The 72,089-nt window shown below is 42.1% G+C and overlaps 1 pseudogene; it reads right to left on the reverse strand.

Moving 5' to 3' along the window:
• Positions 1 to 29,728: 29,728 nt before the first annotated feature.
• LOC134912458 (5S ribosomal RNA) lies at positions 29,729 to 29,847 on the reverse strand (annotated as a pseudogene).
• Between the last annotated feature and the right edge of the window lie 42,242 nt (positions 29,848 to 72,089).

Below are 72,089 nucleotides of genomic sequence, written 5' to 3' on the forward strand. Positions count from 1 at the left end.
GTGCCCCCCCCCCCCCCTATAAATATATATATATATATATATATATATATATATATAAATATATAGATATATATATTTGCTCCTACACAGCAAGCCTGCAGATTCTAACTACATGAAGCTACTACAAAACCGTTACAACTAGGCAGATCTATGTAGGTGACCAGCAACACACTACATAGATCTGCTCAGTCACTCACAATACTGATTATTTCTCAACAATTAATTTGCAAGTGTCATACCCAGGATTAGGACCTACAACCTATTACACTGGAAGCATGCACCTTACTGGTGGAGATATCTGCTATTGCATAGAAAGTATAGAATTCTAACTATGGGGGTCATTCCGAGTTGTTCGCTCGCAAGCTGCTTTTAGCAGCTTTGCACACGCTAAGCCGCCGCCTACTGGGAGTGAATCTTAGCTTATCAAAATTGCGAACGAAAGATTAGCAGAATTGCGAATAGACACTTCTTAGCAGTTTCTGAGTAGCTCCAGACTTACTTGGCATCTGCGATCAGTTCAGTGCTTGTCGTTCCTGGGTTGACGTCACAAACACACCCAGCGTTCGCCCAGACACTCCTCCGTTTCTCTAGCCACTCCCGCGTTTTTTCATGAAACGGTTGCGTTTTTTCACACACTCCCATAAAACGACCAGTTTCCGCCCAGAAACACCCACTTCCTGTCAATCACATTACGATCACCAGAACGAAGAAAAAACCTTGTAATGCCGTGAGTAAAAAACCTAACTGCATAGCAAATTTACTTGGCGCAGTCGCACTGCGGACATTGCGCATGCGCATTAGCGACTAATCGCTCCGTTGCGAGAAAAAAATAACGAGCGAACAACTCGGAATGACCCCCTATATGAAGTTACTTGTAATTGTCAGAGAAATAACTTCATATAGTTAGAATTCTCATGCTTCCTTTTTAGGGGCAAATAGCTCCATCAGTAAGGTGTCTGCTTCCTGTGTATCTATAATAAAGAGGGTGTGATTTGTAAGGTGTAGTGACTAGTGGGGAAGTCAGCTACGGAAGAGGTACCTGCTGCTGTCAATTAACTTAATTGATTAATGTAGCTGAACACATGGAACAGGAGGAGAGGTGCCCCCCTTCAAAGCAGGAGCCCGGCGGTAGCTGACTCCGTTGCCTCTCAGAGTTCTGCCCCTGCTCCTACTATATACTACAATGCAGTAGATATGGAGCATTTTTCAGGCAGAGAACGTAGATATTTTCAGCACACTGAGCACAGATATTTTCAAGCATACTGAGCACAGATATTTGCAGCACACTGAGCATAGATATTTGCAGCACACTGAACACAGAAACTGAGAGAACGCAGCCACGTCCTCTCGCTATCATCTCCAAAGCACGAGTGAAAATGATGGCGACGCGTGGCTCCTTATATAGAATACGAATCTTGCGAGAATACGACAGCGGGATGATGACGTTCGGGCGCGCTAGGGTTAACCGAGCAAGGCGGTAAGATTCGAGTCTGCCTCGGAACCGTGTAAAATGGGTGAAGTTCTGGGGGGGTTCGGATCCCGAGGAGCCGAACCCGCTCATCACTTATTAGAAGGGTTAAGAAAATATTACAATATAGACTTACCCAGGACTTGCACAGTGGCTGTATATAACCATATATTGAAGGGCTGTGCTAGACCAATGTGACGATTGCTCTCCTTTCTCTGCAGGTAATCTACACTCATCATTTGGAGTTTGGGTCTGCTTAGAATATACATGCTGCAGTGATATTTTTATTATATTAGGTAATCTACGCTGTCATTTTTTTATATCATAAGCTATATTGTATTCTAGGATGATACTTTATTTAAACTTTGAACTCCTATCTCAGTGTTTGTTTTAGTTGAGTTTTATGGCATGCACTGCAACTGGGGGTGGGGTGTTAGGCTTTGATTGCAATTATCAGACACACATGGATACTTACCATTTGTAAGGAAAGATGCTAGGCTGAACAGCAGCCTGGCTGAACAGGGTTGTCAAAGAAGGGTTATTTGAAAATGGTTAAGAAAATATTACAATATAGACATACCCAGGACTTAAGCCGGACAAAAACAGACGGAAACACCCAACCAACGTTGTAACAAAACAACCACCCTTCCTTTCATCCTCAATCAAAATCATCTGTGCATTTTAGTGTATGTATATATCTTTCTAACTATAATCCTCATGACCTCTAAGAACAGAATGCAACCGACACCAGTAAATAGGCACCTGACAATGTAACTCTAACAAGTGAAACCTTACACTCTCAGCCTAGATAACTCTGGTTTAATTCCAAACAAACTATGAACCACAAACTGATTTTCACCGTTGCTCTTCATGGAATATTCATAAAGGCCAATGCATCATTCAGTCTCCAAGCAACACACCCCTCTGTACATGTTGCTCCCTCAATTATTCACTCCCCTCTTATTAACACTCATGCGCTTTTTACTTTCCTATACTCATTGACAATAACATCTACAACCTATCATCATAAAAAAACTTTCACAAACCTCTGTCACTCACATTTATCTCTCTCTTCTGCTACTGATAGCTGGTGACATTTCACCAAATCCAGGACCCAACCACTTGCATCACTCACGTTCACCTTATTCACAACAACATAGAAATCCAGCTAACCTCATAAACATCACGTCTTCCATCACCCCCAGATCACTAAAATGTGCCTTATGGAATGCACGCTCTGTTTGTAACAAATTAACATCCATCCATGACCTCATCATATCTAACAAGTTCAATCTGCTGGCTATAACATAAACATGGCTCACACAATCAGACACGGCCTCCCCAGCAGCACTGTCACATGGTGGTCTCCACTTTACACACATGTCCAAGCCTTGTAACCATAAAGGAGGAGGATTTGGACTATTACTCTCCCAAACTTTCGCATACTTTACACTGTTCTACCACAGGTTCCATCACTCACATTTACATCATTTGAAGTACTGTTACGTTCCGGCGGATCGGGTACCGGGACCAGCAGTACTTACCTGTCCGGATGCTCTGGCGCGGTCCCTCTGGTGGGGGTGCAGGCTGCTGGCGAGGGGCACAACTTGCAGGCATGTCTGGGAGGAGAGGTGTCACGTCTGGCAGGGTTTGAGGATCCGGCAGCTGAGATTTGCCCGAGGAGGTAGCAGGCTATGAATGAACCAGATGAGGGGGCTGGATATAGTTCCTTCGCATGGGACACGGAGCAATGAAGAACGTAGGCGGGGTTTGAGAGTCAATGGAAAGTATTTACTATGTACAGTGCTGAGGTAGGGAACTGAGGCTGAAGCACAATGGTTAAAGACGTGGCTGGAGGGGAAGAACTGCGGACTGTGATTTGAAAGACGAGACTGTAGATGAGGAACTGTGGAACTGTGGATGGTAGTTGAAAACGTGGCTGGAGACAAGGACTGTGGACTGTGGTAAATGAGGCTTGAAGATAATAATCTGCAGGCTGTGGTCAGTGGTACAAAGGCGTGGCTGGTGAAGGAGATCTGTGGAGTGTGGCTTGAAATACGAGGCAGAAGACCCGGGGCCGACTGTGCCCAAAGAGTCTTACTGGACCGGGTTTTCCAGTAATGCAGACCTTTTTGCAAAGCCACATTGCTCACTGCCCCTGGTCTCCAAGCAACGGTTCAGCAAGAGCAACCCGCTGTAGCGGCGTCCCGCCGCTACGAGCGGACCCCCTCACCTCCGCTACTGCTGCCCACTGATCCGGCACAGCAGCCCACCTCCGCCGCTGGCCACACAACGCCAAGGAAGCCAGCCCCGCGGCCCCAGCGTACCGGTAAGACTCCGGACGCTGACAGTACCCCCCCTTTTGCTGGTGGACTCCGGACACCTATGTGGTTTAGTTGGAAACTTGGCATGAAATGTCCGAAGAAGTCTTGGAGCATGGACATCCTCTGCATCTACCCAAGATCTCTCCTCTGGCCCATACCCCTTCCAATCAACAAGGTACTGGATGCGACCATAACGTCTGCGAGAATCAAGGATCTTGTGAATCTCAAATTCATCTCCATGTGCTCATTGGATCTTGGGTGATTTAGGCAGAGCGGCTCTGAACCGATTAAGTACCAGTGGTTTTAAGAGAGAAATATGAAATGCATTAGGAATTCTTAACTGCGAAGTAATCTCACTTTGTAAGCCACAGGATTCAACACTCTTTCGATTGGGTAAGGCCCGATAAATCTGGGAGCAAACTTTTTTGTTGGAACCTTTAATATTAGGTTACGTGTGGAAACCCAAACCCGATCTCCTTCCTTAAGGCTTGGTACAGCTTTTCGTTTCAGATCTGCATAGGTCTTATATCTCTTGGATGTCTTGAGCAAAGTCTTGTGAACTTGTTTCCAGGCTTTAGTAAATTGACGAAGTGTTGACTCTGCGGCCGGAACCTCGAGCGTAGGCAGAAGTTGGAAGTCAGGAACTCTTGGATGGTAACCATAATTAATGAAGAATGGAGAAGATTTTGTGGCAGAGTGATAAAGATTGTTATGAGCAAATTCTGCGAACGGGAGGAAGTCCAGCCAGTCGTCCTGTGAGGAGGACATGAATTAACGCAGAAAAGTCTCCAGATCCTGGTTCACTCTCTCTGTTTTACCATCCGTTTGAGGATGATATCCTGAGGAGAAGTTTAATTTCACGCCAAGAGCAGAACATGGGGATCTCCAAAACCTGGCCACAAATTGAGGACCTCTATCAGACACGATCTCCTGGGGTAGACCATGGAGTCGAAAGATCTCTGCTATAAACAATTATGCCAACTGGGATGCAGATGGAAGATTAACCAGAGGAACAAAGTGTGCCATTTTAGAGAATCGGTCAACTATGACCCATACGGTGTTCCGCCCACCAGACATAGGTTAATCTGTAATAAAGTCCATAGAAATATGCGTCCATGGTCTTAGTGGTACCGGCAAAGGATGGAGTAACCCGGCTGGTGGACCTTTGGGACTTTTATGCTGGGCACATTTTGGACAGGCAGCTACGAATTCCTGAACGTCAGTCCTGAGATGAGGCCACCAGTAGGAGCGTTGAATGAATTTAAGTGTCTTATGACCGCCCGCATGGCCCATGAAGGAGGAGGAGTGAGCCCATGTTAGAAGTTTTTTGCGAAGATTTGGTGCAACGAAGATCTTCCCTGGAGGAGGATGTGGAGAGGTATTAGTTGCAGAAAAAGAGGTGGATTCCTGGATAAATTGCTCTTTTGAACGGTCAGAGGGTTCTTCTGAACTTAGGGAGCGAGATAATGCATCTGCCTTTTTGTTGAGGGAACCTGGTTTGTAACTGAGTTTAAAATTAAAATGGGTAAAGAAGAGTGCCCATATTGCTTGGCGTGGGTTCAGACATCGGGCTGACTGTAGATACAGGAGGTTCTTGTGATCCGTGGTCACCGAAATTGGATGCTGAGCTCCCTCCAACAAATACCTCCACTCCTCAAAGGCCAACTTAATTGCCAGTAATTCCTGTTCCCCAATAGCGTAATTCTGTTCAGCGGGGGAGAATCTTCGCGAGAAGAATGCACAAGGATGGACCTTCTTGTCCTCGAAAAGCTGGGATAATACTGCTCCTACTCCTACAGTAGAGGCTTCAACCTCCACCAAGAACGGACGGCTGAGATCGGGTTGTCGAAAAACTGGAGCAGTCGTGAAGGCCTCCTTTAAAGATGAAAAAGCTTCCAAAGCCTCCGGAGACCACTTGGCAGGATCAGCTCCCTTCCTAGTTAATGCAGTTATAGGCGCTATGACAGAAGAATAATTTTGAATGAATCTTCGGTAGAAGTTAGCAAACCCCAGGAAACGTTGAATTCCTTTAAGCGTAGCTGGAAGTGCCCAATCCTGAATCGCCTGGACTTTAGCGGGGTCCATCTGTAACCTCTGCCCTGAAAGAATGTAACCGAGGAATGGAATTGTGGGTACTTCAAAGGTGCACTTCTCTAACTTACAGAATAACTGATTCCTTCGTAAACGAGTTAACACTTCTTTGACTTGTTCCCGGTGGGTCTTCAGATCCCTAGAAAAAATGAGGATGTCATCCAGATACACTACCAAGCAGTCATAGAGGAGATCTCTGAAGATTTCGTTAACGAACTCTTGAAAGACGGCTGGGGCGTTGCATAGGCCAAAAGGCATTACCAGGTATTCGGAATGGCCGTCGCGGGTATTAAATGCCGTCTTCCATTCGTCCCCTGGGCAAATACGTATAAGATTGTAGACCCCCCGTAAGTCCAACTTAGTAAATACAGTAGCTCCTTTAACACGGTCGAACAGTTCTGGAATCAGAGGTAATAGATATCTGTTCTTAATTGTTATGTAATTGAGACCTCTATAGTCAATACAGGGCCGCCACCCCCCATCCTTCTTTTTGACGAAGAAAAACCCTGCTCCGGTCGGAGATGTAGAAGACCTGATGAACCCTTTCTCCAAGTTCTCCCGTATATACTCCGACATGGCCTGTGTCTCGGGAAGTGAGAGAGGGTAAATTCGACCTCGGGGAGGAGTCTTACCGGGTACTAGCTCAATGGGACAATCCCAAGTACGATGCGGAGGCAAGGTGTCCGCCACATGCTTACTGAAAACATCTTGAAAAGATTGGTACTCCACAGGAAGGCTGGAAGGGTTGGAAGAACAGAGAGGTCTAACTGAAGGTAAACAGTTCTGAAAGCAGTCTTGTCCCCAAGAGAGAACATCCATAGTTTGCCAATCTATGTGGGGATTGTGTCTGATTAACCATGGAAACCCTAGGATTAGTTCATGAGAGGCTTTAGGAATTACAAGGAAAGAGATTTTTTCTAAATGGAGAACTCTGACCTTCATCTTGAGAGGAATAGTACGAAAGGATATAATACCCTCTGGGATATAACTTCCATCCACTGCGGTAACAGAAATGGTACGATCCAAAGGAACCGTTTGTATTCCAGATCGTTTGACCAGAGCTGACGTAATGAAGCTTTCGGCGGCTCCGGAGTCGAGTAGTGCAGTGATGAGAAGAGAAGAAGAAGGGAGCTCCAATTGGGTTAACAGGACAGACTCTTTCTTGGTATGTAATTCTGAGAATTCTCCTAGGTTGACCTCTCCAGCACAAACTAGGAGCGGGCGTTTCCCGGACGTAGACTGCAAGTTTTAACAAAGTGATCAGATGCACCACAATACAGGCAGAGGTTCCCTTGTCGCCGTCTCTGACGTTCTTCATTGGAGAGGTGGGAGCGATTAATCTGATTGGGTTCTTCCACAGTTGGTGATGATGGTGTTGGTGGAAGAACAACTATAGGCTTAGGGCGATCTGACCGCAACCTCTCCATGCAGCGTTCTCTGTACCTCAGATCTAACTTAATGCATAAAGAAATTAGTTTATCCAACTTATCAGGTACGTCCTGAGTTGCGAGGTCATCTTTGATTTTTTCGGAGAGACCGCTCCAGAAAGCTGCAATGAGAGCCTCCTCGTTCCAGTTCAGTTCTGAGGAAAGGGTGCGAATCTGGATCACGTACTGACTGACCGTACGCGTGCCCTGACCCAGGCGCAGGATCTCCAATGAGGCGGCAGAAGTCCTGCCCGGTTCGTCGAAGATTCTTTGAAAGGTGGCCTTGAATTCTGGATAGTTAGATAAGATGGGATCCATCCTCTCCCACAAAGGTGAAGCCCATTCCAACGCTTGCCCGGTAGGTAAAGAAATTATATAGGCTACTTTGGTTCGTGCTGATGGGAAGTTGGCTGACTGTAGTTCGAACTGGATTTCGCACTGGTTAAGAAACCCGCGGCATTTTTTTGGATTCCCATCAAATTTACTGGGAGGTGGCAAATGTAAACGTGGAAGTGGTACTGGTACAGGAGGAAGCAGGACCGGAGGTGCCAATGTGGGAGCAGCTGTAGATACTTGAGGTGCCATCATGGCAACACAGAGAGAATCGAGATGATCGGACATACTCTGCATGAACTGCACAATTTGAGATTGTGTGGCCTCCTGCTTACTTAAGCGAGACCAGATATCTGCAGTTGAATCCCCTCCTGAGGCCTGATCACCCGTCGAATCCATTGAGGCCAGTGCTTACTGTCACGTCTGGCAGGGTTTGAGGATCCGGCAGCTGAGATTTCCCCGAGGAGGTAGCAGGCTATGAATGAACCAGATGAGGGGGCTGGATATAGTTCCTTCGCATGGGACACGGAGCAATGAAGAACGTAGGCGGGGTTTGAAAGTCAATGGAAAGTATTTATTATGCACAGGGCTGAGGTAGGGAACTGAGGCTGAAGCACAATGGTTAAAGACGTGGCTGGAGGTGAAGAACTGCGGACTGTGATTTGAAAGACGAGACTGTAGATGAGGAACTGTGGAACTGTGGATGATAGTTGAAAACGTGGCTGGAGACAAGGACTGTGGACTGTGGTAAATGAGGCTTGCAGATAATAATCTGCAGGCTGTGGTCAGTGGTACAAAGGCGTGGCTGGTGAAGGAGATCTGTGGAGTGTGGCTTGAAATACGAGGCAGAAGACCCGAGGCCGACTGTGCCCAAAGAGTCTTACTGGACCGGGTTTTCCAGGAGCGCTTCCACAGGCAGTAGCAGGCAAGAAACGGCAGGGCTGCAGCAGCAACAGAGAACCGACCAAGCAGGATCAGGAGGATCCAAGATACAGCAGGAATCCTGGGAGCACAGGCTAAAGCACCTACAACAGGGTTGTAACTTGAAGCACTGGCATCCCTGTCCTAAACCAGCCCCCTTTTATAGGGAGAGCTTCCCCTGGATTGGCTGGAAGAAACAGGAAACAGGAACTATGCTTAAAACTTGGTCTCCAACATGGCGGCGCCCAGTAATGCAGACCTTTTTGCAAAGCCACATTGCTCACTGCTCCTGGTCTCCAAGCAAAGGTTCAGCAAGAGCGACCCGCTGTAGCGGCGTCCCACCACCACGAGCGGACCCCCTCACCTCTGCTACTGCTGCCCACGGATCCGGCGCAGCAGCCCACCTCCGCCGCTGCCGCACAACGCCAAGGAAGCCAGCTCCGCGGCCCCAGCGTACCGGTAAGACTCCGGACGCTGACAAGAGGTCTCGGAGGCAGCAGCAAACATTTGTGCAGCTTCCAGCTGCAGAGGTCCGGGATGGGCGTCGCCGCCTTGGAAGGGTCAGCTAATCTAAAACACTCAGTCACCTGCAAGGTTTGCAAAACCAATGGGAAACAGCCTGCAGGTATAAATCGAGGGATTTCTGGGTGAGCAAATTGCCAGTGCAACGTCTCACACACAGCCTTGTGTGTGCTAGTTCCCTCTGCTCCACAGCATTGCTTCTAAAGCATCCTTTTTCCTGAGTTCTCACCTGGATTGCTGGAAATACACCCGGTTATTTCTCCTCGCATGCTGACCTCTCCGAGTCACCATCCCTCTCAGCGAGTCTCAGTTACCCCAGTCTACAGTCTTCCTATCCGGGTTTCCGCCAGACGTTCGTCCACAGACGTACAGGTCCTGCCGATGCAACCGCTCTAACAAGTAAACAGCTAGGGCACCTGTGGAACCTCCTTTAAAGCTCTATGAAAAAGACTTTCATTCAGCCTGCTCGGCTAATCCTGCCTAAAGTCACCGATACCAAACCGCAAGCCACAATTCCGGATTCACAAAACCCAGTCCCCGTGACAAGTACATTCCATCAGGGTTTACTCTCCTTTCTCTCTACATGTTGCAGCTATCTATCGCCCACCTGGGCATCCCAAACAATTTCTGGAAGATTTTTCTGCCTGGCTCCCTCACTTTCTATCCTCTGACATCTTCACCATCATCATGAGTGATTTCAATATTGCTATTGATTGTCCAAAATCTGCTTCTCATGCCTCCAAACTACTCACTCTAACCTCCTCTCTCTGCCTCTCCCAATGGACTGACTCCTCTACTCATCGGGAGGGCCACTGCCTTGATCTAGTATTCACCAGACTATGCTCCATTTCTGAACTCACTAACACTCCTTTCCCCCTCTCAGATCACAACCGTATCACCTGCATGCTCTCCTCTGTTAATTCAAACTCTGTGTTGCTTAAGTCCTCCAATCCTACTCAAACCCGCAAAAATATGAACACATTTAATCTTCAAGAACTTTCCACCTCACTCCAAAAACTGCTTTCACCTATTTCTGCATTCACCTCCCCTGAGATGACTGTATCACACCTGAACGAGACTCTAGAACTAGCCCTTGATGAAGTGGCTCCAGCTACCCATCATACTCCACGTAGGCCTAGATGCCAACCATGGCACTCTAAATTAACAAGACAACTACAAAAACTCACACGTAAACTTGAATGTCAGTGGTGTAAATCTCGTATTTCAAGTGACTTCCTCACATATAAGACTGTCTACCACTCTTATAGAAATGCCCTGGACACTGCCAAACAAACATATTTCCAAACTCTTATCTCTGCTCAAGCCTATAACCCCAAATGACTCTTTAATAAATGTAAATCACTTCTGAATCCTCCCTCACCTACCCCACCAGCCACTATCAAGACACAAGATCTTGCTTCCTACTTCAAGGAGACTGATAAGATCTAAGATGAAATGGTATGCTCTTCGGCAGCCAATGACCTGCTCAGTTCTTTACCTGAACCCTATGGCACTCTCTCTTCATTTTATCCCACAAATGAAGATGACGTATCATCACTCTTCTCATCCTGCTTCTCTACTACCTCTCCTCTTGATCCTTTACCCTCACAAAAAGGTAAAGATCTATCTCTAGTGCTCATCCCTACCTTAACTAACATCTGTAATCTCTCGCTTTCTACTGGTATTTTTCCTTCACTCTTCAAGCATGCAGTGATTACTCCCATTTTTAAAAACAAAATTCAGACCCTATTGCTCTCTCAAACTACCGCCCTATCTCTCAGCTCCCTTGTCTCTCTAAGCTACTTGAGAGACTTGCCTATACTCGACTCACACACTTTCTTAACTCACACAATTTATTGGACCTACTTCAGTCAGGCTTCCGTTCCCAACACTCCACAGAGACAGCACTGACTAAAGTGGTTAATGATTTGGTCACTACGAAGTCTAAAGGCCATTACTCACTACTTATTCTTCTAGATCTATCTGCTGCCTTTGACAATGTTGACCACTCTCTTCTCATACAAACACTACAATCCCTAGGACTTAAAGACACAGCACTTTCTTGGTTCCTATCCTACTTACAGTATCTAATCTCTCCTTAAGTGTTCGCTTCTCTGAATCTACCTCCTCTTCGATACCTCTTTCAGTTGGAGTATCGCAAGACTCAGTCTTGGGTCCTCTGCTTTTCTCTGTCTAGACCTCATCTCTTGGTAAACTAATCAGCTCTTTTGGATTTCAGTATCATCTGTATGCAGATGTTACTCAAATCTACCTATCCTCCCCTGATTTGTCCCTATCTGTCCTGGGCCATGACACTGAATGCCTATCTGCCATTTCATCTTGGATGATATCTCGCCACCTCAAACTTAATATTTAAAAGACAGAGTTAATTATATTTCCACTGGCCAATAGTAGGTACCAACCTGATATCTCTCACTGTTGGAAACTTGACAATCTACCCTACCCCACTAGCTCACTGCCTAGGTGTCATCCTTGACTCTGATCTGTCTTTTGTTCCCCACATTCAAACTGTCTCAAAATCATGTTACATGCATCTCAAAACATATCAAAATATGTCCATACCTCACACAAGACACTGCTAAAACTCTAATCCATGCTTTCATTATCTCCCGCATTGATTATTGCAATAGTCTCCTAACTGGGCTTCCCAAAATGAGACTCTCACCACTAGAATCCATTCGGAATGCAGCTGCGAGGCTAAACTTCCTTGCTAGACATTTATAGTCTGCAGATCCACTCTGCCAGTCCCTCCATTGGTTACCTGTATTCTACTGTATTCAATATAAAATACTTTTACTCACACACAAGGCCATTAACCAAACTACACCAACATACATCACTTTGCTTATCTCAAAATGTCTCCCAACCCGACCTCTTCACTCTTTACAAGATCTGCGTCTCTCATCCACACTCATTACTCGCTCCCACTCATGATTGCAGGACTTTCATCGGGACGCACCCACTCTGTGGAATGCCCTACCACATACAATAAGACTCTCCTGTAGTCTTCAAACCTTCAAGCATTCCCTGGAAACTCACCTCTTCAGGCAAGTGTATCAAATTCCAGAACCACCCACCTTTCTCTCGACCTTGGTTCATTCATTGCTGTATGACCATATCATACAGCCCACCAAAAACTTTTGCAATCTGGTGGACAACTATGCAATAGATAGCACCTATCCTTGTGTATCCATGCCTATTTCCATATAGATTGTAAGCTTGTGAACAGAGCCTTCCTACCTCTATGACTGTTTGTTATTACCCAGTTTTGTTATATCATTGTTTTGCTATATAATTGTTATTTCCAACTGTAAAGCACAACGGAATTTGCTGTGCTATATAAGAAACTGTTAATAATAATAATAATAATAATAATAATAAAAAAGGAAGGAAGCATTAATACTTTGTTATTTACCAAGAGTACAGACAGAAACAATTTACAGCACTACAATAGCTTTCACTTGAAACATAAAGCAGGGTTTTCCATACTTCCAGCTGTTGAGGTGCAGACGCATTATGTTTAATCCAGGACTAACTAAGGTACAGAGGAACGAGATAATGTATAAATTCCTAACTAGGGGTTACTATCTCTCAAGGTGGAACAAATTAAACTTCTGGTTGAAGACTCCATTAGCGGTGATAGGCATACTATACTCTTATGGGTAGGGCAGTTTAGTCCAGCTAGTCCAGGCATTAACTCAATCTCTAAAAAACTATAACATATAGTGCAAAGTGTTCCTGGTTTAAAATTGAGCCAAACAAAACTTATGTCCTGTTATACAAGAAGAAAAAAATCTTTGTGACATCTTAGTGAAAATGGACATCACATACTATGTATCAATCCATCCCTCTATCTAACTGACACCTGAATTTCCTCCCTGGTCAGCTTTAATGTCAGGTTTCAACCACTCATTGCTGTTCTACCACCCAATACCCCCCTTTCTCACCACCCCACCCCTGTCACTCTGGCAGAGTGCTAAAAAGACCCTTCAAAAAACCTTGCTATGGGGTCCACAAAGTTCTAGCTACACCTCTGTTTTTGGATATGCTTCAAATATAATTCTGGTAAAAGTGGGTGCAGTCATGGGAGGAGTGTTATCATACCAAGAGCATAGTTGTTTATAGGACCTACTCAACATCACCTTGGTACAGTTGTTGCCCAGCTTTCCAAAGGGTCAATGTCCTGTGATGAGCTCTTTCAGGGAAATGTTCTGGTTGTTTTCTTTCAGTGTCTCGTCTCAGAATTCAGGCTGAATTTGAGCTAGAAGCAGGAGACTGACAATGCTGCAGATATGTCAGCTTGATGAAGACTAACTTCTTACTGCAATATTCCAGTTTATACAGCAAACAGGATAACCACTGGGACAATGCTGGGAAAATACCATAAACTGTGGCAAGATGGTGAAAATACCATATACTGTATGTTTGCCAAAAGACATTTTAGCTCCTTTCACTGAAACTTCAGCTATGTGTGGTAACAACCGCCCGACTACAGTTAATATTTCAGTTGATTTCCCCCTTGTAGATGGGGCAATGGTACAGTATTTTTCAGCTAAGCTTCCAATAAAATAGCAGGTAAACAGCAGAATTTAACTAAAATGGATAAGTCCAATCTGTTATTAGTTACATAGCTGGCTACTAAACCACCCGCTTATAAGAAGTAGTTTAGCAAGCCATAGCAGTAAAATTGAGGCTAGCATCCATTTTATTAATTAGCGCCTATTCTTTTGAGTCACATAACTTTTCTTGTGCTTATGATTTAATTGAAATCCAGTGAGGTTTCTTGTTGTGAATCATTGAGGCAGCTTCTAGCACAACAGCTACTAAGGATCCACTCCCTGCTGTATTTTATTCAATTTAAATAACTTTGGTATAATGATCTAATTTATGTTCTGTTTCATGCCACTGTACACAATTATATATTCTAAATAAAAGGTTAATAACAATATTTGAATATGCTAAAATGAGCATAGCTGTGTATCTTGATACACTTTCTCATATTGTGATCCCATACTCATCAGTGAGAACATGGAGAAAACACCATTGTTTCCTGACCAAGGGTCTAATTCAGACCTGATTGCAGCAGCAAAAAAAATCTTTAATGGGCAAAACAATGTGTACTGCAGGTTGGGCAGATATAACGTGCAGAGAGAGTTAGGTTTGAAAGGGGTATGTTCAAACTGAAATCTAAATTGCAGTGTAAAAATAAAGCAGCCAGTATTTACCCTGCACAGAAACAAAATAACCCACCAAAATCTAACTTTCTCTGAATATGTTATATCTGCCCCTCCTGCAGTGCACATGGTTTTGCCCATTATAGAAAGATTTTGCTGCTGCTATCTGGTCTGAATTATGCCCCATGTTCATTGCCATGATCTTTAGAGAGGAAACTGTTCTGGTAAAGTAGTTCATAATTAGGAGACTATTTTATATCATGAATGGTACATGGATTTTGTTTTTTTATTCCATCTTTTCTGGAAATTTGATAGACCTTTAGAAAGTTGTTCAGCAGTAAAATTTTATACTGCTGGGTCTCTGAAGCAGTGCTAAAGAAAACTTCACATAAATCTGTTGAACATTGATGATTCTTAAAATAAATATGAAGACAGAGGAATGAGAAGTGTTCAAAACAAATAGAGTTATTTAGGAAGTCATCATCTTTATGGCTGCACTTGTTTGCAACCAGGAAAAAAAATTGATTGGTTACATTTGTTATTGCTAATGTGTAGAATAAAAACCAGAATATAATTCTAATAGAAAGGTTTGAATATAAAATCATAATTGCATCTAAAATAAAACTGTAAAATCCACAATTGCTTATACAGTTGTTTGACCAATGTACCAAAACCTACATAGTTAGAACAGATTCATTTACTATAAGTAGATTTTGTTATGACTAGGGGTATTAAAAAAATAAAATATCAAATCAAGATTATTATATCTTAATTTAAAAGAAAAAAAGGCTAGGAGTTAAATTTACTAAGATGGGAGTTCTATTTAAGATGGGATGTTGCCCATAGCAACTAATCAGAGTCTACATCTCATTTATCTAGCACTTTCTAGGAGATAATACCTGGAATCTGATTGGTTGCAATAGGCAACCTCCCATCTTAAATAGACTCCCATTTTAGTAAATTTACCCCTCTGTCTTTAATACTATGGGACATATTTATTAATCGATATCTGGTTCCATTCATTATAATTTCTTATTGCCCCTATCGCTTTAAATACATCAGTAGACAGGGACTCCTTAAATTTGTAAAAGTAAAATGATCGCTAATGCTCTACTTTCATGCTTTAATACTTTAGTGATTTTCTTTACTTCCTGATTTTGGAGCCGACTGCACTACTGGCATGTGCTGTTACTGTATCAGCCCACTTGTGTAAGAGTGGCTATTGCCAGGAGGGATCCTACAAGTCTGTCTCCCGGAAAATGTTGCTGAATTTAGCCCAGGCTACAATGGCTAATGTCATCTGAAGATTGGATTCACCTTTGAACTTGACCCAGGATGCAGTTTTTTGTAAATTCAGGTGATGTCTAATTTTCAATACCTGCTGCAGTCACCAATAGATTAATCTATGGCAACTTTAGTAAATATGTCCCACAGTATAAGTAGAGCTACCACTTTAGCCCAGGCTGCTAATGGGAAAAAAATAGGTGGTAAAAGAGCAATTGGTCCTTCCATATTTTTCACATCCACTTCTAGGCTTTATCTGCCATGGCTGATGCCACTATAGCACAGGGGACACAGTGTGGGGTCCCCCTTGCTATAGTGCTAATCAGCCTTATGCCAGACACTATAGAGCTGTAATCAATATAGAGATTGAGCATGTGAAAATATGGGGGACTCAACCCCTAGAATAATATCTGCCCTTTGTTCATTGCGCTAGGGCTCATCCATACTCCCCTGGGCTGTTGGTGTTGGAGTCATAATTATAACACTGTATGTAAAAATATAATTTCATTTGCTGACAAACTATAGGTCACATTTAGAGAACCAAATGTGTCAGAATACACTGGCATCCAGTGTGCACTGGCACTTTCGATGTACAGTATCTGTAAAAAAAAATATATTATAGGAAACACACACCTAACAATAATGCACAGAGCCTTGTATATCCATTGAAATGAATAACTGTGTCTCTGATTAGTCAAAGTACAATATGAAAAAAGTAATTCTTCTTAGTTTTCACTAACCCACATTGGGATCAGTTGTTTGGAAACTGTCACATCGAACTACAGTAGATGCCAGCATGTTTGTAGTCTTGACACCTGTGGGTAAATTTATTAGCAATCGTGTTTGCCATCGATCTTAAACATTTTAGTCCTGTGTATTTTTTTAGATCTTGTCATTAAGTGTGTGTGTGTGTGTGTGTGTGTGTGTGTGTGTGTGTGTGTGTATAAGAGAAAGGAGTGTGTGATTAGTGGTAGAGTAGATTTTATTTAGTTTGTTTTTTGTGTGTATTGTGTGTTATCACCTCCGTTACCAGTGGGCAGAGTAAGGTTGTAGAGGGCCACTCACTTCAGATGAGAAAGTGATAATGCAGCAGCCTTTGGGGAGTTCTGGCACAGATTATGATGATGTTTCTAAGTTGTGCTCCAAAATAAAAAGTGGCTGCAATGTAAGATTTGCTTTAGAAGAAAATGTTGCCCTTGGCACAGCCATCATGAGTAACATTGAGGTGCTATTTGGACACGTCTGCAATAAAATTGGCATGCAAAAGGCACATGGGAATCAGTGTTTATGGAGGTGAATTGTGCAGGCCCTGTTAAGCAGAATGTGGAGATACTGTATGCAAAAACAACTTTAATAATATCAAGCAAAGGGTGAAGAAGAAGATGTCAAATGAAGCATGCCACCAAAGACAGAGTGGTGTTAGTTTCCCCATGTAACAGAGTAAGTAAAATTGCATATTTAATTATTATATGCTTGAACCTTCATGCCATGTTGAAATTTGTTTAACATAAGCTGGCTTTTTGGAGGTCACTGATTACACCCCAAGAAGTGTTAAGGGTTTAGAAGTAAAGAACTGTTGTAGTCACTTAGTAGTATATAATGAGCGGCTGCAGATAGCCAAAGGCCAATCAATATAAAGGCATAGTTGATACCAGGGGTGCTCCAAAAAGTTATACAAATGCTAATAACACAACAGAGAAAAAAAAGAAAACTATCTTTTCCTGGGGATACTTCAGAAATATATATTAAAACAACTTTTAATTGTATTCTGAAAACTCACAAGACATACAGATTTATGAAACAGATAGGTATTATGATGGGTTATATCAGATATATATATATACTTTACACCACCTAGTATTTGCGGGGGAATTATTGCTATTAAACACCCTTAGATGTAAACTTTCTGAGCAACTGAAAAATAAATTACATTTCCAATATGGATTTGAGAATCCCAAGGGTAATCAAAAACAGTATACTCTTATGAAAATAGCTCAGGAGGGAAGTTAATTCCTGAAGGAAGGTAAGCCACAGCAAATACAGTAACCAAAAGATCCAAGTAATTGTCAGTAAGGATTAAAAGGAAAGAAATAGATTGAAGGAAGTATATATATGGTGTAAATCTTGTTTCTACTTGTGGTCTTCTAGTCATGTGACATAGGACAACTAATGAGAGTTCCAGTCTGATTTACACTGATATGTATAAAAGTGCTGTATCTGCTTTTAGCACTAGTCTATTTGAAAATGCGCTACCTCCTAGACCAATGAGAGTACAAGAAAAGAGTATAGGTGTTGAGGGGGTGTCAAAGTATATTTGCAATGTCAGTTTGCACAAACTGCGGTTAAATATATTAGAAGGCCATTATAGGATATGTAGTTGGCGTGGCTGAATATATGTACAAAGGAATCCATAGCATACACATTTGTCATGAGTCCCCAATTTATCATAAAAAATATATGTACACAATATTATAAAGTGAAGGAGTGAATAAAGAGCGTTTGTCAGCAAAGTGTATTAACATCTATTGTTGTGGCAGTAGAGGTTTAATGTATAGTGTAAACAAAGCTTAACAAGGGTGCAGTGTGCTTCTGCTGTTGACTGAAGATAGGGTAATAATTTATACCTGCAGTCAATGAGAAATTACTGAGGGAAAAATGTAAAAATACTGGATACCAGTATCAAAATGTTTTATATTATTGATACCTGGGTTCTGCATGCACTCCTACTGGTGCCCCATTTGCGGCATGACCGCCACTTCCAACATGTGTTTTAACTAGTGATGAGTGGGTTCGGTTTCTCGGAAACCGAACCCCCCCGAACTTCACCTTGTTTACACGGGTCCGAGGCAGGTTCGAACCTTCCCGACTTGCTCGGATATCCCGAGCGCGCCCGAACGTCATCATCCCGCTGTCGGATTCTCGCGAGATTCGGATTCTATATAAGCAGCCGCGCGTCGCTGCCATTTTCACTCGTGCATTGGAGATGATAGGGAGAGGACGTGGCTGGCGTCCTCTCCGTTTATTGTAGAAGACAGTTGATTAGTTGTTTATTGCTTAATTGTGGGGATGATTGGGGAGCAGCTGTTAGGAGTACAGTGCAGAGTTTTGCTGATAAGTGACCACCAGTTTTTATCCATTCTCTGCCTGAAAAAAACGCTTCATACCATATCTGTGCTCAGTGTGCTGCATAATATATCTGTGCTGAGTGCTCACACTGCTTAATTGTGGGGACTGGGGAGCAGCTATAGCAGGAGTACAATGCAGAGTTTTGCTGACAGTGACCACCAGTATACGTTGTCTGCCTGAAAAAAACTCCATATCTGTGCTCAGTGTGCTGCTTTATTGTGGGGACTGGGGACTACCAGTATAATTAATATTATATAGGAGGAGTACAGTGCAGAGTGCACTGCTGTACCTACCTCTGTGTCGTCATCCCTTAAGTAAACTATCCATCTTCATTCTATACCTGTGGTGCATTTTAGTTTTGCAGTTTGCTGACAGTGTCCACCAGTATTCTATATATAGCAGTACGGTAGGCCACTGCTGTACCTACCTCTGTGTCATCACTCGTCATCCATTAAGTATACTATCCATCTACATTCTATACCTGTGGTGCATTTTAGTTTTGCAGTTTGCTGACACAGTGTCCACCAGTATACTATATATAGCAGTACGGTAGGCCACTGCTGTGTACCTACCTCTGTGTCGTCACTCGTCATCCATTAAGTATACTATCCATCTACATTCTATACCTGTGGTGCATTTTAGTTTTGCAGTTTGCTGACAGTGTCCACCAGTATACTATATATAGCAGTACGGTAGGCCACTGCTGTGTACCTACCTCTGTGTCGTCACTCGTCATCCATTAAGTATACTATCCATCTACATTCTATACCTGTGGTGCATTTTAGTTTTGCAGTTTGCTGACAGTGTCCACCAGTATACTATATATAGCAGTACGGTAGGCCACTGCTGTGTACCTACCTCTGTGTCGTCACTCGTCATCCATTAAGTATACTATCCATCTACATTCTATACCTGTGGTGCATTTTAGTTTTGCAGTTTGCTGACAGTGTCCACCAGTATACTATATATAGCAGTACGGTAGGCCACTGCTGTGTACCTACCTCTGTGTCGTCACTCGTCATCCATTAAGTATACTATCCATCTACATTCTATACCTGTGGTACATTTTAGTTTTGCAGTTTGCTGACAGTGTCCACCAGTATACTATATATAGCAGTCCGGTAGGCCACTGCTGTGTACCTACCTCTGTGTCGTCACTCATCATCCATTAAGTATACTATCCATCTACATTATATACCTGTGGTGCATTTTAGTTTTGCAATTTGCTGACAGTGTCTACCAGTATACTATATATAGCAGTACGGTAGGCCACTGCTGTGTACCTACCTCTGTGTCGTCACTCGTCATCCATTAAGTATACTATCCATCTACATTCTATACCTGTGGTGCATTTTAGTTTTGCAGTTTGCTGACAGTGTCCACCAGTATACTATATATAGCAGTACGGTAGGCCACTGCTGTGTACCTACCTCTGTGTCGTCACTCGTCATCCATTAAGTAAACTATCCATCTACATTCTATACCTGTGGTGCATTTTAGTTTTGCAGTTTGCTGACAGTGTCCACCAGTATACTATATATAGCAGTACGGTAGGCCACTGCTGTGTACCTACCTCTGTGTCGTCACTCGTCATCCATTAAGTATACTATCCATCTACATTCTATACCTGTGGTGCATTTTAGTTTTGCAGTTTGCTGACAGTGTCCACCAGTATACTATATATAGCAGTACGGTAGGCCACTGCTGTGTACCTACCTCTGTGTCGTCACTCGTCATCCATTAAGTATACTATCCATCTACATTCTATACCTGTGGTACATTTTAGTTTTGCAGTTTGCTGACAGTGTCCACCAGTATACTATATATAGCAGTCCGGTAGGCCACTGCTGTGTACCTACCTCTGTGTCGTCACTCATCATCCATTAAGTATACTATCCATCTACATTATATACCTGTGGTACATTTTAGTTTTGCAATTTGCTGACAGTGTCTACCAGTATACTATATATAGCAGTATGGTAGGCGACTGCTGTGTACCTACCTCTGTGTCATCACTCGTCAGTCGTCATCCATTAAGTATACTATCCATCTACATTCTATACCTGTGGTGCATTTTTAGTTTTGCAGTTTGCTGACAGTGTCCACCAGTATACTATATATAGCAGTACGGTAGGCCACTGCTGTGTACCTACCTCTGTGTCGTCACTCGTCATCCATTAAGTATACTATCCATCTACATTCTATACCTGTGGTGCATTTTAGTTTTGCAGTTTGCAGACCGTGTCAACCAGTATACTATATATAGCAGTACGGTAGGCCACTGCTGTGTACCTACCTCTGTGTCGTCACTCGTCAGTCGTCATCCATTAAGTATACTATCCATCTACATTATATACATGTGGTGCATTTTAGTTTTGCAGTTTGCTGACAGTGTCCACCAGTATACTATATATAGCAGTACGGTAGGCCACTGCTGTGTACCTACCTGTGTGTCGTCACTCGTCATCCATTAAGTATACTATCCATCTACATTCTATACCTGTGGTGCATTTTAGTTTTGCAGTTTGCTGACAGTGTCCACCAGTATACTATATATAGCAGTACGGTAGGCCACTGCTGTACCTACCTCTGTGTCATCACTCGTCATCCCTTAAGTATACTATCCATCTACATTCTATACCTGTGTTGCATTTTAGTTTTGCAGTTTTCTGACAGTGTCCACCAGTATACTATATATAGCAGTACGGTAGGCCACTGCTGTACCTACCTCTGTGTCGTCACTCATCATCCATTAAGTATACTATCCATCTACATTCTATACCTGTGGTGCATTTTAGTTTTGCAGTTTGCTGACACAGTGTCCACCAGTATACTATATATAGCAGTATGGTAGGCCACTGCTGTACCTACCTCTGTGTCGTCACTCGTCAACCATTAAGTATACTATCCATCTACATTCTATACCTGTGGTGCATTTTAGTTTTGCGCAGTAAATATAGTAGTAGGCCATTGCTATTGATACTGGCATATAATTCCACACATTAAAAAATGGAGAACAAAAATGTGGAGGTTAAAGGGAAAGATCAAGATCCACTTCCACCTCGTGCTGAAGCTGCTGCCACTAGTCATGGCCGAGACGATGAAATGCCATCAACGTCGTCTGCCAAGGCCGATGCCCAATGTCATAGTAGAGAGCATGTAAAATCCAAAACACAAAAGTTCAGTAAAATGATCCAAAAATCAAAATTAAAAGCATCTGAGGAGAAGCGTAAAACTTGCCAATATGCCATTTACGACACGGAGTGGCAAGGAACGGCTGAGGCCCTGGGCCTATGTTCATGGCTAGTAGTTCAGCTTCACATGAGGATGGAAGCACTCATCCTCTCGCTAGAAAAAAGAAAAGACTTAAGCTGGCAAAAGCACAGCAATGAACTGTGCGTTCTTCTAAATCACAAATCCCCAAGGAGAGTCCAATTGTGTCGGTTGCGATGCCTGACCTTCCCAACACTGGACGGGAAGAGCTTGCGCCTTCCACCATTTGCACGCCCCCTGCAAGTGCTGGAAGGAGCACCCGCAGTCCAGTTCCTGATAGTCAAATTGAAGATGTCACTGTTGAAGTACATCAGGATGAGGATATGGGTGTTGCTGGAGCTGGGGAGGAAATTGACAAGGAGGATTCTGATGGTGAGGTGGTTTGTTTAAGTCAGGCACCCGGGGAGACACCTGTTGTCCGTGGGAGGAATATGGCCATTGACATGCCTGGTCAAAATACAAAAAAAATCAGCTCTTCGGTGTGGAATTATTTCAATACAAATGCGGACAACAGGTGTCAAGCCGTGTGTTGCCTTTGTCAAGCTGTAATAAGTAGGGGTAAGGACGTTAACCACCTCGGAACATCCTCCCTTATACGTCACCTGCAGCGCATTCATCATAAGTCAGTGACAAGTTCAAAAACTTTGGGTGACAGCGGAAGCAGTCCACTGACCACTAAATCCCTTCCTCTTGTAACCAAGCTCCTGCAAACCACACCACCAACTCCCTCAGTGTCAATTTCTTCCTTACCCAGGAAAGCCAATAGTCCTGCAGGCCATGTCACTGGCAAGTCTGACGAGTCCTCTCCTGCCTGGGATTCCTCCGATGCATCCTTGAGTGTAACGCCTACTGCTGCTGGCGCTGCTGTTCTTGCTGCTGGAAGTCGATCGTCATCCAAGAGGGGAAGTCGGAAGACCACTTGTACTACTTCCAGTAAGCAATTGACTGTCCAACAGTCCTTTGCGAGGAAGATGAAATATCACAGCAGTCATCCTGCTGCAAAGCAGATAACTGAGGCCTTGGCAGCCTGGGCAGTGAGAAACGTGGTTCCGGTATCCATCGTTAATTCAGAGGCAACTATAGACTTGATTGAGGTACTGTGTCCCCGGTACCAAATACCATCTAGGTTCCATTTCTCTAGGCAGACGATACCGAAAATGTACACAGACCTCAGAAAAAGACTCACCAGTGTCCTAAAAAATGCAGTTGTACCCAATGTCCACTTAACCACGGACATGTGGACAAGTGGAGCAGGGCAGACTCAGGACTATATGACTGTGACAGCCCACTGGGTAGATGTATTGCCTCCCGCAGCAAGAACAGCAGCGGCGGCACCAGTAGCAGCACCTCGCAAACGCCAACTCGTTCCTAGGCAGGCTACGCTTTGTATCACCGCTTTCCTGAATAGGCACACAGCTGACAACCTCTTACGGCAACTGAAGAAGATCATCGCAGAATGGCTTACCCCAATTGGACTCTCCTGGGGATTTGTGACATCGGACAACGCCAGCAATATTGTGCGTGCATTACATCTGGGCAAATTCCAGCACGTCCCATGTTTTGCACATACATTGAATTTGGTGGTGCAGAATTATTTAAAAAACAATAGGGGCGTGCAAGAGATGCTGTCGGTGGCCCAAAGAATTGCGGGCCACTTTCGGCATTCAGGCACCGCGTACAGAAGACTGGAGCACCACCAAACATTCCTGAACCTGCCCTGCCATCATCTGAAGCAAGAGGTGGTAACGAGGTGGAATTCAACCCTCTATATGCTTCAGAATATGGAGGAGCAGCAAAAGGCCATTCAAGCCTATACACCTGCCCACGATATAGGCAAAGGAGGGGGAATGCACCTGACTCAAGCGCAGTGGAGAATGATTTCAACGTTGTGCAAGGTTCTGCAACCCTTTGAACTTGCCACACGTGAAGTCAGTTCAGACACTGCCAGCCTGAGTCAGGTCATTCCCCTCATCAGGCTTTTGCAGAAGAAGCTGGAGACATTGAAGGAGGAGCTAATACAGAGCGATTCCGCTAGGCATGTGGGACTTGTGGATGGAGCCCTTAATTCGCTTAACCAGGATTCACGGGTGGTCAATCTGTTGAAATCAGAGCACTACATTTTGGCCACCGTGCTCGATCCTAGATTTAAAACCTACGTTGTATCTCTCTTTCCGGCAGACACAAGTCTGCAGAGGTTCAAAGACCTGCTGGTGAGAAAATTGTCAAGTCAAGCGGAACGTGACCCGTCAACATCTCCTCCTTCACATTCTCCCGCAACTGCGGGTGCGAGGAAAAGGCTAAGAATTCCTAGCCCACCCACTGGCGGTGATGCAGGGCAGTCTGGAGCGAGTGCCACTGTTGACATCTGGTCCGGACTGAAGGACCTGCCAATGATTACTGACATGTCGTCTACTGTCACTGCATATGATTCTCTCACCATGGAAAGAATGGTGGAGGATTATATGAGTGACCGCATCCAAGTAGGCACGTCAGACAGTCCGTACGTATACTGGCAGGAAAAAGAGGCAATTTGGAGGCCCTTGCACAAACTGGCTTTATTCTACCTAAGTTGCCCTCCCTCCAGTGTGTACTCCGAAAGAGTGTTTAGTGCAGCCGCTCACCTTGTCAGCAATCGGCGTACGAGGTTACTTCCAGAAAATGTGGAGAAGATGATGTTCATCAAAATAAATTATAATCAATTCCTCCGTGGAGACATTCACCAGCAGCAATTGCCTCCAGAAAGTACACGGGGACCAGAGATGGTGGATTCCAGTGGGGACGAATTAATAATCTGTGAGGAGGGGGATGTACACAGTGAAAGGGGTGAGGAATCGGAGGATGATGATGAGGTGGACATATTGCCTCTGTAGAGCCAGTTTGTGCAAGGAGAGATTGATTGCTTCTTTTTTGGTGGGGGCCCAAACCAACCAGTCATTTCAGTCACAGTCATGTGGCAGACCCTGTCGCTGAAATGATGGGTTCGTTAAAGTGTGCATGTCCTGTTTATACAACATAAGGGTGGGTGGGAGGGCCCAAGGACAATTCCATCTTGCACCTCTTTTTTCTTTCATTTTTCTTTGCATCATGTGCTGTTTGGGGACAATTTTTTGGAAGTGCCATCCTGTCTTGATTGACACTGCAGTGCCACTCCTAGATGGGCCAGGTGTTTGTGTCGGCCACTTGTGTCGCTTAGCTTAGTCAAACAGCCACCTTGGTGCGCCTATTTTTTTCTTTGCATCATGTGCTGTTTGGGGACAATTTTTTGGAAGTGCCATCCTGTCTTGATTGAAACTGCAGTGCCACTCCTAGATGGGCCAGGTGTTTGTGTCGGCCACTTGTGTCGCTTAGCTTAGTCAAACAGCCACCTTGGTGCGCCTCTTTTTTTCTTTACATCATGTGCTGTTTGGGGACTATTTTTTTGAAGGGCCATCCTGCCTGACACTGCAGTGCCACTCCTAGATGGGCCAGATGTTTGTGTCGGCCACTTGTGTCACTTAGCTTAGTCACACAGCGACCTTGGTGCACCTCTTTTTTTCTTTGCATCATGTGCTTTTTGGGGACAATTGTTTTGAAGGGCCATCCTGCCTGACACTGCAGTGCCACTCCTAGATGGGCCAGGTGTTTGTGTCAGCCACTTGTGTCGCTTAGCTTAGTCACACAGCGACCTTGGTGCGCCTCTTTTTTTCTTTGCATCATGTGCTTTTTGGGGACAATTGTTTTGAAGGGCCATCCTGCCTGACACTGCAGTGCCACTCCTAGATGGGCCAGGTGTTTGTGTCGGCCACTTGTGTCGCTTAGCTTAGTCACACAGCGACCTTGGTGCGCCTCTTTTTTTCTTTGCATCATGTGCTTTTTGGGGACAATTTTTTTGAAGGGCCATCCTGTCTGACACTGCAGTGCCACTCCTAGATGGGCCAGGTGTTTGTGTCGGCCACTTGTGTCGCTTAGCTTAGCCATCCAGCGACCTCGGTGCAAATTTTAGGACTAAAAATAATATTGTGAGGTGTGAGGTGTTCAGAATAGACTGGAAATTAGTGGAAATTATGGTTATTGAGGTTAATAATACTATGGGATCAAAATTACCCCCAAATTCTATGATTTAAGCTGTTTTTTAGGGTTTTTTGAAAAAAACACCCGAATCCAAAACACACCCGAATCCGACAAAACATTTTTGGTGAGGTTTTGCCAAAACGCGTCCGAATCCAAAACACGGCCGCGGAACCGAACCCAAAACCAAAACACAAAACCCGAAAAATTTCCGGTGCACATCACTAGTTTTAACCCAGTTTGTGAGCTTTATCAATGAGGTCAGTGTAATTCACCATCCTTGCTAGGGTATGAAATAGCACTTAGTTACTCGATTGGTCAGCTGCAGTGGAAGTTATTAAGCACTAACCCAGTGGTTCCCAAACTGTGTGCCTAGGCACCCTGGGGTGACTTGGGACACTTGCAGGGGTGCCTTGGATTGGTGGTCCAGGTTCTATTCAAACTATTATTGGTCAAAGTAATAGACAAAACCAGTGCTGGTGGCTGCCAATTTTAAAATATGAGGACAAACAGAAGCAAATATTGTCCCACAACACACTAAAGAAACTAATGATGACACAAACATAATTTACTTATTGTTTACTAAAAATGTTTTGGCCTAGGGGTGCCATGAAAAAATTCTGATACTCTAGAGTTCCATGATTAAAAAAAAAAAGTTTGGGAACCACTGCACTAACCAATAAGCAGTCAGTATATGAATTTGTTGAAAGTTGTTTAATAAAATATTTTCAAATAGGGTTTTAGAACAATGCATGTAAATGTTAGCTGCATGTGGAAAGAAATATGTAGGCCCACAAATAAATACTATATTAGTTTATTTTTTAACCATAGAAAAAAACACTGTTTAAACCTATTTTTTTATATTTGTTTTTTTAAATATGCATTTGTCTTGTTAATTATATAATGGCAATACTAATGAAAGTTGGTTGCCTCATCTATAAATGTTTTTTCAGTGTACATATTATACCTCAGACATACAGTATTTTGAAAGGCATTTCCACTTTGCTACATCTGCGCTAAACGGACCTTATGGGCATAGCTAGGTGTGTCTAGTCGTGCTGAGCTGCGGCAATTGCAGTTCCCATTCATGTGAATGGGGTGTGTGGGCATCTAAGATGTGTGCACACCCAAGATGTGTACACGATCACGCCTAACAAGGCATGATCACAGCATGATGTAGCCATGATGAGCATGGCTACATCTGTATATTTTTTTATAAAAATATTTTACATATTTCAAACAGGACCTATTCCAGGAAGGACTAAATGCTCTGTTCCTGGACTTCCCTACTTTTTTATTTCCAAATCAATGGTCAAACATCTTTCTTATTCAGTATCTACAGTATTTCAACACAGGTGTGGTTATTAATATATTTTGAGTAAAAGGCCATTATTTCCCTCCTAAAATTAGATTTGGTTGATGGTTAGCTGTATACAAGATGCTCAGTAACTTGTAACAGAAAAGAAAAGGTTGATTTACTCAAGACAAAAATTGCAATGTTGGTTTTATGCTTTCTGTTGAAATAGCTGTTAATGAGCCTGGACCTGCCTCCCATTTTCTGTGCTCACAGAGTCACCAGATGTATTAAATAGCGTTGTATGCTCAATGCATATTGCATAATTTGGTGGGAGAGGTTGTTGTTGTTGTTAGCACAGATTATGCAAGAGACAGCATAAGATTTTATCAGGGGAAGACAACAAAATCCCACCAGATTTGTCAAGTTAACAGAATTTACATTTTAGTAACATAAAAGTGGATTATATAATGGATCTAGTGGTCTCATGTGCACCATTATACTTACAGTATGATAAGCAGGACTAGTTGGAAATTATAATATAGTCAGTAGCCAGGGTAAATAGCCATAGCAAGAATTGCCTGCAAGACACAAAAAATAAACAACTTGGTTAAAATTATAATATTTCTAGGTGTATAGCAAAGGGCAGGCAGATAATGTGTATACAGTGCCTTGTAAAGTATTCATCACCCATGGCTTTTTACCTATTTTGTTACATTACAACTTGTAATTTATTTATTTTTAATATGAATTTTATGTGATGGATATGCACAAAATAGTCTAAATTGGTGAAGTGAAATGAGAAAAATTTATATAAAAAATAATTTTTATCAATAAAAATTTTAAAATTGGCATGTGAATATGTATTCACCCCTTTTACTATGAAGCCTCTCAAAAGTTCAGTTGCAAGCAATCACTTTCAGAAGTCACATTATTAGTGAAATGAAGTCCACCTGTGTGCAATCTAAGTGTCACATGATCTGTCAGTATAAACACACCTTTTCTAAAAGGCCCCAGAGTCCGCAACACCACTAAGCAAGAGGCATCACACCATGAAGACCAAGGGGCTCTCCAAACAAGTCGGGGACAAAGATGCTGAGAAGTACAAGTCAGGGTTGCGTTATAAAAAATATCCAAATCTTTGATGATCCCCGGAGCACCATTAAATCCATTATCTTCAAATGGAAAGAACATGGTACCACAACAAACCTGCCAAGAGAGGGCCGGCCACCAAAACTCACAGACTGGGCAAGGAGTGCATTAATCAGAGAGGCAGCACAGAGACCAAAGGTAACCCTGAAGGAGATGCAGAGTTCCACAGCAGAAACTGGTGTATCTGTGCATGTGACCACAATAAGATGTACACTCAAAGGGTTGGGCTTTATGGAAGAGTGGCAAGAAAAAAAACATTACTTAGTGTTAAAAATAAGAAGGCACGTTTTGAGTTTGCCAAAATGCATGTGGACGACTCCCCAAATGTATGGAGGATGGTGCTCTGGTCAGATGAGACTAAACTTGAACTTTTCAGCCACCAAGAAAAATGTTATGTCTGGTGCAATCCAAAAACATAATTGAATATGAGGGTAAAAAGAAGTGACCTTTTTTGGGAGCAGTTGCTCTCGGAAACAGTATTGGAATTAATTTTATATAGAATGTATTGTAATGATGAAGCAATTAAAACGTAACTTTTAATGGTAACAAATGACAATAAAATATGGGTACACCGTCTAGTGCAAAAAAATATGTAATGCATAAAAAAATATGGCTACATTAATCGTGAACCGTGCAATCAGCTGTTGTTGTGAATATATTGATGAATTTGTTTAAACATTGGCCCTCATTCCGAGTTGTTCGCTCGCAAGGCGATTTTAGCAGAGTTACACACGCTAAGCCGCCGCCTACTGGGAGTGAATCTTAGCTTCTTAAAATTGCGAACGATGTATTCGCGATATTGCGATTACAAACTACTTAGCAGTTTCAGAGTAGCTTTAGACTTACTCGGCATCTGCGATCAGTTCAGTGCTTGTCGTTCCTGGTTTGACGTCACAAACACACCCAGCGTTCACCCAGACATTCCTCCGTTTCTCCAGCCACTCCCGCGTTTTTTCCGGAAACGGTAGCGTTTTTATCCACACGCCCATAAAACGCCGTGTTTCCGCCCAGTAACACCCATTTCCTGTCAATCACATTACGATCGCCGGAGCGAAGAAAAAGCCGTGAGTAAAAAAACTATCTTCATAGCAAAATTACTTGGCGCAGTCGCAGTGCGAACATTGCGCATGCGTACTAAGCAGAAAAACGCTGCGATGCGAAGAAAATTACCGAGCGAACGACTCGGAATGAGGGCCATTAATCGCAAATCTGCTAAACATGTATACACACTCCTGCAAAGTCAACCTTGTTGCTAGTCTGATACCATCAATGACCTACAACTCCTGGTATTCCCTAGTAGTCTCCCACCGAGGTACTAACCTGGCCCAACACTGTATTGCTGCCAAGATCAGGCGAGATTGGGCATACCCAGTGTGGTATGGCAGTAGGTTTACATATGATCAGAGGACTTGAGATGCAGCTGTGAAGCAGATTGTGAAAAATATTCCACACTGAACAGAACTGCCAAAATAAATATTGTACCTTATTTTATTTTATTGACCGTCATTGCACCAATTTGTAACCCAATTTTCTAGGTATACAAGGGTTTAAATCATATGGTCAATATAGATTTGTGTCACACAGCTTGTGTTTTATATGTGCATGACACCGTCACTTGGCAAAATGCTTCAATGAGGCTTGCATGGAACTATATGTGCATGACAGCGCCACTTGGAAAGTACATCAATATGGCTCACATGAAAAAGCCTACATTAGCTTATATAGGCATAGCCAAAACACTACGAAGAGAACCAAGAAAAAGTATATATCTGTTGTTGATCAGGTCTCCCTATCGTACAACCCAAAGGATTATAAGGGTTACAAATAATAACTACTAATGAAGTCCACAATGGCAGGTAGTTAGAAAAAAGAAAACAGAAAATTGGAACTGTAATCTCCAAACCCTTCTGCTGTTCTCCTGTCATGCCAACATGTTCGGTATAGGATGGGGAATGAGAGAGGGCAGAGTACAGAAATTCAGTTCGAAGGAAGATAGACAGACTTTTAGCACGAGGGTTAGTACAGAGATACCCTTGATGGGAAGTTTTAACACAGCGCAAGTAGTTTGTCTCAGTATTATCCCCAAGTGCAACTCAGTCAGAAAAAAAGGGGTTAATATAGAGACATATAGTTGTACAGGACAAGTGTGAATATATGCCTATGAGAAATAATTCTCAGACAACCACTTCTTGGCTGACTGACACAGTAGCACTCTGTACAGATACTGTCATTTATAGCGACATTGTATAAGCCTTGTTTTTAGTGCCCAAGGAAAATATACATGTGTGGATACTGACACATTAGTTTGTATCTGTAAAGAGTGCTGGAATGCCCAATATAATCACACTTTGATAGTTTAAACACAAAAGATATCTAACTGCTTTGTAATATGCATGAAACAGTGCTTGGAGACCCAGATGTAGGTTAGGGTTAATGCCAACGCCATAATGGCCAGAGCCCCAGAATTAATTTTAACAAGTTGTGCACAGTTTAGACCCATAGATCATATGGTATCATACATTTCAATAATCCATACTGAAATGTCAATCTCTGCAAAATTAGCTTTAACGAAAAAAATGGTTCACAATTTAAACATATAAATAATGTGATATCATATATTTACATAGTCAGTGCTGGAGCATATATGGATAACTGGCCATAGGTTTAGCAATCCAAAAACATCCCATCACCCCAAGAACACCATCTCCACAGTGAAACACGGTGGTGGCGACATCATGCTGTGGGGATGTTTTTCAGCAGCAGTGACTGGGAAACTGTTTTGAGTCAAGGGAAAGATTCTGGTGCTAAATATAGGGATATTCTTGAGCAAAACCTGTTTCAGTCTGCCTGTGATTTGAGACTGGGACGGATGTTCCCCTTCCAGAAGGACAATGACCCAAAGCATACTACTAAAGCAACACTCAAGTGGTTTAAGGTGAAACATTTAAATGTGTTGGAATGGCCTACTCAAAGCCCAGATCTTAATCCAATTGAGAATCCGTGGTCAGACTTGAAGATTGCTGTTCACAAGCGTAAACCATCCAACATGAAGGAGTTGGAGCAGTTTTGCCTTGAGGAATGGGCAAAAATCCTAGTGGCAAGATGTGGCAAACTCATAGAAACTTATCCAAAGTGACTTGCAACTGTAATTGCTGCAAAAGGTGGCTCTACAAAGTACTGACTTTAGGGGGTAATAGTTATGCACCCTGAAGTTTTCTGTTATTTTGTCCTATTTGTTGTTTGCTTCACATTAAAAAAAAAATCTTCAAAGTTGTAGCCATGTTCTGTGAACGAAAGGATGCAAACCTTCAAACAATCCATTTTAATTCCAGGTTGTGAGGCAACAAAACATGAATAATGTAAAGGGTGATGAATACTTTAGCAAGGCACTGTATACCCAGAAGCCAAACCTGCAGAATTTGACCCACCTTAAATTTGTGATAAAAGGGTGACTGACTGAGCATAATGGCATTATGACATGAGGTAGGACAGCCAACTTCAACACTCATGATTTTAGTTTTACATCACAAACCACCTGCACTTTGGTTAAATGGCCATGGTGCCTGTTCAGGTATAAATGGGCCATGTTACTTGGTGGTCTAAGCCTAAAGTGTGTGCAGTATACAGAAAAGCACCCAGGACATTAAGCATTCCTGGGATGCATCTAAAAGGTTAACCTGACATCATACCACTGTGAATCCTGGCTAGGGACACAGATTGAGGTGTAGGAGAGAATCTTGAGTGCAGTGAGGACTTGCCCCAGGTATCTGGAGAATGTGACCTGGAATATACCAACCACGTATCCTTTGACTGACTGAAAGTTCCTAGTGGCAAAGTAGGGCAGAACAGCCAGCAGCTTGTGCAGTCCTTATGTGGCATGTGACTGTGCAGTTTCTGGCTCAAGCTGAGTTTTAACAAGTTTTAACAAGGTGTATTAAGTTGTCCAAACACCTGGACAAGTGGTACAGCAAATGCCACTGTGTTTGTTTGCTCCTGGGACCTCTCAGTAAGCTGGTGTAATACATAACTCAAAACACAAAATTTGGCCCAACAAAATAAAGAAGCCTGTTCCTGCCATGCTGAAATCACACACAGTGCTGTAACTGTGTTGGTCTCCTTTTATAAGCATCATGAGGTTGTGTTAGTTGATTGTCTTTTCACAACCAAACATGCCATTGATTTTTTGGTCTATTAATTTTGCAATTTGTATTGTGATTTTTGTGTAATTCTGATAGATTTTTAGTAAATTTGAGATTTCTTTTGGCATCCATGTTAGTAATCTGATGTTTATTCTGATGATGCATTGGGTCAATTTTTATGCATATCATTGTGTTTGTTCAAGTAAATGTAATATGCAGTAATATGATTTGCTACATTTATTTTTTTATTTAAAAAATGCTTAAAAAATTCAAGAAAACAAAATAAATATAAATATGTCCAGCCTGTAATACACAATGTATGTCACTACTATAAAATGGACTTCAAAAAGCAGTACAATAGAAAAATTGCAATGTTCATAAAAAACATTCATGTCCAGTGTGACAGGAGCCTAATTGTGTTGTTTACTTAAATTGCTATAAAAAAAAAACCCAAAGGGTTTGTTGTGGCTTTGCCTTATGGAAAAGTATCACATTTTTTAATCATATTGGTAAAATGTAAAGATCTCAGCGTACATTTTACTAAATATAATGCCATGATCAAATTTACCTTGTTGATGTTTTAGGGAGCCCCCCACCACAAACACACAAACACTGTGAAATAGTGAAGCTACAGTGACTGATTTTCACATTTTAGTTTCTGCAGTGGTATGCAACTTTATGGGAAGATGTTATCTGTAGAGGGAGATAATCTTTTCTCTTGATGATAAGCAGATTGGTACTTTAAATGCCTATAACAATCTACTAGCAATTATGTACCCGATTAAATGCCAAAGGCCCAAAACATTGATTTTTGCTCTGTTGGTCACTTTATTGTCTATTTTCAATAGCTATATGAATATGTTATGGCAGAAGATAAACTACACAGTTAGACACAAATAAATCAATGCTATTATTATTATTATTTACTACTATTATATTTATAAAATAACATTTGAACCCTATGCTTTTTTATGTTCCAACACAAATATAAAATAAAATAAAAAGTATTTTGCTTAATAAGAAATGTCCATTTTTATGTTTTGGCATAGATGCTGTATTATTAATGTACTGTACTTTATATTGTTTTTGTACTATTTTTGTTCTTAACATGTTCTTATTAATATGAAATCCAATAAAACTGCAAAGAATTAATAATAAGCAAAAACCGGGGAGGTTAACAAACCACTTAATTGCTGTTCATTTTTAGATCCACAATAAAAGAGGAATTATTCAAGTCACAAGACATGTGTGAAGCTGTTGTTTCTGCTTAACATTGGTTGAGGACCTGTACTTTGTAGCACCTTACTGATTTTTTTATGTGTTTAAAAAGCTCAGTTGCAGGCCTGTGGCTCTCCAGCTGTTGAAAACTACACATCCCAGCATGTTCTGCATCCGTTTTAGCATACCCTAGTTGCAAAAGTGTGGCAAGGCATGCTGAAACTTGTAGTTTCACAACAACTGGAGAGTTACAGATTGCCCAGGCCTGCTCTAGTGTCCTCTGCAGTCCATTATAATTAGTAATAAATTATAAAGATTTAAAAGGCCTAATGCTTTGACTATAATTGGTAAGGCACCTTTTTTTATAAATGCAAACCAGTGAGACTCTTTTGATACAATGGACTTGATTCTGGGAAACACACTAAGTGGCTGTAGAACAGCAGTGGAAGTTAGATTTACTAATGTGTGAATACATAAGGCTAATATAGGGTTTTTGCATCTGTAAGTAAAAATCTTCATAATCCACTTGTCATCAGACATTGCACCTGCCAGTTGCAGAATTTTTGATTAACCATGACAGCTATTGTCATTACAACTATGGGGGTAATTCAGACCTGATCGCTGCTGTGCGTTTTTGCACAGCGGGCGCAACGGTCCGCAGCGATGAGGAACACTGGACAGTGTCGGGATGGTGCGAAAAAATCTGAATGCACTGGTGATGGCAAATAGATTGACAGGAAGAGGGTGTTTGTGGGAGGCAACTGACGGTTTTTAAGGAGTGTCCAGAAAAATGCAGGAGGGAACAGGCATTTGGAGGGAGGGTTACTTATGTCAGCTCCAGCCCCGATCATCGCACTGGAAGAGTAAGTCCTGGGCATCGCAAAGACTGCACAAAATTAGTTTATGCAGCTCCAACACATCCAAACGCAGAAATGTTTATAAAGAAATAGTCAGCAGCAGTAAGGGCGTTAAACATCTAGGAATCTCCTCCCTTTTTACATAATTTGCAACGAGTTCATGAAAAGGTTTTGTCAAAATCTGATCAAATAGTACCAAGCAGTCCAACATCAGCTTGCACCCATCTCTCAGTAAGATCCCATTACATGCAATATCCACTGCCAACACTTTCATCATCAATATCCTCATTAATGAGCAGAAGCAGTCCTCTTGCTTCCAATTTGCTAAGGCTAACTGACTCCTCCCCTATAAAGGATCCCTCAGAAGAATCCTTAATTGCTAGGACTGCTGCTGCTGGGGGTGAATCTTCAACCCAGAAGAGGAACAAGAAGATTACTAGTCATTTCAAACAACAATTGACTATAAAACCATCCTTTTCATGTGGAGTCAAGTATGAAAACTACCATCCATTTGCACAGTGGATCACTGAAGCAATTATGGCTATACTAGTATTAGATCTGCGGCCTAAGGGCCTAATTCAGCAAGGATCGCAAAGCATAAAAAATAGCAAGAATTGCGAAAAACCGCAAAATCTGCTACAAAAACCACAAAAACTGAGATAACAAACCTAACATCTGCGACTTAGCAAAAACTGTGTATGCACTATGAAAACTAGGCATGTAGGGGGCATACCAAAGGGCTGTACTAGCAAAAACTACGAGCAGGGGTGTGTTGTGGGGCGTATAATTATGTTTGGTGGGTGGTGCATACGCAATTTGTACAACTGATCGCACATTTATGATGTGAAGTTTCTGAGAGACTACATGTCTACCTTAAAATCTGCACATGCTGACCTCAGTTGTAGACTGCATGTATACTGCAATTATTGCTTCATTACACCCAGTTGAAGAAGCTCACACCTCAGACCACAAATCACTTCATTCAGCTGTATTAGAACTTCTAAACATGTAAGGGATTTTTTAACTCTGTAACACATGTTTGCCCTCATTCCGAGTTGTTCGCTCGCTAGCTGCTTAAAGCAACATTGCACACGCTAAGCCGCCGCCCTCTGGGAGTGTATCTTAGCATAGCAGAATTGCGAACGAAAGATTAGCAGAATTGCGAATAGAAATTTCTTAGCAGTTTCTGAGTAGTTCCAGACTTACGCCTACATTTCGATCAGTTCAGTCAGTTTCGTTCCTGGTTTGACGTCACAAACACACCCAGCGTTCGCCCAGACACTCCCCCGTTTCTTCAGACACTCCCGCGTTTTTCCCAGAAACGCCAGCACTTTTTCGCACACTCCCAGAAAAGGTCTTATTTCATAGAAGCAAACGTAGAAAAAACCTTTCCAAGCATTTTGTTTAGTAGGATCTGCTGACTGTCATTTAGCTTCCTAACAGTTTTGTAATGTTTTTTTAAACAACCAACACTTTTTTGGTAAACAAAACATACCCACATACATTTTGTAACATTTTATTTTTGATTTTTTTTTGTGCGCTACACACATAAACATATGTTAAAGAACAGCAACACCATCTATTTTTTAGCAAGTTTTGCAAAATCTGGTCAATTTTTATGATTTTAGATACCAATATTTACACAATGGGGTAGATGTATTAAGCCTGGAGAAGGCTTAAAGAAGTGATAAAACAGTGATAAGTGGAAGGTGATAATGCACCAGCCAATCAGCTCCAATATTTAAATTGACAGTTATGAGATGATTGGCTGGTGCGTAATCACCTTGCACTTATCACCGCTGTATCACTTCTTTATGCCTTCTCCAGGCTTAATACATCTGCCCCATAATACCTTAAAGTAAGGAATGTAAATAAAAGCATTGCAATGTAATGTTTAACAACACAGAAAGTGGGGTGGTTCACAAGCGCTACAAGTCACCAATCAATAACCATTAATTTCTCCGAACCTTTGAATAACCGTGTGGCAGAAGAAGTCGGGTAATCGTTGTGACCTGAGAAGTCTGAATATAACCATTAAGATTGGGAGAAATTAATGGTTATTGATTGGTGACTTGTAGCGCTTGTGAACCACCCCACTTTCTGTGTTGTATATTGTTTCAAGGAGTAGTGCTCTTGGGGGTTGGTACTGAGCTGCAAAAAGGGCGCAAGTTATTATTTTCTGTTTGTTGAGAATTGTTGTTGCACTATTTAAAGAGGGACTTACTGCCTGTAAAAATGTATTCCCATAGAACATGTAGGGAAGCCCAGATTGAGGCTCTCTTCAGGAATCAGAAAGAGACAGAGTTGATGGATACTAACTTAGAGAATGTGATGTTTAAATTAGAAAAATTGTTGATTAGGGAGGGGAAAGTATGGTGGGAAATAGCGACACTGGAAAGGTATAGGAGGGATAATCTTATCCCAAGAGGTCTAAGGATGAATAAAAATCCATCCTTTGAGAGGGAATCGGGGGACTTCTTGAAGGAATGGAATAGAATTCTGGAGTCCTGTTCTTTCTCCCTGATGGAACTCATCGTAAGGGAAAAGAGGAGAGATCTAGTAGAAATAGAGGAAGAACTCGCAACATTTAAATCCCTAGCAGAACCTTATTCAGGGTCTAAAGAATATAAGGAGATAGAGGAAACTATTACCACCAGGATTAAGAAAAATGAGAAAGAGATAAAAATAAAGAAACAAAAAAAGTATTTTAGGGACAAAAAGGATAAGGATGAGGAAATGGGTATCTGTAAAGAGAAGGTGAAAGAAGTTAATACATCAGGAACACCAACACAATCCTCACACCGCCCTAATGGGAACGTATATAATAGAACTACAACTCAGAGTTTCTATGGGAGAAATAAACGCAAAGGTAATTTAGGAGTAAATAACTTTAGGAAAAAGGAAAGTGATGATCATTATTACCCCTATATACACAGGAGAGAGAATAAAGAAGAGTGGAGGGATAGAGGTAATAGAACCCAAAAAGAGGTAAGATGGGAGGGGGAGAATAACAAATTTAGATCTGAGGAAAATTATGGAAGAGAGAGACCCCACAATTTGAATAAGGGAAGGGGGGCTACCTATGGAGAAAGACAGCATCTGAATAGAAATTGGAGGAGAGAAAGATTCCCCCCATGTGTGGATTTTCCTCCTTCTCCCTCATCTCCTTTTTTAGAGAGGGGTCTCCACCGATCCCCAAGGTGGAGATAAAAACTAAACAAAAGATAAGAACTAAACATAAAAAACGGGGAAAAAGAGGAGGGAAATGTATCACTTTAAATAAAAGAAGAAGGACTAAAAGTAGGACTAAAAACCTTGTTAATAATACTGAAGGCAATAACGAAAGTCAGGAGGAGGAAGACAGAGGTAATAAGGATTGTGAGATAGGTATGAAGACTACAAGTATACACAATCTGAGTAAATATGAATTGAATGTACATGAGAGATCTGTACTGGAAAAGGGCCTTAAGTTTGCCCCGGCAAATAGGTGTGACAAGTTTGAAGTCTTTATAGATGTTGAGAGATTTATAAGACGACTCACATTAAAAAGGTTTTTTGATGAAAAACCAAAAGATAGCGGCATAGGGACCAATGAAGGACATAAATTTAAAAGAAAGTCAACCTTTTACCCTAAACATAAGAAGGGCAGCTTTATAGAGTCTCTTGAGAAACTAGTTAAAGCAGATTTGGAAAAAGTGACGTTCAAACCTAATAGAAAAAATAATTTATCCAAAGATGAGAGGAAAGCCATCCAAACCTTACGCGGAAATAAAGACATAGTCATAAAACCCGCGGATAAGGGGGGAAGCATTGTGATCTTAAACTTGGAGGACTATAATAGAGAAATATTACGTCAATTAATGGATAAGGAAACTTACCAAAAATTGCGAGGGAATCCAAGTATGAGTATAATAAAGAAATTAGAAGTGTTTTTGGCATTATACTTAACGAAGGGTATCATCACAGAGGAGGAACACCTATACATGATGATAGAATATCCTGCAATACCTGTTTTGTATGCTTTGCCAAAGATACATAAGAATAGTAAATGCCCCCCAGGGTGCCCGATAGTGGCGGGGACAAATTCTTGCCTATCCAACTTATCTTGTTATCTTGACCATATCCTCCAACCTTTGGTAAAGGGAACCAAATCCTACCTAAAGGACACTATATCCATCATTAACAGACTTATGACGGTTGACTGGCAACCTGGTTTTTTATTGGTGACAGCAGACGTGACGTCTCTGTACACTATTATAGATCATAAATTAGGACTAGAGGCTTTATCATTCTTCATGGAGAAGAGTAAAATGTCAGAGGAAAAGAAGAATTTTGTGTTGGAGGGAACATCACTCATCCTCCATAATAATTTCTTTTGGTACGATGATTCCTTCTATATGCAACAGACCGGTACAGCAATGGGTACCAGACTGGCTCCCAGTTATGCAAATTTATTCATGGCCTTTTGGGAAGAACAACAAGTATGGAATGGCCATGAGCTGGGAGCCAGTCTGGTAGCCTGGAACCGGTATATAGATGACATAATTTTTGTCTGGAGTGGAGATCGTACTTCACTGGATACCTTTTGTAAACATCTTAATGATAATGTATCCAAGATAGAGCTCACGTTCAATATTAGTGAAGTTGAAGTAAACTTTTTGGATCTAAGGGTGTATATTGAGGAAGATAGGATTAAAACGAGTAATTATACAAAAAGTACTGATTGTAACTCATTTATTGATTTCTCCAGTAACCATCATAGGAACTGGCTAAAGAGTATCCCAATGAGCCAGTTCCATAGAATAAGGAGAAATTGTTCAGATGTGGAGGTTTATTGGGAACAAGCACGCATATTAGGTGATCAGTTTGAAGCAAAAGGGTATAACAAAGAAGTAATAGAAGTGGCTATGACTAAGAGTGGTGAAAGTAATCGGGCAGATATGCTTGAACAGACACCTAGAGGTATAAATGCTTTTGAGACCAATGTTCCATTTATAACAGGATACAATAGTCAATACAGACAGGTGGAACAGATTATTAGACGACATTGGTCCATCCTCAGTAAGGATGTTACATTGAAAAATTATGTGTCTGATATTCCAAAATTTGTGTATAGAAGGGCTAAGAACGTGAAGGAAAATGTGGTAAGGAGTGTGAGTGTCCCTCCGAAGATGCTCACTAGAAACATTTCTAAGGGTTTCTTTAGATGCGGTACATGTATTATGTGCCGCACGTGTGCAAGCAAGCAAAATAAGATTGTCCAGTATAAATCAAATCAAACTGGGGCAATGTATACCATAAATGACTTCATTACCTGCAATACAAAAAATTGTGTTTATCTGCTCGAATGCTCATGTGGGGGTCAGTATGTGGGCCGTACAACTCGAATGCTGAAAACCCGTTTGGCAGAGCATGTACGCAATATAAAAAAAAAATGGGATGGACACCCACAATGTGTCTTTACACTTTAAGAAAATCCATGAGTGTAACATCAAACATTTAGTTAATTTTTGTGGAATAAAAAGTGTAGTTCCAAGTTGGAGAACAAATGATGGTGAAATCAAACTGGCTAAGATAGAAATGCGTACTATATATGAAATGCAAACTTTGGACCCAAAAGGTCTAAATGTTGATTTCGAAATGAAATGGTTTTTGCATTAGAACATCTCACATATATATTGATGTCAGAAAATATATCTTGATTTCATCTGTCTTAATACTAACTAACTTTGTTTCCATTCTCTATGTGAATTCGTTGTGCTGTTATGGAGATATAATGAAACAGAGAAACACTGAATCTCACATTAAGAAATATTGCTTCCGGTATTTGCGTTCCACGTACATGGACGAAGTGACCCGCACTTCCGGGAGAAACGGAAGTCACGTGATATGCGGCTCACAGACACGCTGCATCTCACCTAACAGGAAGGAAAATCTCGCAGCGCGTCCAGCAAAGAGTCCATGTACGGACCAGAAAGTTACAGATAAAGCTTGTTGAACTCCGCATGGACCTATGGGTAACGGAAGTGGGGCGGAAAAAGTCCAGTTGAAAAGAAGGACATTAAATCCGGATTTGAACTATGGACAATATATGGAATAATGTCCAATTACTGATCCAGTTCTAGTTTTTGTTTTTACCAATTAATATATAAAGTCATTTTAAGTACTGTTTTCTTTATTAGGGAGGATGATAATTGTATATGAACCCATCTACTGAAGGTGAATGTTTGATATGTGGAAAATATTTTAGAGTTTGAGGCCAGGGTGTAAGTGTATGTACCAAAATAAGGGGATTGGCCAATACAGCAGGGAGTGGCAAGCAGGGGGTATAAATATCTGACTGCTGAGCTTTGTAGAACACCTTGAGGAAGGATCTAGAATCCGAAACGCGTCGGTGTGGTATTAGGATATCCCAGGTTGCAAGGGCTCCTCCATTTACCTCCTACTGCCAAAGAGGACCAACACTTGGATGCATTTAAAACCTTTTTGCACAGAGCGGTAGTGTTTGGGACCTTGAGGTACTTGGAGTTGTAAGTTACTCCCAGCAGACCTAGGGGACTTTTTATTGTTTTTAGAATTTTTTCTGTTTTGTTTTATATTTGATCTTTTTTAACGCTGTATGGATAAGCTATATATTATACAATAAATTTGTGTACTTTTTGGATATCCACTGCTTTTATTTTTCACATATCTGCATAAATACTGGTGTCTACCAGTGGAAACCTGTGGTCCCACCAGCAGCAAAGAAACCTTTCAAGGAACATAGGGCGTGTTTGGAAGGTGAGTGCCCTTTTTGAGGGACGGGGGTGTGATGTATCTCGATCCTGTGAAATAAATGCATACGAGGAGAATATTTAAAGAAACCTTTTGATGAACATACCCCGCCCTAAGGAGGTTAGTCAAAAGGTGCGAACCTTTGAATAACCGTGTGGCAGAAGAAGTCGGGTAATCGTTGTGACCTGAGAAGTCTGAATATAACCATTAAGATTGGGTGAAATTAATGGTTATTGATTGGTGACTTGTAGCGCTTGTGAACCACCCCACTTTCTGTGTTGTATATTGTTTCAAGGAGTAGTGCTCTTGGGGGTTGGTACTGAGCTGCAACAAGGGCACAAGTTATTATTTTCTGTTTGTTGACAATGTAATGTTTGTACACTTCACAATCAAAAGCACACTATTTTTTTTGGCCCCTGCGTTTGGGGGTTCACCAGAGGAAGTCGGTCGTCTGGTTGATCGATGCATCCTGTCAGTAACCAAGTTGTCTGCAATGTTCTGTGTGGATGATGGAGCTGTGACGTTCTTCAACCACAGCTACTACAATCTGCCTCATGCTCTCTTCTACAACATTGGTAAGATTCTGCATAATGGTATTGAGCTGGACCAGGAGCTGATTTCTTTCCCTGCTGAGGGTGTTTCTTTCACGCACCTCATCTAAAATCTGGCTGAAAATCTGGGAATTACATCGACTTTCTGTAAGTATTTCCTGCTGGATCTGGCGACTACTGGGTGGAGGAGTTACAGGTGGTGGGATTTGGGCAGTTGGCCTTTGGGGTTGGTGTGGTGTTTCAACATATGGCACTTCCTCATCCAAAAATGCCATTGAACCCCCCTCCACAACCTCTTCTTCAGCATCAGGATGTGCCTCACAAGCATCAGCCTCACGAGATAGTTCTGCAGAAACAATGTTGGTATAAAATGGTGTTTTCTTTTTTATAACAATTAAACCAATACATTTTTAATATAAATTACAAATGATTTACCTTGTGCTACATAAGGAGTTCCAATGGTAGGGAGGTCTGTATCGATGTTTGAAATCCCTACCACTTCCTCATCCTCAATTGACCCCAGAGCCATTTCTTCTAAAGGGGTAAAGGCAAACCAGTGTGGTGTTGTGCCTCCACCAGTCCCCCTTGCATGTCTTTTTCTGGCTGCCATTTTTGCCTTGAGTCGACATCTGTCAATGAATAGCATGTTTTGGTAGAATTACTCCGATGTATGTTACAAATCACAAACTCAACTTATTTAGTCAATGTCCCCTTTCACACACTATGTTATACAGCATAGGTCTGCAGCCTGTGGTTCTCCAGCTGCTGTGTTACTACACGGGCAAGTATGCTCTGTCTGTCATTTTGCACATCAGAATATCCAAACTGTGGCAGGGCATTCTGGGATGTGTAGTTCCACAGCATCAGAGGACCATATTTTTCATTTTTCAACACTACATTAATTTTAAACAGGTCATTTGCATGTAGTAAAAAATGCACACATCTAAGCACAGACAAATACAAATATGTGCATTTTTGGCAAACTAACATCATTTTGAAAAGTAGGATTATTGTTGTACCTTTTCTTCACTTCATATAGGTTACGCACAATGGGTGCCTCAACATTTACGGCATCTGTGATATCTTGCCATATTTTCTCTTTTGCAGCCGCACATATGGTTTTGGGGGCATGGTGAACTTTTTCCATGGCTTCGGAAATTAGGATGTGTAATTCCTGCTTGCTAAAATCAGGCTGTCTTTTTTTAGCTTTGCCCTCACTCGGCCCTGCACCAGGCTCCACCACAGTTGAGTGCTACTGAGGCTGGCTAGTTACAGCACATGGCTCCTCCACACTAGGTTCTGCAGTAATATGATTGTGAATGCAGAAACATAAATACCTATATGTTGGTCAAATATGTAACTACAATTCAGGAGGGAAACATTCTTCAAAGGAAAAGAAGTATTAGAACTCGAGGGCATACATTGAGACTGGAGGGGGGGAGGTTCAGGGGAAATTTAAGGAAAAATTACTTCACAGAAAGGGTAGTGGATAAGTGGAATAGCCTCCCATCAGAGGTGGTAGAGGCTAAGACTGTAGGGCAATTTAAACATGCTTGGAACAGGCATATGAATATCCTTACAAAGAATCAAGATTAAAAAAGGGTTGAGATTGCCTAAAGGATAAAATAAAAAAGGGGCAGACTAGATGGGACAAGTGGTTCTTATCTGCCGTCAAATTCTATGTTTCTATGTTTCTATGTTACAATACTGTACGTTTCTAAACACAGGTTTTGTCATTCACACTAGAAACACCATGATATTTAGCTTGCTGCTGCTGCGCCTGAAGCTGGTGCTGCTGCTGCGCCTGAAGCTGGTGCTGCTGCGGCTCAAGCTGGTGCTGCTGTGGCTGTTGTGTGCGTTGCTGACCCTCATTAATTTCTGCAGAATTTAGGAAATAAATGCACACATATCAATAACTCTGTTTGATCTCAGGAGCAGGGTCCTCCTCCTTCATGTGCTTGTACATGTTTTTTTGTTTGTTATTGAAAATAATCCATTTGATGGTACCAAATGCTTACGTTTTCTGGCACCCTGATACTTATTTCACTGCTGTTTACTCACACAGCTACAGTATGTTTATATACCCTGTACTTGACCTATGCTGTCTTGAACTGTAAGTCACTGTCTTCATGTTTTATTTATTAGTTTACTCTGTAATTGGGCGCTGAGGATCCCATGTGATTCCAAAAAAATAAGGATATTAATAAGAATAGTATAAATATGACCTCCCAACCATACATTACAATCTTGTATGTTGCAGGTTTTTGTTGTTTTCCAGTACCACAAAATGCACGCTGATGTGTACCTTGCTCATGGTGCTGCTGTGTCTGCCTCTGTTGTGTGCGCTGCTGTTGTGGGCGATGCTGCTGGCGCTGATGCTGTCATTGCAGCTGTCGGCAGGTTGGCTGCTGCTGTTCTCTTTCTGCATGAATTAGATGTTTTATGCACTGGTGTGGCTGAGGCTGTTGTTGTTGTTGTTGTTGTTGTTGTTGTTGCTGCTGCTGACTGCTGTCTTTCTGCTGGAATATGATAGTGATTTCTTACACAAATATGTAATGGCTGAGTTTAGAGTTATTGCATTGTAATTGGTTTGGTAATACATTTAAATACAAGGCACACTTATGTTTACCCTGCTGCTGCTGCTGCTGCTCTTTGTCTTGCATCTGTCCTGATGTGTGCCATCACCTTAGTGAGATGTTTGGCTATGGGCCTCATAACTGCAGATGTTCGCATCGAGTGTCCTAGGAAAGTCTGCATATTTAAGTACTTTTTGCTAAATTGCACTCAGGTGCGCACGCAAACAGTGACTCTCCGCACACCGATTGCTGATATCACAGTGCCTATAAAGCTCTAGTTTTTTGGACTTATATTGTTGGTTGGAGTAGTGATTGGGTGGTTACTTTTGCCACAGAACACTTTGCTACTATAGAAGTGATCATTTTTTATCAGGTAAAGGTTTTATTTTTATATTTGTATGTGTGCTCCTTTTGTGGGACTGAGCTTTGTGTTTGTGTTGGTAGTGCTCATTGAAGGTTACAAATCTTTTTTGGTAACTTGATGTCACCATCAGCCAATTGTGCACTTGTGTTGTTTTTATGTTAATGTTAATTTGTTTTTTATTTCAGGGTACCTTCAATATGTCTAATTTGGCACCAGTAAGGGCTTTTTGTGTGAAACCTAAGATAAGTTTTTTTAAAAATATTAACATTATATGTTAATTTGTTTTGTTGTGCTTTGATTCAGTTTTCATATAGTGTGTTGTTAAACCTCATAGATGCAGAATCCTCCCATCCTCATCCACAAACTTGAAGGCAACAAAGGCGTGCAAGGGTAAAGATCTTTCACACACGTGTCACCCTGTTTGGAATGCCTGATGATGATGTGATTGGCCTATTTAGGCTACCACCACACATCACTTTAGATACTCTTTCCATTATAAAGAGTGATCATGAAAAACAAAGCGACAGTCCTACATCAATATCACCCCTGACACAATTTTTAGGTGTGTTACATTTTTGTGCTTCAGGATCATTTCAAAGAACTGTTGGTGTGGTGGCTGGGTTCTCCAAGCCATCATTCAGACGGATCTTGAAGCACATCTGTGATGCTTTCCTGGCCCGCATCAGCCAATTCATTTCCATGCCTATAGATTAGGAGTCCCTATGTGTGGTAAAGCAGAATTTTCATGATTTAGCTGGCTTCCCACATGTTATAGAGGTAGTGGATGGATCACATATTCCATTAGTTCAGCCAGCAAAGAGTGAAAGAATTTACCGCAACAGGAAACACTTTCATTCCTTAAATATAATGGTTGTATGTGATAAATCCCTCCAGATTCTATCCCTGAACACTCAGTTTCCAGGATGAGCACATGATTTTCATGTGATAAAGCAGTCAGGGATTTGGCAAAGATTATCAATGACGCAAGGTGGTGATGACGAGTTGTTGGATAAGTGTTGCCTATATTGTTTGCTTATTGTGCCTTATTGTAAACATTATACTGTACATTTCTTAGTTTTTAACCTACATTTCCTAGTTTAAAATTTCAGGAGATAGTGGCTATCCCAACACGCCTTGGCTCCTGACTCCCTATTCCAACCCCACACCAGGACCACAAGCAAATTACAACACCGCGCTTACAGCTACCAGGCAGATTGTAGAGCAGTGTTTTAGGCTATCAAAAAGCCGATTTTGCTGCATACACCAAACTGGTGGCACACGGTTGTATTTGCCGGAAATTGTTTCCAAATTTGTGGTCCTGTGTTGTATGTTGCATAACATTGCAATAAGGAGTCGGGTGCCATTTCCCGATGAGGAAATGTTGCCTGAGGAGGAGGATGAGGAGGAGGAGGATGATGATGGGCCAGTGACATCAGAAGTAAGAGTGAGGACCTTCCGTGATAAAGTGGTGATCAAATATTTTGGGTATATATTTGTTGTTTGTATTGCTGGTGATTAAGTGTTACCTTTCTGACATGCTTTACTTATTTATAGTATACAAAACATGTTGGCGTTTAGGTTCTGATTTTGTTTTGTTTTTCTTAAAATTCTATCCTGTATGGCTGCAGTTATGTAACGTAATGAAAAAAAACTCCTCTATGAAAGTAGGCCAGCACAGTTGCATATGTTGTTTGGTCTGTGTTTCCAGCAGGCTGGTGTGAGTACAGGGGTCCTGACCTAACATCATGTGTGTAGCAAACATAATGTAAATGTTAATGTACATACAGGACATTTCAGTTTGTAGTAGCCTGAGATGGAAGGAACAGAGGGAATATTCGACCTTGGGGAGGCACTTTCCCAGGTATGAAAATTAATGGGGCAATCCCATTCTTAGTGGACAGATAGGGTATCTTCAGCTTACTTGCTGAACACATCACTGAAGAATTGATTAGCAAGAAAAGACCCAAAATAATTGAATTTTAAGCCATAAGAAACAAAAAGAAGGTTATTAGCTCCCAGGGTCCAATGAAGAAAGACAAAAGTATTAATTTTGTTTCAATAAACTCCAATTCTATGAGTGGAAAGCTCAAATGCACAATAGGAATTCTGAGCTCTTTAATCTTCTTGGCAGTGATGAAGCACTAATTTGCACTGGAATCCGAAAGGCCACAAGTGAATTATTTAATAAAAAATTGTGACAAACCCTAATCTGGCCACCCCTTGATCAGTTAGGCTTTCTCTTTCCACAAACGTTTGGAACAATTGACATGTAATTCTCACAGTGCCTGTTCCTGAATCTCCTTACATGCTCTACAGAAGGGATATGCAATTTCTAAATTTGCATGGGCTCTTTAGGGTAACACTAGAAGAACTGAGAACCGGGGAACCAATCTGTAGTTGTAACAATGGGACTGTTGCCTTTCTTGAGCTCTCTCCCTTTGGTGAAAATCTACTTTGATGCTGAGAAATATTTAATCATCATATAATGACAGCATATCTCTGAATGCCAATTTTTCTCTGAATCATTCAGACAGCCCTTGCCAGAAGGTAGCAACAAGAGCCTTATTATTCCACTGGAGCTGAGAAATTCGTATCCTGAAATGTAGAGCATACAGTATATGCCCACAGATTGGGTTTCCTTTTACAGGTGCAAAATTGCAGAGGCTGCAGGCATCATTGAAACCCTTTTTAAAGGCATTTAAGAAATTAGCACTACTATGCACCAGAGGATAATTTCTTTCCCATAGAGGGAAGGTCAATGCCAGGGCCTGTACCGACAATAAGCAGATAATATAGGCTACCTTTGTTTTTTCTGTGGTCAAGTTGATGGCATGTATTTCCAATTGTATTGAACACTAGTTCAAAAAACCCACACAACTTTTGGGTTATCTATCAAACTTCAGGCACCTACAGCTGAGATTGGGCTCCTGAGGCTTGAACAGGAGCTACAAGTGGTAGTACAGGCTGTGCCTGAAGTGACTGAATAGCATTAACCCACTTTACAAGGATGTGCAAATACTGCATGATCTAAGCATTGTCATGCTCTTGTCCTGCTTTTGTCTATCTACTCTGTTGAGCAGTTTCTTCAGGAAACAGCAGAATTCATGTTAGGCCAGAGTATACTGTTTCAATTCTTGAGGGAATGGTGTGGGTGCTGACCATAAACTTGAAGATGCTGTAGACCCAAAACAGAAGCACAAAGTCTAAGGAATTATGGGCCTTCACAACGTACCCCTGTTTTGTGGATTGGGTATCACTGTGTCCAATACACAGATCACACCTTTCAGACTGGGTTCTAATGTATGTGAGATTCCCACAGAATGGTTTCTCAGGGATAGCAGGGTTTAATGTGCACATCAGGGTTAACTTCCTGGCAGCCCCCTTGCATGTGAACAGCACAAGACTGCAGTGTGCTGTGAAGGAGAGCTTTAGGACCCAGCATTGCCTGCAGGAAAACAGAACATGGGGGGAGAGTGTGCTGACACAGGAAGTCTGCTGTTTGAGAAGAGACCATGTGGCTGCTCTGAGCATCTGAGGGAAAAGATTCCAAGGCAGCGGTGTACAGAGAGCTGTGGCCGGGAACATGGAGGCAAGAGGTCATACTGCATAGAGAGCAGCACCAGGCCTACGCATACACCAATGCTGAGTATTAGAGTGAGAGATTAGAGAGTGGGCAGCAGGAAACAGCAGCCTGTATTTAGAGCATGGCTGGGACCCTGAGCTGTGGAGAGTTGCAGCAAAGGACGGAAAAGGTGGGAACCGAGTACCACAGATCCAGGTGCAGTTAAAGGTACAGGAAATGGGGAGCAGCAGAGGCTAAGGCTTGTGTGGGGCATCAAAGGGAGCTGTGAGTCCTTTCCTACAACTGCAGCTGTTTAGACAGACAGCCTATAGCTTCAATACAGAAAGCCTACACAGATAAGTAAATAGCCAGCTTCAGAAAGCTTTAACTACAGCAGTGAAAGTTCACCCTGCTACTACAGTTATGGGCCCTACACACTGGGCGAAAATACTCAAAGATATGAACGATCTCGTTTATTAATGAACGAGATACCGCTCATATCTTTGAGTGTGGAGGCACCAGCGATGAACGATGTATGGCCCCATGCTCGTTCATCGCTAGTGCCCCACCAGCTGTGCATGCAGGCCAATATGGACGATCTCGTCCATATTTGCCTGCACTGCTATGGAGCCGGGTGATGGGGGGAGTGAATAAACTGCCCCATCACTGACACCCCGCCGCTGGGTCGCCCATCGGCCATATCCACCGTTGGGCAGCTCGGCGGCGGACCATGCAATGTGTAGGGCCCATAGCTAACACAGACACCATTCTGCCAAACAGAACCAGCAGGCCTCAGAGGAGTGGGGAGTCTTGAATTTATGACATTGTGCTAACCTGATATTACTCTTAGATGCTGTTACTGGTAAAATACCTTGACATTTATTACCTCTTAAAGTAGAGTTAAGCTTTTCCATATAATAGCTTTTATACATATCCTTTCTACTACGGCATCACCACCTGTTGTCTGGAACAGGAATTACAAGCCTACTGCTGCTATACGGTATTTAAGGCATTGCCAAGATTACAAAGACACTTGCATACTATATTTGCGGGAATGCTTACATCACTTTACGGAACAAACTGTATTCTATTACAATACTTGTGCCCATTGTGCTGATCAGTGAAGATTTGGGACATTATCTCTGAACATACTAGGGGGGTAATTCAGACCTGATCATAGCAGAAAATTTGTTAGCAGTTTGGCAAAACCATGGGGGTCATTCCGAGTTGTTCGCTCGTTGCCGATTTTCGCAACGGAGCGATTAAGGCAAAAATGCGCATGGTACGCAGTGCGCATGCGGTAAGTATTTTAGCACAAAACTTAGTAGATTTTCTCACGTCCGAATGAAGAATTTTCATTGTTGAAGTGATCGGAGTGTGATTGACAGGAAGTGGGTGTTTCTGGGTGGAAACTGGCCGTTTTCTGGGAGTGTGCGGAAAAACGCAGGCGTGCCAGGAAAAAACGCGGGAGTGTCTGGAGAAACGGGGGAGTGGCTGGCCGAACGCAGGGCGTGTTTGTGACGTCAAACCAGGAACAAAACGGCCTGAGCTGATCGCAATCTGTGAGTAGGTCTGGAGCTACTCAGAAACTGCTAAGAATTTTCTATTCGCAATTCTGCTACTCTTTTGTTCGCTATTCTGCTAAGCTAAGATACACTCCCAGAGGGCGGCGGCCTAACGTGTGCAATGCTGCTAAAATCTGCTAGCGAGCGAACAACTCGGAATCACCCCCCATGGGCACTGCAGGTGTGGCAGATATAACATTTGCAGAGACAGTGAGATTTGGGTGGGTTATTTTGTTTTTGTGCAGTGTACATACTGCCTGCTTTATTTTTACACTGCAATTTAGATTTCAGTTTGAACACACCCCACCCAAATCTAACTCTCTCTGCACGTTATATCTGCCCCCCCCTGCAGTGCACATGGTTTTGCATAACTGCTAACAAATTTGCTACTACGATCAGGTCTGACTTACCCCCTAAGTCAGGACACTGAGTTTATTGCCAAATTATTGGATATTACAGTATTTACGCTGAAATGTTCATTTATAAGAGATTACATGTTGTGTTGTGAAGTACTGATTATTAATACAATTGTTTTGTCTAGTCAAAGAAGGTAATTTTGAATATTTACAGTTTATAAAGCAGAAATGCATAACAGAGATTATTTGCACTACTGTATTCTATGTTCGCTGCAATTATATTTTTACTTATTCCACTGTCAGAGCAGTTTGATGTAAATTTGTATGACTACCGAGTGAGTCTATTGATAACCAGCTTATTTTCTGAGAGAAATATTAGAAAAATCCTAAGATTGCAAATCCTCTTCAAATAAATTAGAGTCCTGTGAAGGCGACTGTTTACCTTACGCTTTGTATTTCCTTACTCCTCTAAGGATAAGAAGAGAACCTGAACCGGGTACAGAAGAATCAGTCACAAGGTAAAATAGAGTGTAAGTACGATAAGTTACAACACCACTATATTGGCTAATACCTCGGTATTACATATGGGCTGGTGGCTCTAAAGGAACTGAGGACAGCAATGAGACTGGTCACCTTGAGGCATAATGGAGTATAGATGACAGGAATGAGTCAGAACCAGACAGGAAAAGCCATACCAGTTGAAGAGCAGTATCAGGTCTGAGGAATAGCCAAGGTCTGAACCCTAAAAAATCACTAAGACCAGTACCAGGGGAGTAAGCGAGAAATGTTGTTGTATATACCAGATCAGAACACAGATAACTCCTTTGGGAGCACATTGAGAACAGACACTGGACTATAAATATAGTTCCTACTACTCTGGCACTTGACTGTGCTTAGAGACTCCCTTTTATAGGGAGGGGATTCAAATAAAGCACCAATTGTGACATCATATTGGCACACCTTTCTCTTTAAATTACAAACAGAGCTGTGTACGTGCCCCTTTGGGGGCCTTGGCCACCTGCAACCAGAGTTGCACAGCAGCAATTGGGAGAGAGGTGGAGCTGGCAGCTGGTAGAGGGACCACCAGCAGTGAATGTCCAGCCCCATAGAACCTGGTAAGTAGGAACTTTTTTGACATTCAATTCACTCAGAATTCATTTTTATTGTTTAATTCATTAATATAGTAACTACAATTGATATATTTAAATAAATGATCATTTATTCCCTTATTTATGCAGACACTTGAACTGCTCCACTCTAAAATGTTTGATATTCTGTAAGCAATTGTGTATATGCACTATTGTAACATGAGCAGCATGCGTTTATAAACAGTTAAAAATAGCAGATTTTAAAGATTACATTTTTATTGAAGCTTCAAGCAATAGAAAGTATGGAGGGGGGTACAGAAAGAAGAAAGAAAGGGAAAGAGGGCGGGGGGGGGCATGTATACATAAAGTTCCACAGAGAGAAAATACATCCTGACACAATCAGCATAGTTAAAGGGCAACATCGGGATAGTAAGGTCCTGTCAATAAAAAGGACACATTGTGAGACCAATTCACAGTGTACACATTATAATAAAACAGCAACAGCAGCAATGAACAGTGGAAATATTGAGATATGTTAGGGGAAAAGCCAAAGAATAGACATAAATAGAAAAATAAATAGAAATACAGATATAAAGCCCACATAGTAGTATGCCTGAAGACGGTATGACAGGAACACCCTATAGATGCTCTAGAGTCAGTATTCAGGGTAAAAAAAAAAGTTGGCGTTCTCAAGCTAGAGTAAACGCTCTATAGGCAACCCAGATAGACCATTTGGTTGTCTGTAAAGTCGGTGTCGAGACCTGCAGTCTCAAATTCAAAGTGCGCTTGAACATCATGTTCAATCGCGAGGATCGTGGGAATTAATGAGATATGCCAATATTTGGCTAGAAAAAGTTTTGTGGATGCCAGAATGTGGCCTAGGACATAGTGGTCATTAGGACAAATAAATGCTGGAAATAAATGGAGTAATGCTATTTTAGGATGGGGAGAAATCGAGGTTCCCAGAAGTCCAAATACTCGAGACCAAAGGCTAGCAACCAGTGGGCACAACCAGAAAATGTGGAAAAGAGTTCCCACACTTCCAACAGGTACTAGAAGCAGAAGTAAATCCAAAGAATTACCAGGTTAGCGCTCAATACCAATGATGTACCCAAAGAAGCATAAAAACACTTTATTTAGACAACACTAAAGACACATAACATTTAAAAATATAAAGACCACAACATAAAAATCATAAGAAACTGAGGTACCTAATACCTCTGAATAAACAATAGTATACACTGGTTGTAAACAGTAGAAGGCAGTCGCAAAACCTTAAAAAGGAATGTCCCTCAGATTGATATTATCCACATTGGAGTAATTGCCCATATTATGAACACAGGAAAATCTTAACGGCCGAATAGGCAAGTGTCCTCAATTAATGCTGGTTTATTTGCAGCTATGAAGTGTTCATCAACTGAATCATCCACTGAATCTGTAAACGGTGCAAAGATGTGAAGTTTGTATATTAACTGCTACTCACAGTATGAATAGAACCGTCCCTGCTTCGCCTCATGCGTTGTGTAGTGCCGCTCTATATCACCCTGTGCACGGGTGAGACATCCGTCAGCGGTACAATGAAGCAGGGAACCGTTCTCCGCGGTCCGGCACAGTAGAAGCGCTGGTCCACCATTAAGCACCCCCAGCACAATTGATGTAATGCTTGGCAGACATTCTACTATGGGCAAGTTTGGGCTTCTTGCCTTTCCAGGCATACTTAATAAGATCCGAGTTAAATTTGGTCAGCAAAGATTTAGGCAAGAGAATAGGAATAGTTCTAAATAAATACAATAATTTGGGGAGCAGAACCATTTTCAAAGCATTAATACAGCCCAACCACGATATATTGAGTAGCACCCAAAAATTTCTCATAGACGAGAATTTGTGGAGTAGCAGGGGATAGTTACATGATATGAGATCCGGAACTTTGGGAGAGATCTGGATTCCCAGATACTTCAAGCTTCCATTCTTCTAGGCGTAATCATAGTCAGCTTTTAACAGGGTGAGTAAGTCGGCAGGAAAGTTAATTGGGAGAGCCTCGATTTTGGAGCAATTGAGTTTATAATATGAGACAGAGGAGTAGTCAGATAGTATTTCCTGCAAGCTATGGAGAGATATAGTTGGGTTGGTCAAAGACAGAAGGACATCATCTGCAAATCGACATACTTTATATGGCCAACCAAAGAGATCCGGACCATGGATGGAAGGGTGGGCCTGAATTGATGCAGCTAAAAGTTCTATTGCTAAGACAAATACTAGGGAGGATAGATAAAGGGCAGCCCTGGTGAGTACCATTTGTAATCCCAAAGGTAGTGGACAGTAGACCATTAACAAAAACCCTAGCAGATAGATTGGAGTAGAGGGCCATATGATAGGATAAAGCTAATCCCTTGATGCCAAATATATAGAGAACAGCTTGTAAGTAACCCCAATAAAGCCTATCAAATGCCTTCTCTGCATCTAATGAAAGCAACAAAAAGGGGTTTGGACGATGGAGAGAAGGCATCTCAAAAATTAAGTATCCTCCTGGTGTTATCAGGGGCTTGTCTACCCTGAACAAATCCCACTTGATCTTGGTGAATAAGAGATGAGAGTAATGGGTTAAGCCTATTTGCTATGAGTTTAGCGTACATTTTCACATCGGAGTTCAATGAGGCAATTGGCCGATAATTTGACAGTACAGTAGCATTTTGTCCCGGCTTGGGGAAGGCCACAATCCATGCTTCCAGCATTTCGAAGGGATAGAAGCCACTAGATGAAGCCTCATTAAAGACAGGGGCCAGATCTCGGGCTAAAATATTCTTAAAGTGTTTATAAAATAAATTAGTGTATCCATCCAGACCTGGCGCCTTATCAGCTGATAAACTGGCAATTACTTTCCCTATTTTGTCTGCGGTCCAGGGACATTCCAAGAGCTGAATAGCCAAAAGGTCTAAAGATGGAAGTTTAAGCTTTTTCAAAAAGGCCTCTATCCCTTCAGCAGAAGGCTGGAGAGTCATAGGGTTATTACGGAGATTATACAGGGAGGAATAGTAGTCAGCAAACATGTTAGCTATCTCTAATTGTTCAGATACTTTAATTCCTTTCAAAGTCATAACTTCCTTGATGCGATCTTTTGCTGGTTTCCCTCCAAATTTTCAGACTAACAGTCTGCCTGCTCTATCACCCTGAGTGTTAAATTTTTGTTTTAATTTGAAAAGGTTTCTATGGACCTCTTTTAGGGTTAAAATGTTCCATTCCTCTCTAGTCTTTAAAAGTTCTTTGTAAAGTGACCTATTAATGGGTGTCACTTTAAGTTTACCATCCAGGTCAGCTAGTCATTTTTCAACCTCTTTCAGACGTTCATTCAATACCCTATGGTGATGAGCCGTGGACTGGATTACAGAGCCCCTCACAACTGCCTTTAAAGTACACCAATTGGTGAAGAAGGAAGTTTCAACTGGGAGATTACTTAGTTTCTAGGTACAGGGTTAACGATTACAAAATATATGGTTTAGTCTCAGCATCATTCAAAAAGAACTCGCCTAAGCACCAGGGACAGGGGGGAATTTTTGCCAAGGATAGGTCCCACTTAATAAATAAAGCTGAGTGGTCAGACCATGGGACTGGCAGGACGGAAGCTTTTTTAATCTGTTGGAGAGTCTATTTATCAGACAAAGAAATATCAACTCTAGAGTAGGTTCTATGTATGGGTGAGTAGAAGGTGTAATCTCTACAAGACGGAGTCCGGGCTCTCCATACATCATAGAGATCGTATTCGTGTAAGATACGTCTAAAGACCTGGAACTGGTCATTGGGAAGGGTAGGTTAGTCCCCCAATATAAACAATGAACTGAAAGAAAAGCTCGGAGGGTCTCACAAAATCTCCCACTGAATGGGATTTGCTTAGTATTCGGGGCATAGGCTACTGCAATTGTAACAGGTTTATCTTCCGAGGTACCCACAAGAAGTAGGTATCGGCCGTCTGAGTCATTAATCTGTTTTCCCAACACAAACTGGCAGTGCTGCGAGAACAGAATGGCCACACCTGCTTTTTTCTTAGGGCCATTAGACATAAAACACAGTGGGAAATTATTATCAGTGAGTTGCAGGGGAGAAGGGGCCATGAAGTGTGTCTCTTGTAAGGCACCAATGTGGGCTTTAAGTTTCACAAAGTGACGCAGAGCTAATCTGCGTTTTTTCTGAGAATTAAGTCCTTCGACATTTAAAGATAGAGCATTAACCATGAGTAATTAGGAACTACAGAGTGATAGGTGTAACAGACCATAATATTCCAATACAACAAAGATAAATAGAACCAGGGCCTATTGTTAGCGTAATGGAACAACCACATACATGAACCAGAAGAGAACGTGCCTTATGATGGGAAACAGGAGGACAGTGTAAAAGAAGAGAAAGAGAGAAAAACAGCGCTCCACAGGGGTGCTACAAGAAGCCACCAATTGAGGTGGCACATAGGGGTACATGAAAGTGAGCCCTACCCCTAACACTCCAAAGGGATAACATCAAGTCATAAAGTAAAAACAAAATATATATATATATATATATATATATATATACACCAACAAGGACAAATGAGGCGGCACTCAGAGTCTTCAAACAAACTTAGAAATTGTAATGGTGCATGTCAACGTTTCGGGGTCTCCCCCTTCATCAGGATCCTGATGAAGGGGGAGACCCCGAAACATTGACATGCACCATTACAATTTCTAAGTTTGTTTGAAGACTCTGAGTGCCGCCTCATTTGTCCTTGTTGGTATCTATCTGGTTTTTATACCTGGAGGAGGGCACCTGAGCAAGTCAGCCCCATTGTCGGGGCAATGCCCAGTGCCGGAGCATAGAACTGGTTATATATATATATATATATAATGAAAAACACGGCATCACTCCAGGTCTTTTAAAGTAGTAAAAATCACAAAGGTGTATTTGAAAAACCAATCACATTTCCAATGTTTTGGAGCCCGCAGCCCCTTTGTCAAGGTGTGAACAAGTGTGTAGTGTAACCCTCTTACCTTTAAAGCCTGTGGTCACCAAACCGTGAGGAGAAGCATTGCCCGTGCTGTCTGCCGCTCTGGTGGCTGGGGGTTTCTGGCGTCTCGTGAGTACCGCATCACTCGTGCCACCTGCCCACTTCCGCGTTCCGTTGCCATGACTTCGCGCTTGGTCCCCGGCTCGGTAGCCGTGGCAGCCAGAGCCGCTTTCCAATACGCTTGCGCGCTGGGGTCAGCAAGACAATAGTGTGAAAGCAAGTGATCATGACAATGTGTTATGCAACCATAGTTAAATCTATATATTGTTGCCTCTGCGGGCCCCGAAATGTTGGAAATGTGATTGGTTTTTCAAATACACCATTGTGATTTTTACTACTTTACAAGACCTGGAGCGACGCCGTGTTTTTCATTATTAAACATACTCCACTGCAGAGGGCACCCAGGCAATTAACCCATTCAGGATAAGGAGTGCCAGGCACTACAGCATAATATATATATATATATATATATATATAATATAAAGATCAAAGTAGGCCAAGGCCAGTTATTGTAAAATTTCTAGATTTTGTAACCAAGTATAAAATATGGAAAGCATATCAAAAAGAACTACCCCATAAATGTGGGTGGGGTAAATATTTTAGTATTCCAGGATTTTTCCCTAGCACTCCAACAGAAACGAAAAGCCTTTCAACCAATATGTAAAATCTTGGTAGAAAAATGGATAAGGTTTGCATTATGGTACCCCGCAAAATTGAAATTGTTTGTAAATGGTCAAACATTAATTTTTGATACGCCATAAGCTGCCAGGGTACATTTGTATCCAGAAAATGGGAAGGAAAGCCCAGATAGGTCCCAAACAAATTAGAATAAAGGTAGAGGTAAAGAGAATTTATACAGTACTTGGAAAATTTGTAACACAGATATGTAGTTAGAGAATATAACTTATCATGGGAATAATGAGCCGTTTGGGCCAATTTGTCACGGTGAGGTTATGGTATGTGGAAAAGGAGGAAATAATAGAAGTTGCACATGCACAAAGCACTTTAGGGAAAAGGGTTTGGAGAAAAGAAAAAGGAATTAAGATATTGTTGTTATTGATTAGGCACTGTTATACACTGTTATATGAAAGCACAAAATTATGTATTGTTAAAGTATGTTGTATATTATGTACATTGTTATATATTGATGTAAATGGGGCTATATTCATAAAGTATGTACTTCCAAAGGATATAATGTTGTGGCACATAAGATTTGGAGTTGGGCTAAAATTGTATATCAGGGGGAATTTGTGTAAAAGAATTGGGCAAAATTACATAAAAGATGTGTCCTTTTTGAATGGGAGCTTGGGAGAAGGTTGGAGATAGAAGATGGGGCAGAAGACTGGCAAGGAAAAAAATGTAGGTGTAGTATGATGATAGCCTTAATGAATTTAAAAATTATGTTCAACGAGAATAACTGAGGCATAAAATGAAAATTATATTATGGAATGTAAGGGGGGGGCAAACTCCCCAGTAAAAAGGAAAAAAATATTAGAACATCTGAAGAGGAAGAAATCAGAAGTAGCTTTTATTCAAGAAAGCCATTGGAAAGACAGGAATAATTTAAGGCTGAATGCTCATTGGATAGGAGATTGTTTCTCCTCATGTTATAAGACTAAAACCAGAGGGGTAGCAATTGTATTAGCAAAACACCTGCCTTATGAGATAATAGAGAAGGTGGAAGATCCTGAGGGCCGTTTCTTAGTATTGGTAATACAGATTCACCAAGTAAAATATACATTGGTGAATATATATGCACCAAACAATGCACAGAATAATTTCTTTGAAAAATTATCTTATAAACTCCTACAGGGAGATTACCCCAAGCTGATATTGGGGGGAGATTTTAATTGGGTAGACAACCCACAGTTTGACAAATCAACAACCTCAAATGCTAGGAAATTGAATAGAATCAATATTCTGGATAAAATTAAAAATAAGCTTGGATTGGTGGATATGTGGCGGTTATTTTACCCTTCGGGCAGATCATACACTTGCTACTCAGAGGCCCACAAATCACTATCGCGAATAGATTACTTTCTGGTATCAGACAATCTAGTATCAGAAATTGAGGACTCAGATATAGCCGAGATAGTCATATCAGACCATGCTATGATAAGCTTGGTTCTAATTATTTCAGATGTTAGACAAGGAGTACCTACATGGAGATTCCCTGCATATTTATTTACATCAGAGGATTTCCATAAATATTTAAAAAATAAATGGGAGGAGTTTGGGGTGGCCAACTCGAGACATAGAGCAGACCCAAAATTATAGTGGGAAACCTCAAAGCCATAATAAGAGGACATATTATTGCATATGTAAATAACTATCAAAAGAAAAACAACTTCAAATATGAAACACTCAGTAATAGTCCAACAGAAAGCTTAAAAGCCTATATAGAAAATCCAACAAATGAGAACTACAGGGCATATAATCAAAACAGACAACTATTGGAAAGCTTCTTATTGGCAAGAGCCAAAAGTGCTCTGGATTATACAAAGAACCATTATTATAGTTGGGGTAACTGTACCGGGAGATTACTGGCATCAATGATAAGACCGAGCAAATCCAGAAACTTTATCAAGGAGATATACGATTCGGACAGCAAAAGACTAACAAATAAAAGTGATGTGATAATTAAACTATTCCATACATATTATACACAACTGTATACCTCTATTCCTCCAGATGAGGAGTTGATGGGTCAATATATGTCCGAATCTAACCTCCCAAAGATATCAGAGGTACAGATGGAATTATTAAATAAGGTAATTTCAATAGAAGAGGTACAGGAGTTTATCTCCACATTACAACTTAGAAAGGCACCGGGCCCAGATGGATATAGTCCAGTATACTTTAAGATGTTAAAACTGGAGTTGGCTCCAGTCTTGACGGATCTATATCAATAAATACAAAAGAATAGTCCAATGTACCCATCATTTAATGAAGCAAATACAATATTACTTCTTAAAGCTGGAAAGGAACCACAGAGCAAATCTTCTTATAGACCAATAACATTATTAAATATAGATTGTAAAATAATGGCCAAAATTATGGCAAATAGGGTACAATCAATTAGTAAAGAACTATTAACTGAACACCAACTGGGGTTCTTCTCTGGACGGCACTCAGTAAAGATGTTGAGAACGGCGATATTGGCTATATCTCATTTACAAAATAAGAAGGGTGAGCCAGGTATTATATTGAGCCTTGATGCCAACAAGGCCTTTGACTCAATTACTTGGCAATTCTTTTATGAAATTTTAGATAGGAGGAAATTTGGGGAAGATTTTATAGATTTCATAAGGTTCCTGTACAGAGCACCCTAGACTTCCCTTCTTATCAATGGGAATAAAAGCCAACCTGTAAAAATGTCTAGAGGGACTAGACAGGGCTGTCCACTTTCACCCCTACTATTCAATATAGCTTTGGATCCAATGTTAAGATACATGCAAGGATGAGCAGAGGTAAGGGGGATTAAGATGGAACAAATGTAAATAAAAATTATGGCATTTGCCGACGATTTGCTGATGTTCGTGGCAAATCCTAGATCTGCAAGGTTGCCATTAATGGGAAAATTAATTGAATTTGGTAAAATATCAGGATTCTGTGTCAATCTATATAAATCAGTGGCCCTGTATATGAAACAAGGCTATAGGAAACCAAGATGGGCAGGGGACTTACCTATTAGTTGGGCCCAACAGCATATAAAATATCTAGAGGTTATGATCCCCAAAAACTTGAGCCAACTATATGATCTCAATATAAAAACTGCTATAAAAGCATGTGAGATTGAATTAAGGGGGTGGAAACAGCTACCAGTCTCCCTGGGGGGGGGGGGGGGAGAATACATTTAGTAAAGATGATGTCAGCCCCAAAGTTATTGTATCCACTGCAGATGCTCTCGGTCATACTGACACGAAGAGATGTGAGCAATTTAAATAGTATATTTAATAATTTTATATGGGAAGGAAAGAGACCCAGAATAGGTCTGAAAAAGCTACAAAAAAAAAGTAGCAAATGGTGGCCTGAACCTAGCAAATTTGGAGAATTACAACTTAGCAGCCCAATTAAGAAATATTAAAGATTAAATAGGGGGAACCGAGATTTGTGCATATATGTCTATGGAACAAACGCTGGTCTCAAAAATAAGTTTGACAGCATTCCTACGTGCATCAGATAAAGAAGTAGATAAGATGACGATAACTAATCCAATAATTTTATCAACTAGGAATGCTTGGTGGACCGTACGTAGAAGGCTAAAACTGAAGGGTCAGTTATCAATACACCTTCCACTTATAGGCAATCCAAATTTCCAGGGAGGGGAGGAAGCTACCCCCTACAGGAAATGGAGACGCTAAGAGCTGTATAATATTGGACAGTTAATTGATAGATGTAATGGGAAATTATTGACATACTGTATGATCACGCCATGGAGAAATGGGAAGGAACAATTTATAAAAATCTACATTTTATTCAGGCACAGTATTATATAAATAAGGTGATACAGAACTTTGATGAAAATGATTAGGACAATGAACTGGACAAAACACTGTCAGAGGAAAATCAAAGCAGAAGGGATATTACTCATAATTATAATATGATATCAGGACAGAAGAGACTATGGAAAAAATAAAAAAGGACTTGGGGGACGGTTAGAAAAATTCCCACATCTGACTATTACATCGTTTTGAAAGGATTTGGAAAAACTGATAAGGCTGGTACCAGCATCGTCATATGGGGAAAAGTTTTTTAAAATATTTCATAGAGCATATACATCCCCAAATAGAAGATGGGGGATGGGTTTGTCACCAACACATGAATGCCCAAAATGTGGAGGAGCCATGGCAGACTTATATCATAATTTGTTGAGCTGCCCAGTCATAAATACATTTTGGAAGAGAGTAGAAGGGTTCGTAGACCAGTATGGGATTAAAGGGTTTCAAGTAAAAGAGGAATGGCCATTTTTGGGATTTATCCCCAAGGTAGAAATCTTGCTTGGGAAGGTCAAAAAATTATAATGGCTGTTTTAGCAGCAACAAAAAAAGCAATATTACAAATGTGGATACGAAGAAAAGAACCACATATGTCAATGTTTCTAGATAAACTATATACTATATTCCGTATGGACTGGGTAGAGGCTTCTATAAAAAGTGCAAATGTATAACAAAGTTTTTCAAAGTTTGTGAAAACTATATGTAGTCTTTTTCATCAGACAGCCAGGAAAAAATATAAAAAATGTTTCCTGGAAGTGGCAAGGTGAGGGAGGGTAACAAAATTGTATTAAAATAATGTGTAAAAACAATAATGTAATGTAATTTATGAAAAATGTACATCATAAACGGATTTCATTGTGACCAGCAATGTGAAATTAGGATGAATTACAGTGTGTTATAAAATGTATGTCTGTCTTTTGTTTGTTATTTTGTAATATTTGTGCAATAAAAATATCTATAAAAAAAATATATAAATATAAATTGTAAATAATGGGAACCGAGGAAGGGTCGAACTCGAATTTCTGGAGAAAAAAAAACAACAACCAAAACACACCACCACAAACAGTAATAACCATTGAGTAACATAGGGGAATATAACAAGTTGTTAAACAGCCAGTGCATGATCTGCAGAGGAGGGCATCTGGTTAATAAATCAAACACCCCGCAGCGCAGGACAGTGTACACAAATCCCAACCGACACAAACAACCAAAAGCATAATGGTTAATAAAGGAGGTTAACAAGGAGGCAATATACATCACAGTTAGGTAGTATGGCACACTGTCGACTAGTCCTGGGAGATCCCAGAGCCACTAGGACCCTCGGCAACCACATCTTCCAGGTTCAAAGACGTAAGAAGTTGAGTACCAGCTGCAGGAGAGGTGACAACATTTGTAGATTCATTACGCCTAATAAGCAATTTGGTAGAAAACCCCCACCGGTACAGAATGTCTGCCTTCCTGAAGGCTTTGGTAACAGGGTAAAAAGATCTATGAGCTGCAAGAGTGGAGGCCGAGAGATCTCCAAAGATTTGTAAGTTTCCCAGGATAGCGATGGTAGCAGCCGAAGGTTGGGCCTCACAAAGCACCTGTTCCTTCACATGGTAGTAGTGAAATCTCATCAGGGTATCCCGAGGCACTGCCGTAGGGGCATTTGTTGCCTTAGGAACACAGTGTCTATGGTCAAGCAGGAATTCTGCAATGGAAACTGTAGGAAGAAGCCTCATAAAGAGATTGGTAACAAAGCTCTTCAGCTCGGAGTTAGGCACCAATTCCAGAATACCCCAAACCTTGATATTGTTCCTGTAAGATCGATCTTCAAGATCCCCGACTTTATTTCGGAGCGCCGTGACTTCCGTCTGAAGCTCCTCATGGAGCATGATGAGATCATTGTGATACTTAACAACCTCCTCCAATTTATTCTCCAAATTATCCGTACGTTGACCCATGACATCAATGGATTGTTGGCAAATCTGTAAGGCCGACTTGAAATCCTGGGAGATGTCCGCTTTAAACGTCACCAAGAGCTGCTTCATAGAGCCAACTTTCAGTGGGGCATCATCACCCATGGTCGCTGATACAGGGAAAGTGGAGGTTAAGTGTTTAAAAGGAGCACTGAGCGCGGACAGGGATTTGTGATTCTTGTCAATAGAAGCAGTACTTTTACCTCCTTGTGTGGGGGAAGGGTTCTTAAGAAAGCTCACTGAGGGAACCCCATACTGGTGTTTCAGAAGTTTAGGTGGCATCGTACGTAGAAATGGTATATTAAAACAAAGCACTCAGGCAATATATTGGTAAGGACGATGCTATAAGTATATCCCTGATAAAAAATAATAATAATTCCACAATAATTCACCAATAGTAGGGCATGGAGTGAAAGGGGCAGCAAAACATAAACATGGCTGTTACATATTAGACAGGAACCTTGCTTCACTCCTGCAGAAACCCATACTGGGCAGAACTGTATGGGAAGTCAAATGTAATAGGCATAAGCAACACCAGCAAGGGGTACAGGATAGAGGCGGAATGGAAACCTATGCTCCCCTGCTGCACCACAGAATCAGATTGGCTCCAATGCGGGCTCCCCGCTGTCAGGGCAGATCACAGTATCAATATCGGGTTCCCCACAACACAGCAAACAGCGTGTGGTAGGTGTAGTAGGGGGATGAGGCAGAATATTGGTCCCCACACTGGAGGGGGCACACTGGGTATGGTAGTGCGGGTCAGTGCTGGAGTACATGTCCCAGGTCCCAAACTCTCTGTGGGTGGAGGTTAGTGGTGCCTCAGGAGCTCAATCACCAGGGGGAGGGTTGGGGAAAGTAATGCAGCTTCAGCCCCCTAGTACTTATCGCTGCAGCATGTAGAGTCCTCAGTGGAGCCTTACAATTAGCCACCAGGTCATATACTGGTGGCAGTGCCTCTACGATGTTAATCAATAATAATAGAGTCCCGGGTCAAGAGAAGAGAGAGGCAGCAGGAGGGGTCCCCACTGAAGGTTGCGAGTGAGTTCTGGCCACCGGGTCCCACCAGCAGTTCACACAGGCACCGCTCTGGGCACTTGCTGCATGGGGGGCCGCTGAGCCAGGCGACCCGGGGTCAGGAGAGAGGGGTGGCGTCAGGCAGGGATCCAGATGAAGATCGCAGGCATCTTTTGGCAGCCGAGACCCACTGAAGGTACCGTCAGCCACCACTCCGGTCCTCAGCCACACGGGAGGCCGCGGCTCCAGACAGCAGGGAAGGCCAGAACCTGCAGGGACCTGTACACAGATCCCCTGGCTCTGCAACCAAGCCTGCCGGATTCGGGTGAGTGAGGGGGAAGTGTGGGGCACACTGTGGGGGTGCAGAGGGGTTTGCAGCTCAATACAGGGGGTAGAAGGACCCGCAGGAACAGGAGCTCTGAGAGAGCACGTCGGGTCTCAGAGCTGTCCAGGCGACACCTCATAAAAATAGCAGATTTTAAATATACTGAAACAACTAATGTACATTCTTTCAAAATGTTTTGGCAGCTTGTGAGTTTATTAAAAACTGTTCATTTTTTTGACAGCAGAAATTGCAGTATCTTCTAACCTTCACTTTTTTCAGTTCAGGCTCATCAAAGCAACAGAGAAGATAACTAAAGTGCAGAGTTTACGTCAAACAGCTAACTTCTTACTGATTGATGACTAGTATTTACTTTTTGAATATATCAAGCTGATACCCTTGATGTGAAGACCTTGACACCGAACACTAAATTGTCCATCATGTTACTGACACCCAATTCACATATTCACATTATCTTGATGTGTTATAATAGATTTTGAGGATACAACTTTGTTTAAAATCTGACAAATAAATTGTAAAGCTAACAGGAAATTTGGCTAATATAGAACATTTAAAATATGCACTATAACATTAACAGTTATGTAAATATTCATCATGATTAAAAAGCCTTATAATTTAATAATATTGTTCAGTAAAGGAATTTATGCCTACAGCTGGTACACTATTGTGCGAATAGTGTAAAAGTCCCCATACATCTGCTATAAACTGAGGCAATTCTCCATTCCGGAGATGATTGTACCAATACTTCGTTGATTTATGGGCTTTTCCTATTGGCAATAAAGATCAAATAGTGATCGGGTTTGCCAGAACATACTGTATTTTTGTTTAAAAATATGATTTGTCGAGGCTTTGTTTTTCTAATGTATGGCGAAGATCGGCCGATCGGCCAACCCTTTCACCAATACAGGGGCAGATCGTGGGGAAGAAAGATGTCTGGCTGCTGTCTGTGCTGGTTTCGGAGCAGGCAAAGTAGTGTTGGGGTGTCTATATGGCATCCAGCGGGTGGCAGAGGGTGTTTGGCAGGTGGCAGAGCGGTATAGTGGCAGCAGTAATCGGGTGGGGATGTGAGGTCCTGTATATAGATTACATGATAACGGGGTGGTGGTGTAGGTACCTGCAGGTAGGGGTACTGGGTTCAGTTTTTTTTTTCTCTAAAGTTACTGTAGTTTGAGGCCCAGGAAGGGGGTTGTAGGGAGAGGAACACTCTTGACTGGTTGAACTGCCCTTTCAAAAAATTGCACCGGGAACCGTCATTAGCTCGCACACGGTGATATTATTAAAATTCAAGATGGCCACAGCGAGCCAATCATGGCACACCACATCATTTCCCACCCCATTGGTTTGGCTGATATTAGTCAGCACTAGTCAGGGGACAGGAAAGCTGATGGCAGGGGATGAGCTGGCAAGTTTTCCTAAAGACAAGAAGACTCTGGAGTCCTGGGTGATTGATGGCCATTGTAAAAGAGCCCCCATGGCTACTGTCCCCCTAGGTAAAGATGCCGCAAGTCCTTCAAGTGGCGGCATGCTGGGGCATTCTTACTGGGACCTGTAGTCCCCCTGTAATGGACAATATTACTTATGTCAGCTATCAAACTTACATCCACTACCCAGGGGTGCAAGGGAAAACCTGAGGCTTCAACCCAGGCCTGGAGTAGACTGGAGAGGGAGGACCCCTTATTTCAAGGTCCCAAATTCCCCAGGAATCCCTGGCCTGGGCTAACTAGTTAGGGCAGAGAATGCTTTGGCCAGTTGCGCCCATCAAGTATGACTCCTGGCTATGGCATTATCCCCCTGCTAGTAGAGCCCAGTGCTGGTTATGGTTTTGGGGGCATACCCTATGCACTTTTTAAGCTATCAACCTTGCACCCACCTCACTGGGGTGCAAAGGTTAGCCCTGGGATTCACTTCCCGAGGAATCCCCTGCCTGGGCTGACTAGTTAGAGAGATAATGCTTTGGCTGGGGAACCCCATCAAATGTGTATCCTGGCTGACCCTCCTGCTAGTGGAGCCTGGTGCTGGTTCTAAAATTATGTGGGACCCCTACACGGTTTATTTTCTGTGTTTTTTGGACCAGAGACTGGTTATTCTTAGGGGGAGGGAGGGGGACATCTTGCATTTATCAGAAAGGATCATTGTAGTGGTAGAGTACTGTTATTGAGTTGAGGTGTCTAAGGAGTGTGGTGGTTATAAGTACTGCCCATTATTTAAATTTTCTAGTAAAATGACAATTGATTGAGGTGATATGCAGTATGGGCACTTTCAAGATGTGCAGATCAAAAATTTGAAAGGAAAATATTACTAAAAGAAATCTGTACTGTATGGCCAAAGTTAGATGAATTGGGGAAACAATATATCTGGGGAGAAAAAATGCAGGATCTGTGAAACAATAAAATGTGATTGCTGAAGGTTATTTATGAACAATAGCAAGTAATTTTTTTGTACATTTGTACTAGCTAAAAAATTTAGGATAAATTTCATATTACCATAATAAAAAAAGTTTCCAAGTGTCACACTGAGCAAGTGGCAGCCCTAGGCAGGTGCCTTATGTGCCTAATGGTAAATTCAAGCTGGCTGAGTCTGAAATATTCCAAAGCTATTGCTAATTTCTACATAAAGATTGTAATTATATTGATTATTGCTTTACGCATATGCAAGTCTGTTTAGTTTCTTAGTGCAATCACTTGATACTTATATTGCAGTTACACACACACATAGTTATTTCGGGATCAGTACGAAATCCCGCCGGACGGGATCCCAGCGGTTGGAATACCGACACTGGGATCCTGACTGGCACAATCCTGACGGGGGTGAGCGCAACTTATTCTCCCTCTATGGGTGTCGTGGACACCCACAGAGTGAGAATTTGTCGGGATTGCGCCGGTCAGGATCCCGGTGTCTTGACCGCATCACGTTATTTCAATGCTATATTTTTTGTGTGTTTTTAGTGTACAACATTAAATGCTTGATACTAATAACAGCTATTGTTCATAGTTTTGCAATATTTTCAGTTTCACCCACTGTCGCAGAAGCTGTTTACATCTGTGTATAATTAAGAAATCTATGTGCTCTTATACCTATTTATATTTGTGGCTCAAGTATAGAATAGATGGAATTTATTTTGATGCAGAGGCGGAACTACCGCCAGTGCAACCAGTGCGTTGCACTGGGGCCCGCCTCTGTCCAGGGGCCCAAAGCATGTAATGAGTCAAACTGACTCATTACATGCCGCTGCGAGCTGCGGGCAACTGCTGCCCGCAGCGCACAGCTGCCCAGAGAGGAGAGGAGCAGCGGTACGGGGGAGAAGGAGGAGGAGGGAGCCAGAGGAGGGAGCCGCAGCAGCACTTTGTTACTGGTGGAGGCGCTGCTGCTGCTGCCCCTCTGCTTCACTATAGGCTGTCTTCCGAGAACAGCCTATAGTGAAGCAGAGGGGCAGCAGCAGCAGCACCTCCACCAATAACACAGCGCTGCTGCGGCTCCCTCCTCCACCTCCCTCCTCCTCCTTCTCTCCTGCCTGGGAATCGTCTGACGCTGCACCGAGGAGCCTGAGCCAGCGGAGAGGGTAAGTATAATTCTTCTTTCTTTCTTTCTTTCTTTCTTTCTTTCTTTCTTTCTTTCTTTCTTTCTTTCTTTCTTTCTTTCTTTCTTTCTTACAAAAAAGGGGGACTGTCTGCCACAATGTGTAAAAAGGGGGAATCTGCCTGCCGCAATGTGTAAAAACGGGGAATCTGCCTGCCGCAATGTGTAAAAAGGGGGACTGTCTGCCGCAATGTGTAAAAAGGGGGAATCTGCTTTCCGCAATGTGTAAAAAGGGGGAATCTGCCTGCCGTAATGTGTAAAAAGGGGGAATCTGCCTGTCATAATGTGTAACAAGGGCACGCTGTCTGCCGTAATGTGTAACAAGGGCACACTGTCTGCCGTAATGTGTAACAAGGGCACGCTGTCTGCCGTAATGTGTAACAAGGGCACGCTGTCTGCCGTAATGTGTAAAAAGGGCACGCTGTCTGCCGTTATGTGTAAAAAGCGTATGCTGTCTGCCACTATGTTTAACAAGGGCACGCTGTCTGACGTTATGTGAAAAAAGTGTACACTGTTTGCCGCTATGTGTAACAAGGGCACGCTGTCTGCCGTTATGTGTAAAAAGGGTACGCTGTCTGACGCTATGTTTAACAAGGGCACGCTGTCTGCCGTTATTTGTAAAAAGTGTACGCTGTCTGCCGTAATGTGTAACAAGGGCACGCTGTCTGCCGTAATGTGTAAAAAGGGCACGCTGTCTGCCATTATGTGTAAAAAGCGTACGCTGTCTGCCGCTATGTTTAACAAGGGCACGCTGTCTGCCGTTATGTGAAAAAAGTGTACGCTGTCTGTCGCTATGTGTAACAAGGGCACGCTGTCTGCCGTTATGTGTAAAAAGGGTATGCTGTCTGACGCTATGTTTAATAAAGGCACGCTGTCTGCCGTTATTTGTAAAAAGTGTACGCTGTCTGCCGCTATGTGTAACAAGGGCATGCTGTCTGCCGTTATGTGTAAAAAGGGGACGCTGTCTGCCGTTATGTGTAAAAAGTGCACACTGTCTGCCGTTATGTGTAAAAAGGGCACGCTGTCTGCTGCTATGTGTAAAAAGGGCACGCTGTCTGCCGTTATGTGTAAAAAAGGGGGACGCTGTCTGCTGTAATGTGTAAAAAGAGGAATCTGCCGTAAAGTGTAATAAGGTCTCTACCTGGTGTAGTGGTGCTACTGTGCGGCGTAATTTGAATAATGGAGACTACTGTGCACCGTTTTATGAATTGGTATTATTTTGTGGCCATACCCCTTCCCCACGAAGCCATGCCACTATGTATTTTTGCGCGCGCCTAAGGCGCGCACTGCCCCTGTTTTGCATGCAGGGGTGAGGCTCCGATGCCTGTTCTTGCACACAGTGCTAAAATGTCTAGTTACGGCACTGTTTCTAGGTATCCACTTCCCTGAGCAGGTTCCCCTCACCAGATACTCTCCAGGGGTGAGGGGGTGGACTTGGATGGGATGGGGGGGGGCCCCAAGCCATTTTGTCGCACATGGGCCCACCGCTTTCTAGTTCCGCCACTGTTTTGATGGGTATATCGAGGGTCATTCCGACCCGTTCGCATGCTGCAGTTTGTTGCAGCAGTGCAAACGAGTCGGAACTGCGCATGTGTGGTGGACGCATTGCGCACGTGCGTCATCACTGCCAGTGGAAAAAGTAATCGCAGTGGTGATCACAAGAAGACTGACAGGCGGGAGGCATTCCAGGGCGTCAACTGACCGTTTTCCAGGCGTGGTGAGATGAACGCAGGCGTGTCCAGGCATATGGAGGGCAGATGTCTGATGTCAATTCCGGGACCTTCATCATTGGATCTGTCGCACAGGGTAAATAAGTCTGACCCTGGTCTTGTTTTGCAGGAAACTTTTATAGCATAACAGGGCTGCCCAAGTGATTGCAGCCCTGCTATGCTAAAATACACTCCCCCACAGGTGGCGTCAAGTTGATCGCACGAGCATCAAAAAGTTGCTACATGCGATCAACTTGGAATGACCCCCATAGATGGCTGATTTGATAGTCAGGAATAAATCGATGACATGGATCTTATTAGAAATATTATGGGGGTTTAGGGATAGCTTAATGGTGAAAGAACTCTGCCTCCAGTTTTGTTATCTGGACCAGGTAGAGTATATTGGGCCTAATTCAGACCTGTTCGCTTACTAGTTTTTTTTTGCAGTGCTGTGTTTGCATAGTCGCCACCCATACGGGAGTGTATTTAAGTTTTACAAGTGTGCGAATGCATGTGTAGCAGAGCTGTACAAACAGAATTTGTGCAGTCTCTGAGTAGCCAAGGATGTACTCAGCCGCTGTGATCACTTCAGCTTGTTCAGGACAGGAATTGACGTCAGATAGCCGCCCTTGGACACGTCTGCATTTTTCAAAACACTCCCAGAAAAGTCAGTTGCCACCCACAAATGCCTTTTCCCTGTCAATCTCCTTGTGAACGCCTGTGCGAATGGATTCTTCGCGCAAACCCATCGCATGAGCAGCAATACGCTTTGTATCTATGCGACGCGCCTGCACATTGCGGTGCAAACGCATGCGCAGTTTAGACCTGATCGCCCGCTGTACCTATCGATCAGGTCTGAATTAAGCCCATTGTGTAGTGTCTTCTTGCCTGTCTCTATTTTTCCCTTTTGCCATCTCACACTTTCTTCTCTTCTGTCCCTGCATATTTCATCTCCTTTCTATTGGTTTCTTTCACTGTTCATTTAATTAATAAAAGCTACATATAACCTTATACAGCCAATAATGTGTCCGTGACTTATTTTAGTTGGTTTAAATCGGTTAGGACTTTTAGAGGTAGTTTGTTGAGCCAAATCAGATATCCTCTACTATTAGATGACTATTATCAGTTGAAATCTGTGTCTTTTTTTCTTAGGGTTAAATTTTATATAAGTGTCAGTTTTGTAGTCAATTCCAAACTAATCCATTTTATGTCCTGTGTTTCACTGCTCTGAGAGGCATGAATGGTATCAATAGATGGAGGGTATGCAACTTGTGTTGCCATATTGGTAGATCCTATTGTCAATTTAGAAACATGCAGTAGGAATCTATGAACCAAAGTGGTGCATTTGCAATGTAAAGATGTGAGCCGGGGACTTTTCGTGTTTTGTGTTTTGGTTTTGGATCTGGATCCCCGCTCATGTTTTGAATCTGGATTGGTTTTGCCCACTTTCCGGGTTTTGGTTTTGGATCTGGATGATTTTTGAAAAAAAATCAAAAACAGCTAAAATCAAAGAATTTGGAGGTAATTTTGATTCTACGGTATTATTAACCTCAATAACATTCATTTCCACTCATTTCCAGTCTATCCTGAACCCCTCACAATATTGTTTTTAGGCCTAAAGGTTGCACCAAGGTAGCTGAATGACTTTGCTAAGTGACACAAGTGTGCGGCATAAACACCCGGCCCATCTAGGAGTGGCACTGCAGTGTCAGACAGGATGGCACTTTTAAAAACTAGGCTCCAAAGAGCACATGATGCAAAGAAAAAAAGAGTTGCACCGAGGTTGCTGGATGACTAAGCTAAGCTACAACAACCACCTGTGCCTGGTGCTAAATTATATATATATATATATATATATATATACTGCTCAAAAAAATAAAGGGAACACTTAAACAACACAATGTAACTCCAAGTCAACCACACTTCTGTGAAATCAAACTGTCCACTTAGGAAGCAACACTGATTTACAATCAATTTCACATGCTGTTGTGCAAATGGAATAGACAGCAGGTGGAAATTATAGGCAATTAGCAAGACACCCCCAATAAAGGAGTTGTTCTGCAGGTGGTGACCACAGCCCACTTCTCAGCTCCTATGCTTTCTGGCTGATGTTTTGGTCACTTTTGAAAGCTGGCGGTGCTTTCACTCTAGTGGTAGCATGAGACAGAGTCTACAACCCACACAAGTGGCTCAGGTAGTGCAGCTCATCCAGGATGGCACATCAATGCGAGCTGTGGCAAGAAGGTTTGCTGTGTCTGTCAGCGTAGTGTCCAGAGCATGGAGGCGCTACCAAGAGACAGGCCAGTACATCAGGAGATGTGGAGGAGGCCATAGGAGGGCAACAACCCAGCAGCAGTACCGCTACCTCCACCTTTGTGCAAGGAGGAACAGGAGGAGCACTACCAGACCACGGCAAAATGACCTCCAGCAAGCCACAAATGTGCATGTGTC

This window comes from Pseudophryne corroboree, chromosome 4 (assembly GCF_028390025.1).
Source record: "Pseudophryne corroboree isolate aPseCor3 chromosome 4, aPseCor3.hap2, whole genome shotgun sequence".
Classification (NCBI taxonomy): domain Eukaryota; kingdom Metazoa; phylum Chordata; class Amphibia; order Anura; family Myobatrachidae; genus Pseudophryne; species Pseudophryne corroboree.